The sequence below is a fragment of the Cataglyphis hispanica genome, chromosome 6 (assembly GCF_021464435.1).
Source record: "Cataglyphis hispanica isolate Lineage 1 chromosome 6, ULB_Chis1_1.0, whole genome shotgun sequence".
In the NCBI taxonomy this organism is placed as follows: domain Eukaryota; kingdom Metazoa; phylum Arthropoda; class Insecta; order Hymenoptera; family Formicidae; genus Cataglyphis; species Cataglyphis hispanica.
The window spans coordinates 9,468,966-9,541,054 of record NC_065959.1 but is presented as its reverse complement, the minus strand read 5'-3'; the positions used below and the strand labels follow the sequence as shown (position 1 = coordinate 9,541,054).

Below are 72,089 nucleotides of genomic sequence, written 5' to 3'. Positions count from 1 at the left end.
GCAACCTGCTTCCACCGGCTATACTGCAGGGACGCCGAGAGCTAGGACTAATCTAGTGGATCTAGGGGAATGATGTAGCGCGGAACTATTTGGTTACTAGGAAGTTTCACTAGGTATTTTAGGGATATGGACGCAACTAGGTATATGTAATTCGAAGGTTAATCAGGTTTAAAGAATAGACTTTTAATATTATAATAAAAGAAAGATATCGATTATGGTTGCGTTTTAGCGGCAAGTCCGCTTGTATTGCGGGTTCACCATATGCAAGGGGCTTGTTACTTAAGATATATATATTAATTGGAAACCGTAAGAGTTAGAGAATTAAGATTTGAAAAGGAACATTATAATAGAAATTAAGGATAGTTAACAAATTGTGGACACTAAATAATAGAGAGTTAGTTAGATCGAATTAATTTATTATGAGAATTGTCTAAAGGATAAGGTCTTTTATTTAATATCAATACTTGATTATATTATGACTCTAAATTTCTGATAGAAAGGGAAGGTTTAGAAAAGAGGTCGAATGTCGCCAGGGGCACCGTAATAGCGCTCGGCAAAGATGGAATTTTAGGGAGAATGTGTAATGTCGCCAGGGCACCGTAATTAGCGCTCGGCAACTAGGTTCAAGGATTGGGTTGTGTTCAGAAAATTAGATAATAAATTTGATTTCAATTTAATCTCCTGTTGTCATTTCTTGTGGGAGATTTTTAAATTGATAGGAAACGCCGCCAGGGCACCTCGATCAGCGCTCGGCAACTAGGTTTAAGGGTTATATAAAGAATTCAAGAAGAAAGGAGGAAGTCGCCAGGGGCACCATAAGCGCTCGGCAACGAGGTCAAAATTTAGGAAAAAGGGAGTCGCCAGGGGCACCATAAGCGCTCGGCAACGATGGATTTTCGGGAAAAAGAGCAAAGTGTTGCAAGATTAAGTCAGGTTCAAATGACAACAGTAGTATATATTTTGCATGGAATTTATAAATCTTACTTAGTATTGATATTATGGGTGTGTTTTAAATAATAGTAGGATAATAGATTAAAGTTGACTGACTGGAAACTGTCAGCCACATGCTAATGCTTGACAGAGGATTTCTTATTATTTAGAGGATGAAAAGGTAATTAAATGATATTAGGGGTTGTCAGTCAATTCAAATAAAGTTTCTAATATTTATGGAAAGATGGGGATTTATAGTAATTGTAAGTACTTACCGTGATGTGGCAGGAAAATCCTTCCTTCTGTTCAAGTTCTGGTCGTACTTTGTTAAGCCCTTCTCTCGTCCTTTAAGACCTCGGTCGTGGATGAAGTAGGCCGGAAAAAAGTACACAGATGTATGCACAAAGTTTTTTTATTATTTCCTTAGTTTTACACAACTTAACACTGAATCGACAATTATGTTAATCGAAATGGAATAGTGAATAGTACGCGAACAATAAACGAATAATACGGAGCGAATACTTGTACGAAATAGTAAGGAATTAGTAATGAATAATGTTAGCTAAGAATGCTAGCTAAAAATGATTCGAATGCTTGAAGATCTCTTAATTGACTGACCGAACTGACTGCCCCGATTTTACTGCTCCGAATTGACTGCTCGAACTGAATGTAATGCTTGAACTGAATGCTCCGATTTTACTGCCCCGAAGGTTCGAAATCGCCGGCTTATATACTGTCGAAACAAAGGGTCTTCGGGCCGTGCGCAGCACACGCGTCGCGCTCTGGGATGTTCTTAGAATGATTCAGTGAAGGACTTCTGAGAAGAAAGATTTTTAACAACAATTCTTCTGAGAATTGTCGATCGATATGTTTATCTGACTATTGAGTTTCGGCGCTCGTGGTCGTAGCCGTCGCGTGTCCGTTCGACTTATCGCTCGCAATATCAGGTTTCACTGATATGAGGTCTCTTATACGCATTCTCTTCGGCTTAATTAATATTTTATAATATAAAATCCTTAATAATATGGTTAATACTTATGCTTATTAATTTATGGAATCATTTGTTCCATTTATTTCAGTTCTGATAATAAGTTGGCAATTTAAATAAAGTTATGGCATTCTATAGTTTAAAAATATAGATATTTTAGATAACTTATATGTATTATATGTAATGTATATAATTTATGATTCCATAGAATATAAGCCTCTTAAATTTATATTTATGGTCGCTTGATCGATACTACAATAAAGCATATTAATTTTATTAAAATCATTTCTTTATGGAAGCATTTGCGCATTATATAATAACCTGTTTTAATTAATGTGATTTTAATTCTTTATAAAGTATAATTGTATTGAATATAGTATTGAAAGTTTTATATGTGATGTTTTGGAAAAAATAATTATAAATATTGTCAACAAATTATTATTATATACGTTTTATGATTCCATAAAGTACGGCGCATTTACTCCTCAATTTAAGAATGAGTAATTATTATATATATATTTGTCTGTATAATTAAATATTAAAATCTTAAAAGTTAAATATTAGTATCGATATTATCGAATGTGAAACTCGCTCGCAAGTCCGTTCTTAAAGTAATCAGCAGGTTAGTTCTAGAAAGTCACTGCTGTACAGTTAGCTAGTTCTAAATAATGCTTCCTGATTCGTCGATCTAAGGAATTCTCAATTCCTTGCGCCATCGATTATTATTACTAAAAGGATTAAAATATATTCAGGTTTTAGGCTAAATAATCATATAGAACTAAAATAATAAGCGATTAATGAAATTAGTTAACAATTAAAATAAAAGCAAATGGATTACATAATTATTCCATAGGTATTTTGCAGGGATAAAAGCGGTACTTAATTACTAGCTAAAATATAGTTTTTAAAATTGGCAGGACGTTACAATAGATTATCTAAAAACCTTAAGGGGGAATTCCGAGGACCTCCTCAACAGGACCGCTGCTGAGGTCCGGGCGGCCTCTTGCACTTTAAACGAGCATATAGTGAAGGAGAGGAACTCTTCGGATGACGAACTCCGGGTAGAGATGGCGTCTCTGAAAAAGGAATTGGGATGGCAGCAGAAAGAATTGGAGGCGCTTAGGGCGGAGCGAGCCGCAAGTGCTGCGACTGTCGCTGACTGTCCGGCCCCCATTTTCCCCCGCATCACACGGATAGAGAAGGTCCAGATGGACATAGGATCCGTACGGAATAGGGCTAGAGAAGTTGACAAAAAGGAGCCGACTCCTACGCCTCAAAGAAGGGGACCCACCGACGACGAGGAGGAACTGGAGCTGGACTTAACCCTCTCCGGTGTCCTACCCTCTAAGTTAGGGAAAGGATGAATCATGTGACCCGCCTCCTTCCAGCCTGGTGGATGTAGTTGCTCGCCAGCAAATTGGCGAGATAAAGAGGGGGTTGGAGGAGGGCATGACCTTCCTGAGGGGACTGATCTCCTCCAAACAAATGGAGAAAGAGCCCCCCAAAAGGAAGAGGGCTTCCGTTCAAACAATCTCGGGAGTAAAGGAGGATCTACAGCTCTCGAAGACTAAGAGTGCGGCGAGGAAGGGTGGCCAACTGCCTGCTCCCAAAGGGGAAAGGAAAAAAAACTTTCCTCCAAGGGGAGTAAACCGGCTCCGACACCACAGCCGACGTGGGGGAAGGCTTTGGCTGATCCCGTGAAAGCAGCAAAAGAACCCCCTTCCTCCTCCACCGGAGCTCAGGGTCAAACCTGGGCGAAGGTAGTAGGAAGGAAAGAAAAGAAGGGGAAAAAAGGCGGACAGGAGGGAGGAACTAAAGCCCCTCCCTCTCAGCTCCCCAAGCAAATTTCGATGCCGATACCAAAGTCGAGTAAGACATTGGGTGCAGGTGCGGTGACGGCTAAAGTCGCTGTCCGTAAGCAGCCACGGTCCACAGCGGTGATGCTCACCTGCGCTGCCGAGGACTATAGTGAGACGATGAGTCTCGCTAAAAGTAGAGTCTCCCTGGCGGATGTGGGCGTTGAGGTCATAAGGACCCATAGGGCTCTTACTGGGGCTCTTCTTTTAGAGATCCCGGAGGCCTCTGAGGAAAAGGCCAACAAATTGGCCTCCTCTTTAAGGATGGCCCTGCATGAAAGACACGGGGTGACAATTACCCGACTGGTGAAGACGGCAGAGGTCCGGGTTTGCCGTTTAGACGAATCCGTCGGTGCTGAGGAGTTGGCGGGTGCAGCGGCCCGGGTCGATGAATGCGAGGCGGACAACATCAAAGTTGGCCGCTTCGCAAAAACGGCAGACGGCCTTAGGGCCGTTATTATTACGTGTCCCGTGGCCGCGGCTAATAAATTGGCCAGGGCAGGCGTGCTGCAGGATTGGAGCAGGGGGACAACTGAGCTGCTACCTGCCCGTCCCCTGCAGTGTTACCGATGCCATGCGCGTGGCCACGTACAGGCTACATGAAAGGAGGCGGTGGACCGCAGCGCCCAGCGTTACCGCGGTGGCAAGGTGGAACACACGGTGACTGGGTGCACTGGGCAGCCCACTGCCTGGTTTGTAAGGAGAGGGGGCTCGCATTCGGTCATAAGGCCGGAGGACCGGCTTACCCCCTTCCTCCCAAAAAGAAAAAGAAGGTGGAAGGTGCCCCTTCATCTAAGGATGAGGGTTCTAAGCCCTCTCCAGCCTCAACCCAGACTTCTCCCCAAAAAAAGGGAGGGACCAAGGAGAGAGGAGAAGAAAAGAGAGGCCGACAGGGAGGAATTGGCCCCTCAAGGTTGCCTATTGGCCCGACGAAGGAGGCCGAGATCACCGACCCCGAATCAGAGGCTAATCGCCTCATGCATGAGGTCATCGACGCGCGCTCTGCGTCGATACCCCTTGTACCGGTGTGGTCGATGAGGAAGAAGGTATACTGGTGGACTCGGAAGATCGCAAGTCTGCGCTTCGAGTCTGCCGATGCAGGAAGACGTCTCCGTCGGGCCATTAGAAGGTACGGACCATCCGGACACGCGGAAAGAGCGTCTGGCCCACGGCGAAGCCAGAACCCGCCTTCGCGCTTTAATCAGGGTAGCGAAGCGAACGGCCTGGGAAGCCTTTGTGGCCACGCTGGACAAAGATCTCTAGGGGCGCCCGTACATAGCAGTCTTGAAAAGATTGTCACAGGCGGGCCCCCAGTCATCAACTCCCTCGATTCCCAGCAATTGGATAGGATCGTCGACCACCTATTTCCGGGGTACCCGTCCGAGCCATCGGGCGGGGGACACTTGTGCCCCAGCCAGCGCCCGGGGCGGTCTCCCTTGGGTGATCGGACGAACTGGGGGTTACGGGGGGGGGAGATGGAGAGGATCCTCGAAAGGCTCCGGGGCACTAGGACTCCTGGGCCTGACCGGGTTCACCGAAGGATCTGGGCATTGTCCTTTGATGAGCTCGCGGGAGCCCTGGCACGGCTCTTCTCCGCGTGTTTGAGGGAGAGTGTATTTCCCCGGCGGTGGAAGAGGGTCAATCTGGCCCTTCTTCCTAAAGCCGTGAAAGACCCCTCAAGTCCGGATGCGTATAGGCCGATCTGCCTGTTGGACGAGGCGGGCAAGATGCTGGAGCGCATCATTGCCGACCGCCTTGTCTGGCACTTGAGGAAAGGTAGAACCCGATTTAAACGAGTCCCAGTATGGCTTCCGCGAGGGAAGATCAACCGTGGACGCGATATTGCGACTGCGGTCCTTTGCGGAGGGCGGGGTGACGTTGGCGGTATCATTAGATATCGCCAACGCGTTTAACACTCTGCCCTGGGGATATATTCGTGGGGCCCTAGAGGATTTCGGGGTCCCCGAATACCTTAAGAGGATAATCGGGGACTACCTCCGCGGTCGAGTGCTGTTGCACTCCGGATCCGGATGGTCAGACGCAGGCCAGGCCCGTCAATAGGGGGGTCCTGCAGGGGTCCGTGCTGGGCTCCCTCCTGTGGAGCCTCTCATGTGACAGGGTCCTCGTTGGGTGGCTGCCCCTCGGCTGTGGCCTCGTTTGTTACGCAGACGATACGCTGGTCGTAGTCGGGCGCAGCAGTTGGCGGGAGGCGTGCACGATGGCAAGCACGGGGCGCCGCCCGAGGTCCAACTGACTCTGGGAGGAGACACCCGGATATCCGTGGGGTCGGGATTCAAATACCTCGGCCTCTGGATAGATGGCACCTGGAGGTTCCGGGAGCATTTTGCTAGCCTGGCCTCCAGAGTGGCCAGGATCTCCGCAGCGTTGGGTAATCTACTGTCCAACTCCGAGGGTCCAAGAGGCGCCGTCAGGCGCCTCTGGTGTGGGACAGTGCAGGCCATGGTTTTTTACGGGGTCCCGCTTTGGGGCCCATAAGGGCCGGTGTCGACTGTTGCATCAAGGATGCGCTACAGCGCATCCAACGGTCCCTGGCCCTCAAGACGGCGCGGGCCTATCGCACCGTCTCACACCGTGCGGCCACGGTCCTGGCCGGCCTCCCCCCGTGGGAGTTGGTAGCACGCTCGCACACCGAAATGTCGGCGTATACGCCAGCTCAGGGGGGAGGGTACCATCCTAACGGCCGGGCTCAAACCCCAGTTGAGGTGCCAGGCCCGACGGATCCTCCTGGTGGCGTCACCATCTCGCCGTAGAAGGGCTCACGTGGCCGGAGCCCACGTGGGCCGGAGGACCGTCGAGGCCATTGCTCCCCTCTTGTCCAAATGGACAGAGGGGAGCATGGGTGTCTCCTTCCGGATGACGCAGGTGCTCACCGGACATGGTTGTTTCGGTGAGTACCTGCATAGGATTGGCAAACAGAGCACCACCTCTTGTACCATTGCGGAGCGGAGAGGGACACGGCGCAGCACACGCTGGACAGTTGTCCAGCGTGCGAGTGCGAGCGTCGTGTCCTTACTAGTGTGGTAGGCTTTGACCTCTCCCTCCGGGCAGTAATCGCTGCCATGCAGGAGGGAGAGGTCAAGTGGAGGGCGGTGGCCTCCTTTTGCGACACAGTAATGTCGCGAAAGGAGGCCGCCGAGAGGGGGAGGGAGAGAGAGCGGGATAGGGGACGCGCATCTGTTCGGCAGCGGAGGCGACGGACTGGGGACACGTTGTCTTCGCGGCCCTCGCCGCCCTCTCGTCGCCCCAGAGATGGGGTAAAATGACGGCGGTGAGGGGGTGGGGATCTGTGTCTTCGCTTCCCCCCCTTCTTAACTTGGGTTGGAGAAAGTAGGGCGATGGACGGCCTATCTGGGCTGCAGAGACCCTTTCCCTTAAGGGAGCAGGATGGGTTCCGGATGGACGGCATGTCGCTACGGCGATCTTTACACCCAGGGCCGAGGGGGTCGGGGCGAAATTGAATCCTCGCCTCGAACCTCGCACCCTCTCACAATTTCCCCCCCCCCCAAACCAGGGGAGGATGGTAGGTTGCGGGAGAGGTAGTGTCCCTCCCGCGGCTTAAAATATTGGTTCGACCAGGCCGGGACATAATTAGTTCCTCGGCAATGCGGTGGCGGTGGTTCAGTTACACGGGCCATCGCTGCCACAGGAAACTCATGCCTGGGGGAAGCGTGGAAGATTACCTGCCGCTGGCAAGGTCCCCCATCCCAAAGGCAAGGTCAGACACCCGGAGGGATTTTAGTGGGTATTCCCTCGGCAGTCAACGCCAGGAGTGAATCCCACATAACAACTCCTCAACCCAAAAAGGCGGGGTATGCGTAAAGGCATTTCCCCTCCGTCAGCAAAAAAAATATGAACAACTCACTGATTACAGATATTGCTCTAAAAAATGATGACGACATTATGAAAGCAATTCAGACATTTAACGATTGTGTTCAACAAGCGGCATGGGATTCCACACCAATAGGTCCTCAAGAAGACGACACCCTACGATGCTCACTTATGATCAAGGAATTAATAGCAAAAAAGAGAAAGCTACGCAAGCTTTGGCAAGAAACAAGATATTCATCACATAAAAAAAGATTAAATTCATTAACCAAAAAACTGAAAGACACATTGGAAAAAGAAAGAAAGGGATCGTCCCGTTTGCGCACATTACAAATCGGACACGACAAAACTTCCCGATCGAACACAGACCTGATCGGAAACAGTCCCGATCGGACACAGATGCTATACCAAAGTACATGCATGGAGATACAAGTGCATGCATAGGAAGCACGCGCGCGCGTATCCACACACATCCACTTACACACACACACACACACACACACACACACACACGCGCGCACGCACGCACGCACGCACGCACGCACACACGCACGCACGCACACACACACGCACGCACACACACACACGCACACACACACACACACACCACACACACACGGAGAGGTGCAAGAAGGACCATCGAGCCTCTGTCCGATCGGGCCGGTGTCTGATCGAGCCTGTGTCCAATCAGGTCAGTGTCCAATTTCCAACCATATGTGTCCAATCGGAACTGTGTTTGTTCACAATGGAAAGTAACCAAAATTATTATGTTGTTAAAACCGGGAAAATCAGCGGAAGAAGTAAAATCTTACAGATCTATCAGTTTGCTTCCTATATTTGCTTCCATCTAAAGTCATGGAAATATTATTTATGAAAAGACTAAATACAATCATAGAAAATAAAAAGCTAATCCCAAAATATCTATTCGGCTTTAGAAGCAAACACAACACAATAGAACAAGTACACAGAATAGTCAATGCTATAAATAGCTCATTACAAGCAAAGAAATACTGCACTACGGTCTTTTTGGATATATGCCAAGCCTTTGATAAAATTTAACATGAAGGCCTGGTTTATAAAATAAAGCAAATGCTGCCCATAAACTATTGTACACTACTAAGATCCTACATAACTGGTAGATACTTTAGGTCAGACAAGGAGAAGAAGTAATCAAGTTACATGAAATCAAGGCGGGAGTCCCTCAAGGTAGCGTATTGGGACCAACGCTATACCTCTTATTTACCGCAGACCTTCCAATGACAGAAAATACATTATTATGCACATATGCGGACGATACAGCAATCCTAACAACACATACAAATCCCTTAATTTCATCAAAGAAACTTTAAAGCAGCCTAACTAACATGAAAAATTGGACCAAGAAGTTGGACTAAGAAATAAGAATTAATGAAATAAAATCAGCTCATGTAACATTCACAAATAGACAAGAAGTGTGCCCAGCGTTGAAATTAAACGAAATACAAATACCTCAAACCAATGAGGTAAAATATCTAGGCATGTATTTAGACAAAAGATTAAATTGGAAAAAGCACATTTTTATGAAACGCAAACAGCTAGGTCTCCAACTAAGGAAATTATATTAGCTATTGGGACGCAAATTCCAACTAAACTTAAGTAGCAAACTGCTTTTATATAAATGCATATTAAAACCAATTTGGACATATGGAATCCAACTTTGGGGTATAGCTGCTAACTTAAACATAGAAATATTGCAAAGATTCCAATCAAAAATGTTAAGGATAATTTTCGATGCACCATGGTGGGTATGTGACTAATAAACGTCTCCACAAAGTTAAATATATCAACGATAAAAGGAGAAATAGGAATTATGGCTATGAAATACAAATCACGATTAGCATGCCATCCAAATACATTGGCTAATGATCTTGTAAATCCCAGCAATTCAAAACGCAAATTAAAGCGTAAAACTCCACAAGACTTATATTCAAATATACAGATTACAAAATAGATCATAATATTGATCATAATATTAATTAAATAGGTATAATCATTGAATTCTTCCGGATATGACTAATCTATATTCGTAAACATATTGATAAATGTCCTCAAAAGTGACAGATTACAATAGATTCTAGGAGTTATAAAAAAATGTATCACATAATTGCGAAAATTTGATAAAAATTATAATATTAACATTTATATAATATTAACATATAATATTAACATTTATTTAATATTCTTTTTTAGCAAAAAGGCAATTGTCTGAAACGCGTACAGATGCGATTGATGAGGCAATTTTAAACTTATTAGAAAAACGAACTTTGACACCATTAATTCAGACAATCTTTTTTATTTATCTTTAGCGCGGAATTCACAGCATCTAAACGTAAAGGCAAAATTACGGTTAAAAACACTTGTATTACAAGCGCTTTCTCAAGTTATAGCAGAAGAACAAAATAAAACTTGATTGATTACATTTTTTTTAAATTATGTGTTTTAATCAATTTATCTTCTGCCTGTTGCATATACGCTTCCCGTTGAAAGTCAGGTAGCTTATTCCACTGCCAAAGTACATGATCTTCCTTTATAAAATAGTCTGTGTAGATATTTCGAATTGTTCTGGCGTCATTTACAGAGTTTCTTGATACATTTGGTGCAAAATCTCAAAGTGCACTAGATTCTTCATTTCGCCATTGACCAATTTCTACGTTTCCATAGCGATCTTCTATATCTATAAATCCTACTGGAACATTTCTTCTCTGCCCGGGCAAAACTTTCAGATCTGTATTTCGAAGCCGATTATGTAACACCACACAACTTTTAACTATACTATCTACAGTTGAAACTGACGCAACATTTGGTCGTCGAATTCTATTCTCCACTTGGCTGGCATTATTCCAAATGTATTTTCGATTATGCGCCTTGGTTTACTCAAGCGATAATTATAAATAGTTTTTTCTGAACTTAAGTTAGCACCAGGATATAGTCGCATCAAATTCTTCAATAACGGGAATGTTGTATCACCAACAAATACTACAGGAAGGCAAGTATTTGTACCAATAAGGCTTTAGATGGAGGCAATGACAGTGTTAATGTTTCAATGCATCTTCCAAAATCTGAATTTTGAAAAATACCTCCGTCGCTTTCTTTATCAGCAGAACCAATGTTAACATAAGTAAAACAAAGATCAGCATCATAAACTCCCATTAAAACAGTGCTGTATGTGCCTTTGTAATTATAAAAAACTGATCCTGTATTTTTAAAAAATTGTGCAGTAACATGTTTCCCATCAATTGCTCCGACACAATTTGGAAAATTACATTTATTTTCAAAATCTTCTGCGATTTTAGCCCATGTTTGTACAGTTGGTGGAGGAAGCACTAGAGGCTGTAATGTGAGCCAAAGCGCTTCTGTTTCCACAATTATTTTGGCACAGTAGATTTACCTACACGGTAAAGATAATGTAAACTTGCTATACCAGCCCCAGAGTAACAAGATATAACAATGTCAATGATAATCGCAAACCTCCAGGGATTCAACGGTTCCCTTGTGAAGTGCATTTTTGTAATAATAAGTTCAATCATTGCTAATAATTGATCGAATTGAAGAGATGATATGCGATGAAAATTGAAAAATTTGATTACGCTCTGTGTCATGTAGAAGTTCAAGCACAAGGTTATTGCACCTTGAAAATATCGTTGCTTTATTATAGGATGAATCCACCATCAAACTGTTCTCCGATTAATTTGTTCTTGCCTTTCTAGTTCCTGTCGTTTTCGTCTTCTTCGTAATCACAATAGCAAAGCAAGATTGTCATTGCGATTCATTTTGAATGTATTCAACGGACACGGTAAACACAATTGTTCTTGCTTTTCTAATTTCTGTTGTCTTCTTTTTTGTAGCCACAATAGTAAGGCAAGATTATCATTGCAGTTTATTTTGATTATATTTAATGAACGCGATGAATATAATTCTGTTTGTCTTGTCTGCTTCATATTTAGTATCTCACATATAGTCCACTGTAAAATATTATTTTAAAAAATTTGTTTCGTACAATATATAATATATTTAATCTACAAAGATATAATATAAAGATATAATATATACCTTTTAAAAAAAACCTTACAAGGTAAAAAAACACGCTAAGTACATAAAAAAAATCTTAAATTGTACGCAAAATATTACTGACAAAAATTTTAATATTTTTTTCTAAAAAATAACTTTTAAAATAATTTTCCTTTGAAAAATAATTTTCTCTTAAAAAATCAAAAATTAAAAAATAAAAATAAAATCAAACTACAAAGTACAAATACAAAATATTTATTTGAAGGGAAGGAGAATATAATAATATAATTTTTTGATAGAAATAAAATGCATTCTAATTTTTTCGTGAAAATCTATAATATTTCTATAAACGCAAGATTGATCTTATGACAAATACCATTTTAAATTACAACTTTTTACAAACTGAACTGTTTCTATGTACTTGGCTAGTTAACTATTGATTTCATATTTAGTTTGATTTTTTATTTTTAATTTTTTAAAAGAAAATTATTTTTCAAGGAAAAATTATTTTAAGAATTATTTTTTGGAAAAAAATATTAAATTTTTTTTATATAATAACGTATTTTCAATACATATGCAAAGAAAGTCAGAGTATACATACTACGTATACTGACAAATGGATTAATAAATTAAAGTGATTAATATTTTGTTGCAATAAAAATATCCATTTTGAGAATAATAAAATAAATACTACGTATGTATACTTTGACTCTTTTTGCATATAATTAATATTATGTTGTCCATTGCGAGATGTATGTCCACCACTTTTTTTTTAATATCATTTTTATAATATCATTTTTTTTATAGTTATATACATGCAAAGAAAGTTAAAGTATAATGTATAATATAAATATGTAGTATCTATTTTTCTCAAAGTAAATCTAATTGCAACAAAATTTTAATTTTTCTATATTATGGTAACATATCGTTAAATAAAAATTTGATATATGTATAATATAATTGACCTTTATTTTAATACAATAATAAATACAAATCACACTTGTAATCTTTTTTTTATTTTTTAAATATATAGTATTTTAAAAACTGCAGTCTTTGTAAATGAATATAGGCAACGGATAACATTTGTAAAGCCGTTATTTGAATGTAAATGCCACTCTTTTATAAAACATTGTGTCCTTTCTTCATCCTGCAAGTAAACATTACATATACAAAACAATAGCACTATATATAGGATGCAAAGATTATGCCAATGCTCATGAGCGGGTAGAGCATAATAAACTGAACAGAAAATTCTTATACCATTTTGTTCTGTGACACTTAATAAAAAAGTTATTATAAAATAAGTCTGACCAATCAGCGCCGACCTTTAGTCGCACGCACGTCAGTGAGCCGCGCGTCTAGTAATGATGAAGCGCTCACGCAGTCAATCAATCTCCCTCTCTCTCTCTCTCTCTCTCTCTCTCTCTCTCTCTCTCTCTCTCCCTCCCTCTCCTCTCCCTCTCCTCCCTCCCTCCTTGTAACCCCAAGGGGATTCAATAAATTTATATCTATCTAATAAAAGTGCCGTTAGATTTTTGATTAACGGCTTTAGTTCTTATTTTAATTGAAAGTTTACAAGACCTAAAATTCTGGATAAGTTGCTTGGTAGCGCCGCGCCCCTGTACATAGGCAAATTGTTTCACAAGCTAGAATGTATTTTTCTTATGTACTTGCTGTCACGACGCTACCGCGTCGCTTGATAATCTACAAAGTCAATTGTAAAGCGGGGAACACACACTTTTGCATAAGCGCATAGCCATAAGCATAAAGAAATTGATTGGTCCACAAACATATGCCTAACGAAATGAACCAATCAATTTCCTTATACTTATGGCTAAGCACTTATGCAAAAGTGTGTGCTCCCCGCTTAAACATTCAGTAGTTTCTGCCAAATTCCGAAAATTTGACAGGTCAGTTAAAGTTTCTAGAAGATTCTTCTAGGGACTCTACAGATCACCACAGCATTTGTCGGAACTTACCGCATATATGGAGTCTGGTCATCGTAGCATTTGTCGGAACTCACCGCATATATGGAGTCTCACCATATATTAGTGTTATTTTTCTACTTTAATCCGTTCGATGTAAACGCACTCGTATCAAACTTAATACGCGTACCAACGATTTCATGATGTAAACTACTAGGCTATTAATTGCAAACGAGCGCGCAAACCATAGTGTAATAATACGGCCTTTACAGTTTTGCCATGTATAATACGTTTTATACGTATTATACGGTTTTATCGTAGGAATCGTAGAAAATTACTTGCAATGCCAAAATTCCCAGCCCTTGGTACCGACAGAAGAATATTTTTACACCCTTAGGGCCAATTTCACCACCTTCGGTTAAGTTGACCGACGGTTAAAATCAGCAGGGTGGCAACAGAAAATATAGGTGAATGAAAATCAAGCATCCTTATCATTTCAGTTGCCACCCTGCCGTCGGTTATTCTAACTGAAGATGGTGAAATTGGCCTTGAGAGGATAATACAATCTGAACGCACTCTAGAAGTATGAGGTTTCCAAATGGCGTAACGCATGATTGCCCTATCTAGTCATGAAACAACTAAGGTTGAGTTATTAATGGCGGGAAAGCTGGAAGCTGGAAAGCGGGCAAACGGACAAAAAAAGAGATATAGGTGCGTTGTACATTGCATTGTGTGTTCCGAGAAAAAGAAATAAATTCTAACGAATTCTGGTTGAACCAAATCTAGTTGTAAGAATATGTAAAATGTTTATATAAAGATTAATTGTGTTTCCAGAAATTTTACTTGCAAATTGTGCAAACAAAACCTTATCTCAGTGCGTCGTTATAAAGATATAGTTAGCCACATTTTACGAGTTAACCATTTATATATAATATACAAAATACAATATAGATCAAACATTCCATGAGCAAACAAATTTTTTTTATTATAAATAACAATTCTAGAATGCAAATCTACGTCTTATGCATATAAATATTGTACAAGATTTGTATGAATTTTGCTTGTAAAAGCATGTGTAAATTTTGTTGGCTATTTACTCCTTCTATAACGACGCACCAAGTTAGGATTCTCCTTGCATTTTTTGTAAGCAAAATGTTTTCTGAATTATATATCTATGTAACCATTCGCCATTTCTAGGCATTTTTTTACGAGAAGACTGAAGTCTTAAAGAATCTCTTACACATGCATGAATGCCAGCGAATTATTGTACTTACAACAATTACTCTAAGTAATGATTTTTTTCGTTGCCATATATATGTATTGCCAATATATCTTTTGATACAGATAGTGAAACCAGTGATTCGGATTTAGACGAAGGAGACATAAGAAGAAGAATTCAGTTGCGTAGAGTTCGATAAAAGCCTCTAAAAATTGAAAGTTATGTTGAAATAATAGTTCCAAGATTAAACACACAGCAGTTTAGAAGGCATTATCGCATGACCCCAACAATATATGAAAATTTAAAGACAATCCTCGATCCTATACTCTCGATTTCCAAAAGAAAAGATGTAATTCCAGTGAGAAAACAATTACTAGGAACAATACGGCTATTAGGAACACCAGATTCTTGTCGGTAAATTTCTGATAAATATTTTATGCAAACAATGTACGATGATTTAATTAATATGAATGATTAATTTTACAGTTCTGTAGGGGAGAGATTTGATCTCGCTAAGAGCTCATTAAATAAAAGTTTTATGAGAATCATTGAATGTTTAAATGATATAGGAAGTCAAATTATTTCATGGCCAAGAGGGAAAGAATTTGATAGAGTGAAAGAAGATTTCAACAAAAATTCACCGTTGCAAGGCATAATTGGTGCCATTGATGGCACACACATTCTCATAAAAGCTCTTAAGATATTTATATTATTGCTTTATTGTAGCTTTAATGTAGATATAATTAAAATTAGGAAGAAAGAAAAAATAGTATCATGCATTTTTTTCCAGATTGATACACAATATTACAAAACTTATAAGAAAACATATATAAGCTATAATTTTGCAAGCAGTCTGTGATGCTTGTATGAAATTTACTGATTATTTTGCGGGATTTGCGGGTTCAGTTGGAGATCTAAGGGTCTTCAGAAATTCTGATTTGTGGAAAGAAATTCAAGCACATAAACAGTCCTACTTCCCAAACGACGAATTTATTATTGGCGACAAGGCATACCCTCTTTTAACATAGTGTATGCTTCCATATATTGACCGTGGTCAACTTACAATTGTCAGATAATTTTATTATATATTTTTATATATTTTTTTATGGTAAGAAAATTTGTATATTTTATGATACTTTTAGGCCGGGAAAGAAATTTAACATCGCTCTTTCATCAAAACAGTAATTGAACGTACATTTGCTCTACTAAAAGGTAGATTCCGAAGACTGAAATTTCTTGATATGAACGTTGATAAGATGACACCTTATGTCATAATTGCCTGTACAGTATTACATAATATATGCTTGGATGGCATTGACCATAATGACATAGAGGATTTCATACAAGAAGGTATGGAAGTGGAAAATGATGAAACTTACATTGAACATATACTTAATGAAAAAGCAGGAGAAATAAAACGTGAATACTTGTGTATACTTGTTGCTGAAGCTTAAAATTTAATCATTTCTCTTACAAAGATTTTTATTTTAATTAAGAAAATATAATTCAATTCAAAAGATATTATAATTTTAGAATTATAAAGATATTATAATTCAGATTTGTAATATTTAGCAGAGCTCAAATATCAAGTCAAATATATATTGTAAACTTATTTATGTAAATATATTTTTATAATTTATAACTGAATGCATAACATACTTTGGCTGAGTAAAATTTAAAACCAAACAGATAGATGCAACTTGTTAATATGAAACTTTTTTTACCTCGGATTTAAGTGCATTATGCATTTTGTAATATATCTATATCTATATATATATATATATATATATATATATATATATATATATATATATATATATGTGGTGTCTCATAATTCGCGGATCACCTCTCGTGTACATGTAAAGCATGTTAAACTGAGTAAGAAAGTCCTCTACCATTTTGCGATTTTTTTTCACGATAATTAATAAGAAATTAATTATAATAAAAAGATAGGCCAATCCGCGCCTTGTATAAGAACGACGAGAAGAAACGTCCTACTGTAATGCAATACTAGGCGCGAAGTGAAGCGATGAGAGGAGTATTCTATATGCTTGTACATAGCCTTCCTAAAGCGTTCCTTCACATTGCTTCGCCGCGCGCCCAATATCACGTTACAGTAGAACGTCTCTTCTCGCCGCACGTTTGTGCAAAGCGCGGATTGGCTTATCTTTTTTAATTAATTTCTTATTAATAGTCGTGAAAATCACAAAACGGTAGAGGACTTTCCTATCCAGTTTAACAAGCTTTATATGCATACGACAAGTGTTCCGCAAATTATGAGACACCCTGTATATATATATATATATATATATATATATATATATATATATAGGGTGTCCCATTTTAAATATTCCACTATCATAACTTTTCAGGATCAACATTTGAAGGAAAATGACTCGAATAAAAGTTGTAGGGAACAGAGGGAGCTATCTAATAGTGACCTTGGATTTGACATTAAAGGTTCTTTTCAAGGTCATTTGAAGGTTAACTTCCGTTTTTTAAATAGGAACTCATTTTTTTTATTTCATATTCTTGTAGCTTATCTCGAGAGCTTTTCAAAACATTATAATAAAGTATTTTTTCATTAAGAATTTTTTGAGTTATTTTGTACCTTAATCTGACATATTTTAGAATAAAATATAAAATATCCCGAAAATTATTTAGTGTTCGATATTTGTATCGTAATACTTTTATGTACAGAATAATAAAATGAATCAAATGGTGTACAGAAAATAATTGTTATTAAAAAAAGTATGCAATTATTTGCAATATATTTTTTTATAACAATTATTTATTTTTTCTTTACACCATTCGATTCATCTTATTATTCTGTACATAAAAGTATTAAGATACAATTATCGAACATTAAATAATTTTCGAGATATTTTATATATATATAATAAAAAAAACCTCACAAAAATAAAAAAAAGTACGCCAAGTACATAAAAAATATACCTTGTACACAACATAAAGTTGAAAAGATACTTATCTCTGAAAAATAACTAATAAAAAATTTTTTCTCTGAAAAATAAAAAAACTAAATGAAATCAATAATTAATTGGCTAAGTATTTACAAGTCAGTTTTCAAAAATTTGTAATTTGAAATAGTAGATATCATAAAATCAATTTTTATAGAAATGTTTTAGATAGATTTCCTCTTTAAAATTAAAACCCATTTAATTTTTATTAACAGAATGATTTCCGAAATAAGTTCAATTTTGAATAGTATATCACAAATTACATTACTTTAGAGTTTATTAAAGCTGTTATATACTATAATATCAAATCATATTGTTAATATTAAGTGCAATTAGAATTATTTTGATTTACAAAGTATATCTTACAGGATGTATAATTTGAAAGAAAATTTTTCGTAAACTCTAAGTCGGGTAGCGCGTATAAAACAAACTTACAAAGCAAAATATAAAAACTTTTATAAAAACAATTGGTACATATTTTTTGAACATTATTCCAATGTGAAAAATTATATTGTATTAATTCTTGTAAAGTATATGATTTTTTAAAATTTATAAATGAACCTATACTAATAAATTGAAATTTTAGTAAACTAGTTAATTATTATTATATCTTTTTTGATGTTTTTATATAAAACTTTATAAAATTTTGTATAAAATACAAATATTTAATATAATAATTTTTATTTTAAATTAAACTTTTATTACATAAAAATAATTTTCATATAACGTGGAATATTGTATGGACATGTCTGGATCCATATACACTATACACCATATACTTAAAAAAAATAGGGAATATTTTTCATATTCTAAAGATTGAATTATTTTGAAACCTAAATTACACAGTACCAAAAAAAAATAGAAAACATTTTTCATATATAAAAATTGGACTATTTTCAAACAAAGTTGAAACTCGACGAAAAATCATTGTACACAAAATTAAAAAACCATTTTAAAGCTTGCAGTTTTAACTTATGCACTATCAATAATTTTTAATATTTTTTTATCTTGTTTGTTTTGTACTTTAAAAAAGAACACATTGTTTTGTTCTTTAAAATTACATATTTTTGACACTCTGCAGCTCGATAAAAAACTCTCGAAAAATTCAACTTAAGTTCCATAAACTACAATATTTTGCCTACAAAATGCTTTTTTTAAACTTTTCTACGATTTTTTTTGACTGTGTTATACGAGTTTAAAATCTGTATTTTTCAAAATTGAAAAAATGATACAAATTTTTTTAAAAATCACCAATAGCGTTAAAGTTAAAATGTCAAGCTTTATAAAATGCTTTCTTAATTTTTTGTCTACGATGATTTTTGGCGGAGTATCGACATTATTTCTAACAAATACAGTTTAATTTCAAAATCGTGTCTTATTAAAAAAAAAAAATTTTTAATAAAGCATTTTGTAGCCAAAATAGAAATGTTGTACTTTATGAAACATGAGATAAATTTTTTAAAAGAAATTTTTTTATCGAGTTGCAAAGTGTCAAAAATACGTAATTTTAAGAAACAAAACAGTGTATTCTTTTTTAAAGTACAGAATAAGGAAGATAAAAAAATTTTTTGAAACCATCGATAGCGCGTTAAAGTTGAAACTTCAAGCTTTAAAATGCTTTTTTAATTTTGTGCACGATGATTTTTCGTCGAGTTTCAACGATTTGAAAATAGCTCAATTTTTAGGATATATAAAGTGTTCCTTATTTTTTTTAGTAGTGTATTTTAATGCAATCTGGGCACGTCAAATTTTTATACTTTGCTTCGGTATAAGTGTTTTATGCGACTTAAAGTTTACGAAAAATTGTCATTCAAATTATACATCTTGTAAGACATACTTTGCAAATTAGAGAAATTCTAAACACAAAACAATAGCGCTGTAACGCCGTATAGTGACGTATGACTTTGTTTATATATTTTGCGGTATGTCAATGCGACGTAGTGTCTATACCTATACCACTCTCTCTCTCTCGCCATCTCTCCACTCTTCCTCTCTCCTGCTCTCTCTCTCTCTCTCTCTCTCTCTCTCCTGCTCTCTCTCTCTCTCTCTCTCTCTCCTTCTCTCTCTCTCTCTCTCTCCTGCTCTCTCTCTCTCTCTCTCTCTCTCTCTCTCTCTCTCTCTCTCTCTCCTGCTCTCTCTCTCTCTCTCTCTCTCTCTCTCTCTCTCTCTCTCTCTCCCGCTCTCTCTCTTTCCCACTCTCTCGCTCTCTCTCTCATTTATTATATATAAAAGAGTGTTCACAAAAGAATAATCAAACGTAAATAGTGTGAATGCCTTTTGATGGACAAAATCGCTTTGCGTGTGTGCGTGCGAGCATACGTACGTGAGTCTGAAACTTATCCGGGAAAAAAAAGTCTCACGTTTGCTATATACGAATATCATTTCTCAGGATTGACAGCACCAATCTTATTCAAACTGGTCACGATCGAAAGCTTGCATTCACATTATATAATAAAAGTGCAGTTAGATTTTTAATTACGGCTCTAGTTCCTGAGGTATTTTAATCGAAAGTATTATAGACATAAAACTCCGGATAAGCTACTTGGTAGTGCCGCGATCCTTGTACACAGGCAAAACTCTGGACAAGCCAGACTGATTTCTTTTATAATTGGCGTTTTTTTATGAACTTGGCGTCGCGACGCTACCGCGTCGCTTGATTTTATACTAAAATATGTCAGATTATGATACATAATAACTCAAAAAATTCTTAATAAAAAAATATTTTGTTATAGTGTTTTGAAAATCTCTCGAGATAAGCTACAAGAATATGCAATAAAAATAGAGGTTCCCATTTAAAAAACGGAAGTTGACCTTCAAATGACCTTAAAAATGATCTTTAATGTCAAATACGAGGTCATTATTAGATAGCTCCCTCTGTTCTCTACAACTTTTGTCCGAGTTAATTTCGTTCAAATGTTGATCCTGAAAATTTATGAGGATAGAACTTTTCAAATGGGACACCCTGTATATATATGTATATATACTACTGTATTCAAAAAGTTGCGAGAAATTCCAATTTAAACTGCCCGCATTAACCCTATCGGCAAATCTTTTTTTATAATCTGATAGGACTGTCTGACATCTATGGCAAATTTCATTTTATTACGTTGAACGATTCCTAAATAAACGCTGTTTGTGTAAATGAAATATATTTGTCTAGCGATTTTTAGTAAAATGCCAACAAATATTGAGCAAAAAATTTGCATTAAATTTTGTGTTCGAATTTTCATATGCCCGAACGAGTGACTTCCATTTGAATACGTAACGATTGGACACGCACTTTGCCTAATTGGACACGGCACGATCGGATACTACACGATTGGATACGTACATTGCATGATTGGACACCGCACGATTGGACACCGCACGATTGGATACCGCATGATTGGACACCGCACGATTGGACACCGCACGATTGGATACCGCATGATTGGCACGACACTGGATCATAATTGAACAAAGTTTAAACCCATGTAGAACCTCATTTCGCATTAAAAAGTAAATGCGTAGAGGCATGTTCCACCCTCCTACGGGAGGGCTCCACTACCATTAAAATTAGACACATAGGTTTTCCTCGCTTTGTGTGGAAATTTGTAAACCCATGTAAAATCTCACTTCGCATGAAAAGTTGTAAAATTTATGTTAAAACCTCATTTCCTAACCTAAAAGTGCAGTATTCAATCCTGCGGTGTCCAATCGCGCGGTGTCCAATTGTGCAGTGTCCAATCGTGCGATGTACGTATCCAATCGTGTAGTGTCCGATCGTGCCATGTCCAATCGTGCAATGTGCGTGTCCAATCGTGCGGTGTCCAATAAAACGTGTCCAATAATGCGTGTCTAATCGTTACGTGTCCAAATGGGATACGCTACTCGAACTGTGGAAGTGATGCGGAAATGTTTTGGCGATGAGTGCTTGTCACAAGCAAGGATTTATGATTGGTTGGAAAACGTTCAAAAAAGCAGAGAATCTGTTGAAGATGACCCACGGAAGACTTTCCATTTCAGCTAATAATGAACACATATTGAAGAAATCAAGAATTTAGTGTTAAGTAATCGACGATTAACAAATTGTTAATCATTAATAATTTGCTAATCGTTGATTATTTATACTGGTGATTACCTACACAAACAGCGTTTATTTATGAACCATTTAACATAATAACTGAAATTTGGCATAGATATCAGAGACAGTCCTATCAATATATAAAAGAAAAAATTTGCCGATAGCATTAACGCGGGCAGTTTAAATTAGAATTTCTCGAAACTTTCTGAACACAGTAGTATATGTATGTGTGCGTGTGCGTTTGCATGTGCGTGCGTGCGTGTGTGTGTATTATATATGTTATATATAGATTCATTATATATTTTGACATATTTCCACATTATCTACTTGAAAAAATAAACAAAAGAACTGATATTACCGTGATTAGTGGTACTCGTTAGCATCATTAATAAAGCTTCCATTACGCAGATAAACTTATATGAGTAAATGCTTAATGGTGCATGAAGATATTCCAAAGCGCATCTGGATGGTATAGTGTACTTTAATTCAATGTTTTGATTTGTTATATTTTGATTATTACGGAAAAGAGGGATCAGCCCATATATCGTACGACTAATATAAGAAAAGGACATGCAACAGCAAAGTATCCTCCCTACAAAAGCGTGTTTTCGCATAGTAGTCCGCTCTTTCATATCTTCAATCGTCAAGTAATCGTTCAAAGCAGAACGATAATTATTAGTCAGATTGTTTGCGTAAATGCGAAACCATAAAATCTTTATCACACGGAGTATTCCACAAGAAATTAACATAAGAGAATCCACGTTGTCCTCCGCATCAGTGCAACCCATGTAAATCTCGATGGAAAGTAAAATCATCATTAGGCTCTGTAGATATTGTGCACGTAGTACATTTTTTTTATACATATTTCTTGTGTCTAAAAAAATATCTAAATTCTAAAGTTTGTATTAAATTTCCGCAAATATAAATTGCAATTAGCAATTTTTAAAGTCTATTATGTTTGCATATGTCTTATACATTTTAACATATAATGTAAAAATATTTAAAACAAGTAGAGAGTAATAGAGATAATTATAAGCAATTATAAATATAAGTAGTATAAAGCCAACTACAGCGAGACAGAAATGTCCCCGCTTTTCTTCCCTGGCGCTGATCCCCTGCTGTAAGCCTGGGCCCTTTATCTCCCTGTCCTGGTGCCTGAGGAAAAAAAGAGTGGGGACTCGTGGACGTTCACGAAGCAATTTTTACATATTTCTTTCTTATTTTTTTTTAATTTTCTTCCGGGCGAGTGGAAATACTCTGGCTTGAAGCTGAGTCCTCCGCTTTTCTGGGTCCTAATGTGCTGGGCTAACTGAAATCTTACAAGAGTGAGAGTTAGATGGGGTATTTATGAAGAGGAGTAGATCTCTCTGGCTCAGAGACCCGGCGCTCCAATTGTCTTCCTATAGTGGCCGGCAGCTTGATTCCGGCGAGATGAAAAAACGAGACAGAAAATAGTGCGAAAAAGAAAGACAAGATGTCTGACGTACCAACTACCGGCAAAATAGCGATAGCGGAGTTGTCCCATGGCATTCCCTTTCTCCTCCCCCGTGTAAAAAAGTCGGAAGATATCGTGCGACATACATCTCCCCCCGGCCACCTTTACGGAAAATCGTGCTGCAACACTCGTGCTATGTCATCCATCCCCTTTTATTTTCCTTGCTGAAAAAAATCGGCTAGTATGAAATAAATTAATTAACTGATATGGAGGTATACGAAATACATGCGTTCATGTACGGACACGTCTGTCCCAACGGTCTTGGCGGGCTATGCAGGTAGACATACATAGTGACATCATCGCTGGAATCAATAGAAAGGGTTTCGGTACGGTTTAAATTTACGAACATTGGGTAGGAATAGCAATTGTGGCGATTTAGAACGCCATGATGTCACAAAGGCCAGGAAGGAAGGAAGGAATTAGAGAAAAGTAAAAAATTAAATATTTTCACAGAATTACTTTAAAAAATTAATAACATTTTTATTTATATTGCAGCAAAAATACGATATTTTGTACAAATTATTTACATTTAAATATATAATATTTATAACATTTACAAAAAGATGTTTACTCTTAACAGATGGCCGAAAATATGTGAATTCGTTACTAAGTTATTATATACAGCGGTAAAAGTGTAAGAGTGAGAAAAAAATAGAATGTGGAAAATTATTTATCTATTATATATATCCGTATGATAGTGAACAACGACTATTAATAAATCTGCGCTTTAACAATACAGGCTCACATACTTTGATTTCATTCCGCTATCTTATGAAACGCGATACGTCAAATTGCCCTGAATTGTAAATTTATCGAAGTTTCAGCCTTTTCGTCGTTCTCTTCATTTTCTCTCTCTTTAACTAATAATAAATCCCTAATACTATTGAAATTAACAAGCCGTGAGTTTTCATAATTTAAAGTAATGCTTTTAACTTTACAAAATTCGTGCATTGGACCATCTGGCGTGCTTACAATATAAGCATAAAATTTCGGGCCACTGAACACGAATGCTTCAATATAATTATCATTGCCATAGCTCTCAAACTCGTCAATCATATCGCCTAAAAAATTTCCTGTACGCGGCTCATATTCGTTCGGATAGCTGCTGCACACGTAGATACACGAATCTGTAGCGTAATACAAAACACGACGTTCTAATCGCTCTAAATAAGAATATAATGTTAAATGAGTTTGTGCAGTCGTATATGCCACTATCACGACATTAGTCAATGGGGAGGAAACAATTGCTTCTTGGCGCAGTTGCCATGAAATATATTATCTCATCGTTCACGGGTAATATATTGGTTATTTCATGCTCGGCACTCAGCAAAGTCATAAAAACGTTGCTGCGTTCTCACGACTTCCGTATTAGTCAAATTGGATCGTTGGCCAAATTTCCCCCAAAAAGAATTTAAGCACAGCTCCGCGACAGAACATAAGTCGGGTTTTTGCACGATGTTGTGCTCGAGAACAATACCTTCGGTCTTTTCATATTCCTGTAAATATTATTCTTTAACATCATCGTTTTCCTCGCATTCGTTCGGCCATTCCACTGACTTCTTGCTTAAGTTGCAAGAATGTATTTATATATTGGGCGAATAATCCTTCTTGACGCGTCGGGTGAATTGGCTGACTTTGTACTACCAAATCTCACTTACCGCCGTCACGAGATAACCCTTTTTGATGGCCTTGCTTAATTCGCAGGACACCCAAGTGCTCTCGAATTCGCACTTCGCATTGTCATCCGTGCAAGTCGTTTGCGAAAAGGTTTCGCAGCGACTGCGATACAATAAGAAAAGTAATTTTCCCTTTGCGCGATATAAGAGTACGGGATGAAATAGATTATGCGAAGCGAGTACTCTACAACGTATAAGTCCTTCCAAAGTATTAAAATTATAATTCGGTGCCTTCCCGATTAATGCGGAACATTCATCGCCGACATAAATATCAGGATAACCGATCAGAAAAGCACCTGTTTTTAAAACGTTTGGGTACAAGGAACATACGTCCACATAACGTATTTTTTCCGTACCTGTAACTTCATATTGCGTCACGATATTACCCATGAGTCCACCGAAAAATGCATCGCGCGAATGATGTTTCTACAGTGGGTGGTTGTCGACATATTCACGCATTTCAAAATAATCTCGCGATCGAAAGAGCATTCCCACTTTTCCGTTACAAAGTATTTCCGTTAACGCAATCCCCACAAGATTGCGAATTCGTTCATAACGCAAGTCGATTGTATCCTTACAATCCGATAATGAAATCGGTCTGTCGCGATTCAAAGAAAAGCAAGACGGGCATGGGAGCGTCCCGTTTGACCATGTTAATATTGACCACGGTCCCGATTGACCACGTTGAAATTGACGACGTTGCAAATAGCCACGTTGATATTGACCACGATTGCAATTGACCACGGTCCCGATTAACCACAGTCCCGATTGACCACGGTCCCGATTGACCACCGTCCCGATTAACCACAGTCTCGATTGACCACGGTCCCGATTAACCACAATCTCGATTGACCACGGTCCCGATTGACCACGGTCCCGATTGACCACGGTCCCGATTGACCACGGTCCCGATTGACCACGTTACAATTGACCACGGTCCCGATTGACCACGTTACAATTGACCACGGTCCCGATTGACCACGTTACAATTGACCACAGTCCCGATTGACCACGTTACAATTGACCACAGTTCCGATTGACCACGTTGTTGTAAAGCAAGGTTACCGCCTACCGGCGGGGTAGGGGGCCCAACGCCCCCTTGCACCTCTACGTGTGTGTGTGTGTGTGTGTGTGTGTGTGCGCGCGCGCGCGCGCGCGTGTTTTCTGTCCACGCTCCGTGGTCAATCGGGATCGTAGTCAATCGGGACGGTGGTCAATCGGGACCGTGATCAATCGGGACCGTGATCAATCGGGATCATGTTTAATTGCAACGTGGTCAATATCAACGTGGCTATTCGCAAAGTGGTCAATTTCAACGTGGTCAAACGGGACCGTAGTCAATATTACGTGGTCAAACAGATGCCACTCGACGGGCATCCGTGCCAAAAACATCCGTAAAATTGAAATGCATGACATTGCGTCATTCCCTGCGTCATTCAGACGTTTATATTAGACATAATATCCATAATATTGATGAGCGTGCCGTTGATTATACCATATTCACGCGCACATCCTGCGTGGTTTATAGAATGGCCGAGCTCGCGCTCCATCCATATCAACCACTGCAGAGTTTTACGCAAATGATTATTTGCTTTTCTGTATCCACCGACCGGGATGACGCCTATCGTATTCGAGTGCAAAAAGTTTTTCCGGAAAACAGTCATGCACATCGAAGCAATAGTTGTGCATTCCTCGAACAGACACACATTTCCACGATCGATAAAAATTTTTCTAAACGCCATGCTTGCCTGTCGAAGAATATCGATGTCGGTATGACAATAGCAAATGATTTCGCGTTGGAAATCAAACACAGTGTTTTTCTAGTGCATATCAGCATGCCATGCAAAAAAGCGTTTGCGCTCTTCTGTTTTCATTGACTTCGGATAATAATAATGTATGTCTGTTAACGGTCCAACATGCGATTGGTTCTCGACAGTATTAAAAAAATGTTGAAAAATGCCTTTAGCCGACGTATTCTGCAATCCGAAAGTCTTCGGCTTTAATCGGATAAACGGATCGGCATATAATTTACACTGTCGATGAATTTCGTATGTCCTACCGTTAATAAATGATCTTTATGCCACTTAATATTAATTCTCTAAGTTATTACGACAATATGCTTTGAAATAACTTGAGCGTCGAACGCTTTCGCATTATGCGCTATATAGATGATTTGCTTGAATCATTTTGTCGCTCGCGTTGCAAAATCGACAAATTGTTTCACCGGATCATGACGAAATACGAACTCTCACATCCCGCACCATCGACACGGCAAATTATTTTCTTTCGCATACGCTTCGCAAATTTGTTGCGCTACGCAAAGAGTAGGAATGTGTTTTTTATAATAGTTGTACCTTCAAGCGTCTCATCTTGCCGTGTTTCAAAATCATAAAACACGAATGCTACACGTTCCTTCTTGCTCAGCTCCGTCGCCGTTGTCGTCGATGAAAACGGAGTTGACGGTTCGTTAGAGGAATCATTAACATGCTGAAGAGGTTGCGTGTAGCATAAGTGATTCTCTGGCTTTGGCAAACGGCATAATTTGCAGTAAGAAACACCGCATTCGTGTTTCATGCTAAATTTAACGATATGGCCACATCCGTCGCAAAATCGTATGACATTGCAAATACTTTCGGATGATTTATTGTCGTACGATTTTACGCTACAATGACACTCGAAGCACACCTTACCGAAAAATGCCCGTTTACACGCGCTGCATTTTATAATTTCCGCATCTGACTATTTACATGGTAGTACGGTGAAACGACGCGGACATTTATTCGGACAATGATGATTCGTTTTATCGTTCTGATAACCTATATTGCATGGCTCGCAATCATTTCTACAACCCGCAGACCTGGCACCTGCGGCACCCTTTAACCTTCCTCAGTTATCGTAACATCGGCATTCCTAACCAATTATATTGCCAGCTCACGCTGAAGCAGGGATTGTGTATGTCTTATATTATTCCATTTTTCGTGCAATTTGCCCGTGCGTAAGTTATCGTGTTCACAATAAACTCGAGCTACTACGAGGAAAACATAATGCGGAAAACATAAATTATCCGAATTTTTAATTGTTATTATCGAGCTTTACAACGTCTTCGTAAATTAATTTAACGCGACTGCGACCCGAAGGAACCGGGACATAGAGAACGCGAATATCGAAATGTTCCGCAATATCAAGATTTCCGGCACTCTAAGTTGAACTTACGACTCTCCAAATATCCTCGTATGTTAAGTCGCGCGCAGGGTGAAACGATATACCCGCGGATTCATGTGCTAAATTTGGCGAATAAAAGAGTAGCCCCTACATAATCGCTTGGCTGACATGTATTTAGCACATACGCGTGAATTTCGCGAAATGCATTTTCTAATGCACGATAAATATTTGTATCTCCGTGTAACAGTCGTATCGCGAAACTCGCTTCTCTCTCCATTATACCGAATCTCCTAAATTGCCGTGTATTTTGCGCCAATAAATCTATGTTGCTAAAATTATTACCGACCTGTTGTTCCTGTTGTCGTTGGAGCGGCAACTCTCTTTCCTCCTCTTCAACCTCCTCCGGTGAAGGATTAGCAGCACGATTTTCCGACTTGATTTCTTCGCTTCTTTCCTCGTTATTTTGAGACTGCATCACATGTTCATCAATCGATACTTTTTTTTCGCCTACCACTGCCTCTCTGCACTGTCGAAGCAAAAAAAATAATTAATTCTAAATAAAATAAAAATTATATCTAAATTAATTTTGTTTTTTTTTTAAATTTCGTTATTATTCTTGTTAAAATGTGTTTTTGAAAATTAATATTTTATTTTTTAAATAACTTACTCGAAGACTCCGTTTCGAGCCTCTTATTCAGCCTTGCGTTTCTGTGCGCGAGCTTCTTGTACTTACTTGAATGTTCTGATCTATAAATTATGATAATTTTTAAAATTTAATCATCATCTTATATATTCGATTACATTACAATTGTACTAGAGTAAGTAATGTAACGATACCGTTTCTCGCCTCGCGGGCAAACCATCCGCCCGCCAAATGAAGCATGGCGCCTATGGCGCCCCCAAATGCTCGCACCTATGGCGCGAATCTCACCAAGGAGACCGCCCTACCACGCGCCGAATCGCGTGAATGGGAGAGCCGCGCCGGGTATATAAGGCAGTCTGGCGAGCGTATCGTTACCAGTTCCTGATCCTGAGTCCTGTCCGAACCAAGATTCGAAACCAAACTCCGCAGACACCAGACACCGGGTTACTCGTGGTTAGGCCGGGCTTCCCGGTTGCTGGGACGGCATATCCCGACACACCGTTACACCAGGCCACGGGCTTCTCGTGGTTAGGCCGGGCTTCCCGGTTGCTGGAACGGCGGACCCCATACTCATGCTAAACCAGGCCACGGGCTTCTCGTGGTTATGCCGTGCTTCCCGGTTGCTGGGACGGCGTTAGATTAAGACAGTGCGTTACTGACCAAACCGATATATCGGGTGGGTTCACCCCACCGGACCGATCGATTCGTACACCAGGTACTTCGGTAAACTGACCGACCGATCGATTCGTTAAACCGAGGGATTATATCCCGCCGACCGACCGATTCGTTAAACCGAGGGGTTATACCCTACCGGACCGACCGATTACTGTATCGTTTGGTTGTATCCAGTAGTCTACCGAAAACAGACCGTTTTGTACATACCGCGATCGAAGATAAAATAATACGTCTACCGCAGATGACCCGAAAAGAATCGCGCTCGCTCGTGACGGCATAATACATCATTGGCGCCTAGTCCTTTTCAGGATACATCGCCGCCCAGTGCACATCCTCGCAATAACAGCCGTCACGTCCGAGTCCGCCCCGTTTTCTCGCCTATAAATATAGATTCTGTTTTTACATACTGGGCCAAGCCGCCCGATTCTGTACATACCGCGTTAGCCTAGTTATTTTGTAAGACTCCAACTGGCAAAGCCTTAATGCATGCTCCGCGCACTAGCTTGTACTGCATTACTCACGCTGCCCGCGCTTATTGCTTAGTTTCTGTATTAGCGTACACCGCCTGGTTCACGCTGTCTGCGCTTAATGCTTTAATTTATATTATTAATCGCCGCTTTAACTGTATTATTTCCTTATAAGCTTTGAATAAACTGTTTTGTTAAACTTATCGGAAGAGTAAATTGGAGTTTCCCCCCTCTCCCGAATCCTGGAGACCGGCGAGCCTGATCCGTAGCATACGGGAAAGGTGAACCGTTACAGTAATAAAAACATTTTGCTTACCTGTCAAACGATTTCCGCGATGTTTCGCTAGCAGAAAGCTTATAAGCCCTCCTGCATCCTCCTCCTCGTGGTTAAATGCCTCGCGCATTTCCACTATCTCACCCGTGAGATATGTAGCATTTCGTCGAAATCGTTAAAATAACTTAATTTGTACAATGCTGCTAGTACAGTATCCGAACAGATGCACGCAAAAGATCGGAAAACCTCGTAATTAATTTCCAACGATTCATCCAACAGTGAAGATAAATATCGTTCACTGTTTATCGCGGGTGACAAATTCGCCCCTATAATTATGCACTTGTGTAATATATTTTTAAGTTCCGACATTTTTAGAATCGCACTCTCGCGATATAACTTTTCACGAATAATACGCGATGGCACTTTTTGCACAACAGTACACGTTGCTTCAAACGTTGGAAAACTCGAGAATAATTTTTTCTACCTTGTCTCGAAGAATTTATTTATACACATATCCCCTCTTTTTCGAAAAAATAAATGCCCATGGAAAATTGAAAGTTTTCACTTTCTTCCATAAAATAATTTTCAGAAGAAAATCAAAGAAGCATAAAAAAAATTGCATTTTCTTTGAGAAAAAAGTGAACAAAGATATTTTTTTTTATTACGTTATTCACGGGTATTATATATTTTAGTTTTATTGTTCAGACGGTTTTGTTATACTGCTGCTTCAGTAATGGTTTTGTCTCAAAAACTTTCTTTTTTATATTTTCATAGAAGAAACAAAGTTGTGAAATAAAAATTTTTCTTTTTACGATATAAAAATTTATTCCATGGGTGATAAAGTTTTATTTATGTTTATAATTTATTACAACTGTATTTACGACGTTTAGAAAACTTTTTCCTTGTAACGTATCTAATTTCTAGAAATTTTTTCGTGTAATTTTTAGCTTGCTGAACAAGTTTGAACATGTAGAATCATGATTTTTCTGTTATTTAGTTGAATACGCAAACTTTTCTCTCACTTTTCCTTATATTTTGGTATATAAGCAACGTGAGAAAACACGAATCCTTATTCATTCGAATTTGTTCGTACGAAATCTTCATTTTGGCTTCGGTACAAGAAAGAATTCATCGTTGTGACCAGTATTCGCTCAGTTCTCAGTAAAAAGTGATAAAAATGGCCGTCACGAAAAAAGTATCCAGTGATTAGAAAAATCTAACCGATTTTGTTAAATCTATACATGTTTGTGATATTAACAAATCGAACCTCAAGACCGTCATCGATAGAAGAAGATATTTATTATTATCGATCAGCGATATTTATTATTATCGATGACGTACAGTCTTAATTCATCATACACTAAGAAGATTCACGTGGGATTGTAGACGACGAGCAAAAATTGCTTTGTGCCGATTGTTAAATTAACAGGTAATTATGCAGATGGTATATATCTCGACACCTGGCAGCAATTTTAAATCAGCATGGAGCAGATGAAGCAGTATTTGTATGAGAATCAAAAAACCAAACCAAGTCCGATTATTATCAACAATATTTCTATCGGTTTATGGAACAAGGGCAATGATAGTAAACTATAAGGAAAATGCGAAACAACTAACGAATAATAACGAGGCGGAGGAGCAGTCATCGTTGAAGAAGCGAAAAACGTACAATGTCGCCATCGTGATGCAGGAAATTACTTTTATCGGCCTAGAAGATATTGCAAGATGTATGAATGCTCATTTGGCACAGCTAATTTCCATTACCGATATCGTCAATGTTTGCTCCAAATACCTGATTAACGAAATAGAATTAAAACTTCCCTCGTCTTATATAGATTGCGAAATCATAAAAGTTACCGAAATTTTCAAGAAATCGAACGCGATGTGCGAACACAAATAAATAATTTACCATTTTTAGACGTATATTTTAATATTGTATTCAAAGAATTATTTTCGCTAGGCTTTAATGAAATTGTACGTATAATTTTACTAAAGCGCAATTGTTAATTTTATAAAAAAAGAAAATAAAAATTTTATTTTTAATAAATAGAACGTTTTTTAACCTTAAAAAGCCCAATATATTTTTCTTTTACCCCATTTCCCTCGCTTCTTTATTATTTATATAAAACATTTTAAGTAGTAGGCAAAGTAATATTGTTCGATAGCCAAGCGTTAGACGAATATCCTATTTTTAGCATAAGCATGCACAGAGCACCGCATATAAGCTCGTAAGCAGCAGTGCTCGAAAAACGCTGATGCGAGATCACTTTCGCGAAAACGCTTATTCGTGTCGTTTTCGCGGCGGCTTATCAGCTAATTGGCCGCGACACTTTTCGCTCATACGCAGATCGGAAATGCTAGCGCAAGCATGCGGCCGCCGCGGTGGGGCCTCCAGAGCGCGGATAAGCTTATTATTCCTCATATACATGACCAATATTAAAGATATTCGAATGTGGATAATTTTTACGTTATTAAGTATTATAACGGCTACTTTTTTATATTTATGAAAGCGTACGCAAATGCCAAATTGTTCATTTCGCAAAATGGACGTACAGTGGAAACATTCATAGACGTCGATCGTCAGCGAACCTACAGAATGTGGAAAAACAATTTTTGTAAAAACATTTCTTCGATATTTATCTGCCATGTTGGATGTTTGATTCGAGAGAATTTTCTTTTATTAGAGGCAAAATGCGTATCAGCGTTTACAATACGCCGCAAGTGATAAAGAAGAGGAAGAAAAAGAGGAGAAAAGGCACGAAAGACAGGTTACATTAATAATACTTTGATAAAATCGAAGAAAGATATAATCGAATTTCGCGAAGGGTTATCGCGTCCGGAAGATAATTCCAATGATCTGCTCTCGCCAAAATTAATAATAATTGACAATCATATGAGAGAATCATCGTCGTGTGACGCTATCGTAGATCTGTTTATAAAAGGAAGTCATCACAAGAATCTCAGTGTTATACTCATCTCGCAAAATCTCTTTCATCAAGTACGCGGACAACGCGACATATCTCTCAACGTGAATTACATATTTAAAAATAGTATTCAAAAATCCACGTGATCGTGCACAAATTCGTCATCTAGCGCGCCAAGTATATCCCGAAGATCCAAAATTTATGGATGAAGCGTACTACGACACTACATCGAGATCTCACGAGTACTTATTGCTCGATTTGAAATAATCGACTCCAGACGAATATCGCTTTTGCACGTATCTTTCCCGACGAAACTCTGCATTACACGTACATACCGCGTAGATCGAACAATAGAAATGGGGATGTATAAAGGGCAATATTCGCGTTCATAACTTGTCAGTCGTGTAATTGCAGCGTAATGGTGAAAAAAGGTAAGAGTAATAAAAATTCGACATCTTTGACATCGGATAAAGCAATAAAGAATGCTAGACGTTCTATCGGTGAGAGAAACTTATGTCTTTTGAAAACTGTGTCATTTGAAAAAAAATGAAAGAACGGCATTCTTACGTACGGTCGACAATAAGCTCGTAAAGTGTATTCAAGAGTGCATTTTTAATACGCTCAAAGGTAACGTATCGTTTCGGTGTAGCGATAAAAAGCACTTAGCCAAATATAAAACGATTCTACGACATGTTGCGACAAAACAGGATAATTCAAAGGCTAAAAAAAAATTGTTGGTGCAGCGAGGCGACTTTTTACCTTATTTTATCGGCCCTATACTTGGTGCTATATTATCCCGGATTATCGGCGACTAAAGAGAAAAATACAACCCTGTTTATACGTGTCTTTTCCGGCAAAATAAAAAAATAAAAATGAATAGTATTAACATTAGAACTTTGAATAATGGAGAGTTAAAGAATGGTTTTGATTTCTGAAAATCTCGAGAGAATGCAGCGTATACAACCGGAAGTGTCGTCCGTTATACCATCTGACAATCCAGCGAAGAAAAATATGGAAATATCAAATACGGAAAATGTTAATAATAATTTGGTACAGACGCCGGGAACATCTTTATCGCAACTTGACGCGGAGATATGGCGTATTTTGAATCTCGCGACTCCTGTCGACGAGGACAAAAGATGGAAATTGTATAAAGAGATACTTCAATGTTATCTTTACTTTGTTTGCGAGGCAAAAAAGCGTTTACGCGATGGTGTGCAGGCTAACGACGTGGAGAATAACGAGCAAAACAAAGAAACGAATTTAGATAACGCCGATAACGATCTTATGGAAACGTTAACTTTAATCAGTAGCGAGCGTGATGGTGGCGATGGTAGTAGTAGTAGTAGTGGTAGTAGTAGTGGTAGTGGTAGTGGTAGTGGTAGTGGTAGTGGTAGTGGTAGTGGTAGTGGTAGTGGTAGTGGTAGTGGTAGTGGTAGTAGTAGTGGTAGTTTCGGAAAAAAACGCGTGCGGTTGTCTGAAATGATTAAAGAAATAGTCAGCAGCGTACCGAAAATTTATCGCGATAAAGCGCACGTTCTATTAAAATATTTGATAGATATTCTACCATCAAAGATTAGCTGTGATAGGCGAGAACTCGTAACTATAGATGGCACGTCATAATGGATTCGAATATCACGGATTTTATAAATGATGCGATACGCGAGAGAAAAACAGTAAAAGCAACCGGAAGAATTCAGTTTGCTCGTTTATCACATGATATAGGCATACCTTCCAATTTCATAGAAAATCGCGATTTATTCGGTCACACGATCTAATCGTATTAAAATCGTATTATCGCGTAGAAGTTCCACTCCGAAAATTTCATCCGCGCGCTCAAATTTGTATAAGCGTGAGGTGCACGAATCGAGCGAAGCCGAAGGTGATACGACATTTATATCGGCCGACGAGGACGACGGCGACAAAACATTAACAGGTTACGTAGAGCTGTCACCGGCAAAGAAAAGAAAAGGTTTACTCGACTGGAGCAAACTTGAATGATGGAACTCGAAAAATTCTATTATTTAATTCTATTTACAATCCCTTGCATTATGCTGGATATTCAGCGACGGTCAATTTGTCGCGAGCTGCTAAACTGAATTTTACACGTAACGAAGTCATCGATTGGCTTAAATCGCAAGGTACGTACACGCTGCATCGTCCGGTACACCGAAAATTTCCGTTTATATTACAACGTGACAAATATCGATGACTTAAGGGAGACTGATTTGATCGATCTTCGCAATCTCAAAAGCTAATATACGGCTATTTATATTTATTGACGGTTATCGACACTTAGTAAATCTGTTTGGGTAGAACCTTTGCACGATAAAACAGGTACCTGTGTAGTAAAAGCAACGCATATTCTCGAGAAACAACGATTGTTTATCCGTATATCAGCAGACCGACAAAGGTAAAGAATTTATTGCACGTCGTACAAAATTTTCTTAAAAGAAAAAGATATTCGTTTTTGCGTAACACATAATTTCGACATTAAAGCAGCTATAGTGGAACGATTTAATAGAATGCTCAAGGAATGGATGTGGCATTATTTTACGCATAAAAATACGCCGTTACATCGATGTTTTGCAGGATATCGTTTGCGCTTACAATCACACGCATTCTATCATCAAAATGCAGCCTATAGTCGTTACGCGGGAAAATGCACGTGAAAATATGAATCGTCGATGGAATGACGCCGAGCAGAAAAAAATCGTGGATGTACACAAAAAACTAAATATAAGTGGGCGATTTTGTACGGGCTAGAGCAAAAGTAGCCTTTGAGAAAGGATACGAAGCAAAGTAGAGCGAAGAAATATTTTGAATTCACCGTGTTCTCGAATGGAGAAAACCGCGCGTACGAACTAAGTGATTTAGCGGACGAAGTTATAGACGAGTTTTTTTATGAACAAAAATTAGCATCGGTTATTAAAGACTTGCAAGGGGAAGAATTTATCGTCGATTGAGTGATAAGAAAAAAAAGTAAAGAAAGTAAAGGACGCGGTAATAATAAGCAGTTACTAGTTAGTTCAAAGATATCCTTCAAAATTCGACTCTTGGATACCCGCTTCGAGCTTAAAATCTTTGAATCAAAAATGAGGGAAGAGGGATTTTACATGATTCTTCCTAGTAATAGTAGTGGAAATAGTAATAGTAATAGTAATAGTAATAGTATGCGTTTTTTTCCGGAGAATAAAATTACATGTTTTACCACAGAATTACCTCAGCGTATAGATTTGCACGGTCGTTGAGAAATAGCACTTACGGAGATTCCGACTAGTTTTCTTCATATACGATCCGGTGAAGAAATAAGACATCGATTTTGAAGAATTCTCATTAGAATCCTCAAAAAAAAAATTGAGATTGTAAAAACTGAAATACCGCCTGATATTTATTCAAGTGTGCACGATCTTATAGAGCTATAAATTTCTTGGCTAATTCCGTAGGTTCATATATCGTTTGGCAATTTACCACTACTCTCGATTGTAAAATTACTATGAAAATTTCCTGCGACATTGTGAAATGTAATATGATTTATTATATAAATTTTTCCGACAAACTTTGCCGAATACTCGGATTTGATGCGCACAATAAGCTCAATGATATTGTGGATCATTTGCCGTTATGGTTCTAATTGAAACCAGGTTTAATATACTGTTTAATATAGAAAATGAGGGTGAGAAACATGATAAAATTGAAAATAAGAACTCTACAACCAATGTTTTACCTTCGTGAATCTATAACGATGTGAAATTTTTTCGTCATCTTTTTACGTACTTCCATGCGATCGAGCAATAATAGCCGACGAACCTGCTAGTTTGTTACGCGATATCCTCGACAAGCTCTTTGTTTATTATGACATTTGTGAACTTTATATTATCGAAGATGTACAATTTCTTCTTCTGCGAATAATTGTGATTGATGTTGGAAATGATTACTCGTTTACATTTACTCAGATAAAGCATTTCTCACACGCTCAATACATCCCCCTGCGTCAATCATGTTTTCGCACAATCGAAATAGATATAAGAGATCAACTAGGACAGAGTGTATCATTTGAATTTAGTTGACATTACAGACGATAAAGAAAGATTTACGTTAAATAAGTATGTCCTTTCTTCACATGCATTATAGTGAATGTTTAAAAAGTGAATTCGATCTCTTCTTTTTGCCACCTATGCAAACTAGTATTGAGAGTTTGCAATGGATTCATTGCAAATCTGTCACTTCGCTCTCGGACGACTCTCCGATAGAATTCGTCATCCCGGGTCACGGAAAAGAATATTTAGATCTCACGCACCATGTTGAGTCTTCGCGTACGCGTAGAAACATCAGCCGATTCCACGGTACATACTGCAAGAACGAGCAATACCACGGCCTCCACCGCCACTGTAGGTCTTGTAAATCATCTGCTTCATTCCATCTTCAATTAGATCGACGTGTATTTCAATTAAAAACTCATATCGCCGCCAAACAACGCTTACGCGTACATCGAGGTGCTGTTAAATTATTCTTCACTCGCAAAAACTTCCCATCTAACATCATATCTATAGGATACTGATATACTCGAAGCAATGGACGAACCGGTAGAATTAAAAACATCAAATTCCGTTCACGTGAGAAGCGCACAATACATTCGCGACGGACGAGCGCTAGATTTTATAGGACATCTCCATTATGATGTTTTCAATCAAGATAAATTTTTAATTAACGGTGTAGAGGTACCTTTGTGACTCGTCCGTTCGAAAGATTCGTTCTGTCTTATGGATAGTAATGGTTCGTCATCGAAAATTTATATATTGGATGCGAGTCTGCTTGTGAGAAGAGCGAAAATAAGTGCCGGATTATTGCTTGCACACGTAAAAATGCTGAGTAAAGTTCCAGTCAAATATCCGCTCACGAGGTTAAAACATTCACGATAATGGTGTTATGCTGAATCGTTAGATAATGTAATACTTGGACAACTTCCAAAAAGAATAATAGTCGATATTGTCAATAATAAAGCATTTAACGGTGATAGAAAATTAAATCCATTTAATTTCAAAAATTACGAAATAAATTTCTTCTTTCTATACGTCATGCAAATTCCTAGTAGATCGTTACAACCTGCTTTCTCAGCGGAAGAATCGCTTTATGTCGAAGCTTATCAAACGCTTTTCACGGAAACAGGTATCCATTTTTTGAACGAAGGAAATTCTTCATGTAGCGAGCCTCGACCGTTGGGACAGACGTGTCTGTACATAAACGCATGTATTTCATATACCTCCACTTCAGTTAATTTATTCCACACTAGATTTCTCTTTTTTTCAGCAAGAAGGGTAGAAGGAGGTGGGTGACACATAGCACGCGTGCTGCTGCGATTTTCCATAAGGGTGGCCAGGGGGAAATGTCGAAATCCTACGTCGCTTATCTTTCGGTTTTCCACAAGGGAGAGAAGAAAGGGGATGTTATGGGACTACTCCGCTGTTTTCTGATTGCTATTTTGCCGGTTATTGATAAGTCAGACATCTTGTCGGGTTTCTCTCTCGCACTATTTTCTCGTTTTTTCAGCTCGCCGGAACCAATCAAGCTGCCAGCCACTGTAGCGAGCCAATCAGAGCGCTGGGTCCTTGAGTCAGAGATCTACTCCTTTCCATAAATACCCCATCTAACTCTTATTCTTATAAGGTTTCAGTTAGCCCAACACACTAGGACCCAGACCTGAAAAGCCGTGGACCCAAGTTCAAGCCAGAGTATTTCCACTCGCCTAAAAAAAAATATAAAAAAAATATAAAAATTGCTTTGTGGACGTCCACGAGTCCCCACTTTTTTTCTCAGGCACCAAGGCAGGGGAACGAGGGGCCCAGGCTCACAGCAGGGAATTGGCACCAGAGGGGAGAAGGGGAAGACATTCCTGTCTCGCTATAGTGGCCCCTATACTACTAACATAATTATATATATTTAAAAAATTATCTCTATGAAAGTTAGAATTATTAAAAAATAGATGTTATTAGACTAAAAAGCTATAAAAATTGTATATTTAAATTGTTTCGCTTGCGCCAAAGTATAAAAATAAATATAAAAATTAAAGAAGTAGATTTGAGAATCCCCATACAGCACCGAAAGATTGCAGAAATGTTGCATAGACTTTACATTGAAGCATTATAATATTGCATGGAAGCTGCGAAATGTTTCTGCAATGTTACTGCAAGCTTGCGGCAACGTTGAAATGTCCGCCCTTAGAAATATTACAATGTAACATACAGAAATGTTACGGTGCAATGTATTTGTAATATTGAAACGCATTACAAATATATGCAGAACGCTTCGAACGCTTAATAGATATACTTTTAGTACAGTAAAATAAGCATCAAAAACACCAAATATTTACAAAACGGATAGACATGCTAATTTTTTGAGGGTGAGTAGAAGGTCATAGGAGATGTCCGAATTCACAAAGTTCCAAAAAATTTCTCTGTGCGTAGGCGGCCATCTTCAAAATAGGAGTAAGTTTGGATATCTTGGCTCCTATTGGTCAAATTTTTTTCCTTTTTTTTAGTTTTGTAGGAATCAACAGGAGGCAATATTGTCAATAAAAATGTTCAACTCCTAATTGACGGCACATTTTTGGTTGTAACTTTTTTTCCTTAACAGCTATTAAAAAATTTTTCAAACAAAAATTGTAGCAAATATTTTTCCCTACAAAACTAAAAAAAAAAATTGGCTTGTCTATCTATTTTGCCATTTTCAGGTACTATTTTACTGAACTATTTGAGAATATCCATGACAGATAAGAAAAAACTTGCTACAATTGTATAAATTCATAATTTGTTTGCATCCGAAATATCTGGATGCAAAAAGATTGTGGATTTACGCATACAAGTTTTTTCTCATCTCTTGGATGTTCTTGTATATTCTTAAAGTTTATTTATTAAAATTTGAAATATGTTGTATATTAGAAAATTATTATCAAATTTTGATTTTATATAGGAATGGAGATTATTAAAACGATTTTCAGTTTAAGTACCCTGTATTGGGGTAACATATAAATTAAAAAAAAATTATAAAAATAGTTATTATATCTTTAATCTTATTAGCCGCTTTATGCAAGCTTTATATAATTATCATGACTAGAAATTAAATGCGGGCTAGGTAGCACAACATACGTCGCATAGCGGTACACGAACAAACTAGCAATTATCAAATACTATGTTTGTAATGTTTTTTGGAATGTTGCTATAACATTATCATTCAATATTACAATTACACCAATAATGTCTCAAAAATATTACATTGCAACTTGCAAGATTGTAACACTACTGCAATGTAACTGCAATGTTCTGTGCTATATGAGTATGTGTATGTGATATTGTTTTGTGATCTAGATTATTTTGTACAGAAATCACAAAATAAATGATAAGTAAGAATATAGCATATTCTAGTGTTACGTCCAGACTCTTTAAAGTCAGAGTCAGCGGGAGAGCGTAACCTATCTAATTCCGCTAGACAAACGCTAGACGTGTCTCGGAGACGAACGAAATGACCTGGGCCTGAGACAGGTCAATGACCGGAAGGGTCGCTTTTACTCCGTCAGTAGGTCGTTCGTTCGGTGGTCCTCTTTTCGGTAAAGGAACTAAATCCTTATTACCCAGGACGGGACCTTGTACGATCTCGGGATATGAGATAGGGAACGGGTTAAATAAGAAAAAGAAAATTATTTATACATATCAAATTTTCACATTTATTTTATAATAAAAAGAAAATTAAGAACAAAAGAACAAATTATATGGATTATTTAGGTAAATATCATTACTTAGTTTATTACTTAGTAATTATATATTGCTAGTAAGTATATATTGTTTATTAATTAATTCTTATTTAGGTGTTTTTGTGCGTGTGTGTGTGTGTGTGTGTGTGTGTATTTTATGGGATTTCTTCTATAATGCATGTGGAAAGGGGAAATCGGTTCTAAAGGACCTCGATAGGGACGGCGACGGGATATCTATTCCCCGAGACGAACCACGGAATTACGCTGTCAGGTAGGCCTTCCGTTAATGCGGTCCGCAATTCCTTGAGGTTCACCGGGCCGGGGCCTATGCAGATGGCTCCGTCTGGAAGTGGGTCGTAGATAGGAGGAAACTGGCCCAAAATCCAGAGGCGGAATTGGTCCTCGGATAACCCTTGTCGGCTGGGTTGCGGTTCCAGTTCGGATCGAGACGTGTTCTCGGTCTCTGAGAATACTTCCTCTGGGTTGAATCGGAAAGCCGGGGAGAGAGGTGATTCGCCTTCGATGTTGGTATCCCGTAGTTCTTCTAGGGGGTCTTCTTGGTAGAGGGGGCGATGAGGGGAGGAATAGGGGGAGTCGCTTAGAATTATAATAGAGGGGGTGGGCGACTCTGGTCTTAAACAGGTAGGAGGAGATGGAGGAGAAGTAGCAGGGATTGTGGTGTGAGGAGTGTCAACTGCAGATAGGTTAATATTAATATTAACGTTAATGTCATTTGTGGTATTGATTTGACGTTGTTCCGCCTGAGCCCGAGCCAATCTCTTCCTAAGCCGTCTATTCCGACGGTTACGCGCGCGCTTCACCGACGCACGGGAGGATTGCTTTCGATTTACTACTTCCACTGAGGGAGGATATAATAATAATAAAAAAAACGGTTTGGCGATATAAAGAAATCCGAAATAATTCTTGGGATTTGTTTAAAGAAAAGTAAATAATTTTAGTCTTGCATAGTATTGTTCATTATTTTAATCGTTAGATTTTTGAATAAATACTCAATCTTATATTTTTTCTAATAGGTTTTTATTCGATATTAATGTTAATTTAATAATATTAATTTATATTAATTTAATATATATGTATTTGAATTTTATAGTTACGTGAGTTAGAACTCGCTAAGAGATTAATTTAAATTGGGGATTGCACTTGAGGAATGCGAATGAACTTGATAATTGATAGAAAGAAAGAGTGAGAGAGTGAGAGAGTCACGGATAGCTCCGCAAAATGCGAACGACCCTTGGTGACTGATAAAGAGAGTGAGGGAGTGAGAGTCACGGGTAGCTCCGCAAAATGCGAACGACCCTTGATGACTGATAAAGAGAGTGAGAGAGTGGGAGAGTCACGGGTAGCTCCGCAAAATGCGAACGACCCTTGGTGACTGATAAAGAGACTGAGAGAGTGAGAGAGTCACGGGTAGCTCCGCAAAATGCGAACGATCCTGGGTGACTGGTAAAGAGCGTGAGAGAGTCACGGGTAGCTCCGCAAAATGCGAACGACCCTTGGTAACTGATAAAGAGAGGGTGAAAGAGTGAGAGAGAATTAGAAGAGAAATGTAATAATAATAGTTTAATTTTAATAATAATTCTAAATGGTTAATAGTCGTAGTATTTCGAAAATATTTAGTCAAAATTTAGTATGGTTAAACCCAAGAATTATTTTGGACTAATTAGTTAAAGAATTTAAGCACTTACTACTTATCGAGTGCGACGATATTTGGTTTGTGAAATGTCATCTGGAGGACCTTGGCTCGCGAGCTCGTCGGATGGAGGTTGATTCACTCAGCATTATAAAGTTCTTAGTTCTTTCGGATTGTTCTTGCAACGCAAAGTCTTTATAAAAACACAAGATGCACTATAATAAAATTTTAACTCGAAATACACTGTGAGATGCAATCAAGAGACGGGTCACTATAAAATTCTTAGTTCTTTCGGATAGTTCTTGCGGCGCAAAGACTTTATAAAAACACAAGATGCACTATGACAAAATTTTAATCAAGTATAACTCGGAATATACTGTGAGATGCAGTCAAGAGACGGGTAAACCTTAGTGAAGAAAAGAACGTCAGAGAGTGTGTCGCGTTGTCTTGTCCGGCATTTATTAAGCCCTTTTGCTCCTCCTCTCCATTGGTTTGTTAATCTATTTTAACGAATAGTTTTTTCTAATCAAGCCCTCCGATTTTTCCTAGGGCCTTTCTCTGAGTTTTTAAATCATAGGTATTGGTGAAGACCTTGCTGAGTTTCGACCAATGGAGAGTAGTTGCTATCGAGGAAGGGTGAGGTTTTCGTTTTACGGATTGAGTCATGTCCAGTTCGCTATAATCACCTAAGTTGACATTTTACTTGAAATTTATGATAAACAGATAACATAAGGGGGGGGTCTGGCAGGCAAGCATGTGGTGTCAAAGGTCGCGAGTTTTCAACTCCGGATCATCTGTGAATTGTTCTGTACCTCGCTCTCCTTTTTTGCTTAGAATTCTTGGGTCTGATACCGAACTTGAGCTTGAATATCTCGCTGTCTGTTTGTCATTCGCTTCCACATAGTTTTAGATTTCTAATGATTTCTTTGACTATCTGTTATCTTTTGTTTAAAATTCTCGAACCTTCAGAGTTGTAACGTTTAAATTTATAGATCTGTTTTTATACTTGACTTTCGACAGCGAGATTACACAGTTTTGCTTCCTAGACTTCGCCTGTTTATTTTTTCTGTCAGACGTAGACTATTTCTTAGAACGTAGATTTATGTCACTAACGGATTTTCGATGAAAGAAAACAACCATGCAGTCTGCTGGACGCAATAACTTATATATTAGTAAAAAAAAAAGATTCGTGAAGTCTACCGGACGTAACACTAGCAACAAAATTTCTCAAAAATGGTTACGTTATCCCTAACAACAAGCGCAAATAAAGAAATAAACTAACACGAATTATAAAAGAATAAAAGTTTGTTTTAACAATTACTTGTTTTAACTTTTATAAAACAATTATTTGTTTTTAGCTCACAATGTTTGTCTACCCACGCTAAAATTATTATTTTTCAAAAAAAAATTTGAACATTTATAATGTTGTCAATAATGGAACGTGTATTGTTTAGAGGCTCAAGTCATTTGCGATATCAGAATTTTATTTAGATTGACATAATATAGAAATTTTACATATGTCTTCATATTGTCATATGAAAAAGATCACTAACGTTTAAAATTGAAAAAAGCGTACCAAGCAACAAATGACAAAAAAGCATCGTATTAGAGAATAGACATTATAATTTTGAAGCGGTCAGACGCCAATGTGCCATGTTAACAATTTGAAGGGGGTCATCGCATATGCGATATCGTTCTTCCATCGTTCACTAGTCATTGTCAAGGTCACACATGTGTCAAGGTAATAACTGTAACTGATAGCAATAACTGGTAATGCACTCGTGTACTATGACACAATGTATATTATTCCGGTTCATTTCTTATTCAGCTTCAGATATATACTTGCTTATCATTGTGCTTCTGTTCTCTAAACTCTCAATGCATTATTACAAAGTATAGAGAATTATGCTTTTACGTGAAATTTTTTCTCAATAAGAGTTTACGTAATTATGATTTCCAAGTTTTTTTATTTCTGCTATAAGATTTTTTTATTGTAATAACGGTTAGAGAGAGAATCGTGCTGTTTTGATTATGTATGCTCAGACTGTATTGCATTTTTTTTTATTTATATTACTCTCAATTAAATGTTATAAATTTAATCTATTATAAATTTAATCAATCTAAAAAATGTAAACATATGTATATTGTAAGTAAATAATTTTTTATATCATGTAAATTGGAAGATTAGAACAAGATTATGTGTGTCAAACGTAAGTATAATTTTGTCAATAAAGTTCTTTCTTCTATCGATTTTAATATAAAATTTATTTAATGAACAAATTTGTATTTATTTGAAGATTTTTCATAACTCGTTCTTTTTACTGATAGAGAATTTTATTATAAAGAACTTATTATCTCTATTATTATCTCTATTATTACGTACAAAAAAAATTTTGTAAGAGATTTTTCAGATGTTTATTTACAATATTTTTCTAACAATGATATATATTATTTCTAACAATGATATATATTATTTCTAACAATGATGTATATTTTTTCTTACAGTGACAAATTTGTCTTTGATAGTCTCACATCTTTTTATTTATTTTATTAATTGATAGAATTTGTAGATGGAGTTTGTCGCATTTTGTTTTTTTATGTTGCTTAATAAAACGATATTAGTTGCAATGAAAAACTGGGATAAATTTGATTTGCTATTGCAGACGACTTATACTGCAATATCTAATGCAATATCTGTAATATTCACGGAATATACTTGCATATATAATAAAAATTTTTAAATAATTAATAGATAATATATAAATAGGTAATATAATAAATAAGTAATATATTGTGTTGGAACAAAAGTTCGTAGTGTTTTTTAAGTGAAATTCAAAGAGATTTATGTATCCGAGTATCTCCAAATGTTCTATAAGGTTCATATGAAATATAGAGTATCTCTGCGATGTTCCATATCATGTAATGTGGATTATTTTCAATTAGCATTACGTTTTGATTATCATTAACAGTCTCGATCATCCAGATCAAAATTGCCACTTCTAAACCGAGCGAACCACTTACGAACAACACTCTCAACTACGATTTCCTTAGACGATACATTCTTTTTGCTGTTTGTACAGCGTGTTTTCCTTTCCGGAAATCAAATGATGAAAACGTATCTTATTTTCCTCCATTTTCACTTTTAATGTAACTGCACAAAATTCACAAATCCACATACAAATCGCATCGAAAGACATTGAATGTCAGCTTTCAGAATATGTACATATGTCATATGTAAAATATAATTACAAGTTAATTACATAAATTATAATAAATTAATTTTTTACAAGATATTGCATATATATATGTGTGTGTATATATATATATATATATATATATATATATATATATATATAATACACACACACACACACATACGCACGCACGCACGCACGCACATATGTATATAATATAAATATTTAACATTATACATACATATAAACTTCAAATATTATTAAAGAGTTACATTTATAACTCTAGCTTTATTTTTTACACAAATTTCTCTTTTATAATATAATAATTATTTATATAACACTTAATTAAAAAAGATTAGAGATGTAAACTTTATCAAACGTCTTATATATATATGTACATTTTGTTTTTACATTTTTATGCATTAAATAATAATTGTAAGATTCAATTAGAAAAATTTATTATAAATCTTTATGATAATTTTTATGAAAATATATTACAAATATATTATTGTCAAATATTAATACATCTTAATATATTAATAAAGCTAAATTTAAATCTTCTGTGCATGAAAATATAATTTCAGACATACCTTGCAGGCGTACATACCTATTATGTATCAAAAATCATCTGATAGAACATAATGAGGACATACTAGATTGATGACAGATTCGAAGAGACAGAACATCAATAAAATAAAGTGTTCTTCTATTTGCAATCACAACAGGCGAGAGTCGAACAGTACAAACATTCCGGAATAAAAGAATGAAAGAATTCGGAATAAAAAAGAAATAATAATATTTTTCAAGCTATGCGTGCGTATTAGATCATGATTTTGCACGATTTTACATCTAGGACGTTACTTTAGTCTTGCATAGTAAAAAATTAGTCAAAAGTGTGGATCCGGAATAAAATAGGACATCAGCAACCTGAAATAAATACATTCGCAAAAAGTTCAAGAAAGGCACACATCATAAAAGATTGTATATGGATAAGTATTTTCTATTTTTTTTCAATGTTAATATACAAGGTATTCGATAAAGATTGTGTCAATGTTCGCATATCAGCGAAGTGCGCGTCTGATAGTGATACATCGCCACTAACAGGCGCGCGGCCTATCGATATGCACCCGGCTAAAGATCGGTGATGATTGGTCAACTTTACTCAATAATAATTCTTTTATTAAGCTTATAATTCTTTAATAATATAGAAAAAAATAATAAAGGACTTTTCTGTTCAGTTTACTGTGCTCCACTTGCTCACGAGCGCTGGCACAATCTTCATCGGACATTTTGTATAATATTTAATTTAAGTACAAATAAAAATTTATTAGACGACTTTTATACATACAATTAAATTTTCTTTTTTTCAATCCTATCTTTGCAAAATATTGTCTCATTGTTTCATAGAGATCTTTAATTTATATTAAAAAATTAAACATGTGTGTTGTAGATAAATAATTTTTTGTATCAATTGTCAATCATTGTAAAAATTGGTAGATTAATACAAGATTATATATATATATATATATATATATATATATATATATATATATATATGTCAATAAATATAAGATAAACCTGCATAAAAGGGAACTCTCCTCGTATGACTTTGATCTTGACATATGTTATCAAGGTCATAACCGTGAACAACACATAAAAGGTTTTATCCGTCGGTCATTATTAATTAAAAAGTTATTAACAAAAAAGTATGAAAAATATAGCAGTTATTTTGGTAAACCTGCATAAAAGGGGACCCCCCTCGATCTTGATTTTGACATATGTTGTCGAGGTCATTGACATCATATGTTGTCCTGAATCATCTTGACTTTGAAATACGTGGCGGTCACGATTCGTTAAAAAGTTATTAACAAAATATTATAAATACAATTTACATTTTTGACACCGTATAGATAGAATCGCAAGTATATGTGAACAGCCATAATAATACTGCTTACTTTTGCTTTACAAGCAAGCGCTTTATATCCCCCCTCTTACAGCCTCTCCCCCCCCCCGTGTGTGTGTGTGTGTGTGTGTATGCGTGCGCGCCTCATGCGAAAATGTGCGCAGTTTTACCATTAAATCAATCAATTATTTTCTGCTTTAAAAAAAAACTGTTCAATATATCAACGATTCACTGCTAATGATTTTCTTCTTTCATACATATATTATTTCCACATTCATATTAATTGTTTATGCCTTTCAATACTCAAAATAACTGTTATATTTTTCATACCTTTTTTGTTAATAACTTTTTAATTAATAATGACCAACGGCTAAAATCTTTTGTATGTTGTTCAGGGTCATGACCTTGATAACATATGTCAAGATCAAAGTCATACGAGGAGGGTCCCCTTTTATGCAAGTTTACCGTTTTTCAATCATAACACGTAAGATAAATAGAATACTGCGGTCTTCAGGATATCTGTAAATGTGGCACGCGTGACGTAGAAAAACTTTCTGGCAGTTAGACATATAAATATATTCATTTTTATCATTATAAATGTTAGATCTTTTATGTTGTTGATCAAAAAATCGCACTAATTGCTGTCATAAACCGCGAAAGATAGGGCCTCGCTTTGATCTCTCAAATTCGCCCGCGAGTATAGAATGGATTGCAGCAACATGATAATCATTATCACAATACTCTTCGTTGTTATGATTGTGTCATGAATATACAAAGATTTGATACGTCCGAAACCTTAAACGTCAGTACGTTTCATTTCTATATTGATCTTTTCCGGACAATAATTTTATTGTAAATTGCTATTCCGACTAATATATACTACATTCTATAAAATATAAATATAAAATAAAGAAATAGAGAAAAAATTCTATTTTTTTAAACATTCAGTAATAATTAGTTCCGTTTTGTCCAAATTTATTTTTTATTCCTCTTAAAAACTAATATAATTTGTAAATAGAATACATTTTGTTTTTTCTTTGTTCGCTTGTTTCGCTTATTGTTAATAAAATGATGGAAAGGAAGAGGTGTTTTACACACAAATAAAAACTTGAATTTTTATTCTAAAAATGACTTATTTTTACTGCAACATCTTAGTAACACATATATGAAATGTTCTTATATAATAAAAATTTGGGTACAGTTCCGAAAACAATAAACCTCCGATTGCGCTAAAATTTTAATCAAAATCTTTGACTTGAGTATAAAGCATCTTAAGGGTTTTTTGCCAATGTTCGAGATTGTCATTCCATCTCGAACTCAGCATGGAGATGCCGCGCGACCGCGTGGTCGCCGCGCACGCAATGCGAGGCGGCGTTTTTGCGACCGAGCCAAAAAGCGCGACATCAATAAACACCGTCGCCCTTCTTGAAGGATCCAAGATGAAATTGTGACAAACAAGTCACATAAAAACGATCGGCGAAAATGAGCAAATTTCGGGAGCCTTCTGAATCCTTCGAGAAAGCGGCGACTTGATAAAAGTGAGCCGATGGCCGCAGTTTGCGCAGTCCGCTAAGAACAATCGACATGTGCACGCTATCCTAGTGATAACTGAAATTCAGTTTCGTGGAGAAATATTCATATATTTCAGTGCCGTTGTGTCTTTACCGGAGTTATTCCGAGACAGACGATTTATCGCTGTTGATTCGCCGCGTGAGAATTACGATTACAGTCGTGTGACACACGTAATATGTTGTGTGATTAGTGTACATACATAGTGCATCGTTCTAGACTTAATCGTGTTGCGATACTCGCGGGTGTGTCTGTTCGTTGTCCGTCTGACTTCGCGCTTAACCCCTTGACATACAAATAAAATGCGTGTCGACGCGTCCGAAGAATACCATTTAATTTTGCTCAACTGGACACTCATGTATAAGCTTAGAAACAGAACGTTTTATTTTCAAATTTACATAATTTTCAATATGATTGATATATACTGATAATGTACAATAATTAAGTAATACTATAAAATAATAATTTAGTAATTCTGTAATGTGTGAAACATCTCAAAACATTTGGGAATATGTAGAGGAACTAAACATGTTTTACATTGCCAAGTTGTTTCACTTTTTATATTATGTTTTGTGCACACATGACATCTCTTTGCAGGATGTTCCTTTTTATTTGTCGCAGATATATGTTCCGGAAAATGTGCCCAATGTTTTGCTTGTAACCGAGTTGGGCATTCACTTTGCGACGGTCTGCCGCGTGTTGGATAGTTCGGGAGAGATAAATTACAGAGCATATTTTCTGCGATATCCAATCGAAAATTTACAATCGATTGCTTTTGTGAAGTAGGCAACTTGGAATGTAAAACATAAGCATTATAAATAGCTACATCAAACATATAAAAAAAAATTTTTTTATATCCTTTTACACATTTTCGCATGAGAGGGAAACATGCAAGACATTGGTCTTGCCTATCGACACCTCCCATTCCACGATTATACTCCACAACACAAGTCGGTTTCAACACAGTTTCTTCTTCGCCTCCCTTCTTTCTTCTTATTTTCCCCGTATCAATCATTTCTGCTTTTGAGTGTTTCGTGCTTATTATATACACATCCTTCTTGTCATGTCAGCGTAAGGACAAAATACCTCTGCAAGATAGTGTTCTTACTTCTCCTTTTTTTAGCTTATACGATGCTAGCTTCTTTGGCATATTTTTCCGATTTTTTCTCACCGTTCCAACAACATTTGTATTTTTTTCGTGCAAAATTTTGAATAAATTAGGAGACGAATACCAGTTATCTAAGAATAAGGTGTATCCTTTCCCTAAAAGGGGTTTGGCTAGTTGCATTTAATTCCAAATCTCGCTCGTTTGGATGCTATGAATTGTATGTAATTTAGCCGCTCTCTGAATTTCATTAGGGATTCGTCATGATATTTTCTTCCGGAATGTATAACTGTTGGAATTTGGTATTCAAGTAATCCACCACGGATCGAACCTTTCGTATTCTGTCTTCATTAGAAACCATCTCATTATCCACAAAATGAAGATAGTGCGTTATGGCCAAAAAACGTTTACGAAGCATAGTTTGCGAAAATATGGGTGTTTCTAATATTTTTCGTTTTGACCAATACATGTCTATTTTAGATTTTTTTATCTGCGACATTATAATGCATAACGCAAAATATGCTCTAACTTCATCATTTGTTAGTGGATACCACTCCTCGTTCATTTTCGTATTCTGTTTCATTTTCATTTGTGCTGCATATCTATTCGTTTCTCTATTATTTCAAAAAAATCATCACATAAAACTTGTTTGAAAACACACAGAGGTGTTATATTTATACCCAATCTTCGTAGAACTAAACAATTGATACCGGGAACTTCAGTAAATTGTTTTATATTGACAATATTTTCTTTTTCTTTCCAATTCCATTCATCCTCTTCTACATCAAAATCATCTCTGCTTGAAATAGGTCTACGTTTACGCAGATTTTGTCGAACAGAGCTAGCTTCACTTGAATCTGAAGCATCACTTGAATAATCATTATCATCACTAGAATAGTCCAATAGACTTTCATCGTCACTTTCATATAATACATTCAACTCAGACATGCTGGGAGAACTATTTCTAATTTTTACTAAATTCAAATATGTACTATGGCGTTCGACGTGCGAGATCACTGCTATACTGACTATTGTTTTCATTGTGTTTATTATTGGTATGCCGATGCGATTTTGTTTATCGGTATTTATGTACTTGAGGGGGGGGGGGTAGAAGCATCTTAAGCGGTGTAAACAAAACAGCATCGATACACGACTGAAACAGTTAAAGAATCTAACAATATACGCGGTGTTCGCCGAAGATAGTTTTTGACGTCTCGGAGACGTCAAAGTCTACAATGGCACATAAAATGAATGACGTCCCTCAGACGTCATTGTATGTCAAGGAGTTAACTTTCCGTGGCACGCTCGTTCGCGCGTTCACATCACATTCGCGCACAGCCGACGAGACCCCGTTTGTTCCCTATGCCCCCTCAAAGTTCTAAACATTTTTGCTGTATATCTTCAAAAATATTGATTTTAGAAAAAGAAATTTCAAGCTTCAAGTTTCAAAAAATAAGGCTATTAAAAAACTGAACAAAAAAGGTTGTACATGTTTCACACAAACCTACTATTTTAGCAGTTACGCGATAAAATAATAATTTTAATATCGTATTAATACACACTGCCTCCACATATATACTTTTTAAGCGAAGTGAGGTTCCACATGGTTTACAAGTTTTCACGCTAAGCGAAGTTCAATCCAAATCAATGTGTCTAATTTTAATGGTAGTGGAGCCTCCATCCGCCGTAGGGGGAGGGCGCGAAATATACTGTTTCCACGCATACGTTTTAATGCAAAGTGATGCTTCACATGGGTTTACAAGAAAAAATTAGTTTGAGAATCTACAACTGAAGAAAATCTATTAATATATTATTTTATGAATCAAGTCTGATACGTTGTATTAACACGATAGCGTTAAAATTATTATTTTATCACGTAACTTCCAAAATAATAGGTTTATGTGAAAAATGTATAACTTTTTTTTGTAGAGTTTTTTAAGGGCTTCATTTTTTGTCTATAACTTTTTTTTCCTAAAATCAATATTTTCGAAGATATACAGTAAAAATGTTTGGTACTTTGGGGGTATAGAGGGCAAATAGAACCTCGTCGGTAAACAACTCAAGGTGCTTTATACTCAAATCGAGGACAAGCTTTGGTTAAAATTTTAACGCAATTGGAAGTTTATCGTTTTCGGAATTTTATTCAATTTGTAGTGTTCCAATTCCAAAAATTTTTTTAGTGAAGAAATGTTATATACAAAAATCTCTCTAATTAATTAATTAACTAAATAAATTAATTACAATTAATTTTTTTTGTAAAACATATGATTATATAAATATATAATACACACACATTGACATAAATTCCAAATATTTTCAGTTTTACAATTCTTTTACACAAACTTTTTCTTTTTTGATGATAAATTAATTATTTTTATAAAATCTAAAAAATTAGAAAAAATTATGTAAAATTTCTCAAATATTTTATATATATTTTGTTTTTAAATTTTTATGCATTAAATAATAATTAAAAGATTTAATTGGAAAATTATAATATTTTATTTATTTATTTGTTTATTATAATATTTTATATCTTTATGAAAATATATTACAAATATATTGTTTCAGATATTAATATTATAGATATATTAATAAGTCTAAATCTAAATCTTTCTCTATGCATGAAATCAATTACGGAAATGCCTCACGGACTTACCTGTTATGGATATCAAAATGGCGTTAGTGAAGATTTTAGTCAAAATTACAATATTATAAGTATCTTTAATAGTCTCGATGAGCCTTATCAATTGCCGATGTCTGATTACAAGTTCTCCAACGACGCTGCCCCTTTTGCGCTTGTGGTTGCACCAACCGATCTGTTGGAAATAAATCATCAGGAGTTCGAGTTGTCCGTAGAGATGCAGCGTAATACCGACAAATATCCCTTCCGTACAGCAGTTTCCGTCATAGGCAATGAATAATTAAACTATCGGATAGAATGTAATAAGGCCATACTGGATGCTGTTGACAGGTTCGAAAAGGCAGGATGTTAGAAGGTAAAATGTCTTCTCATTCACAGCAGTCATAACAGGTAAGAGTCGCAACATGTACAGCATGAAAGAATCCCGAATGAAATAGGAACAATGATAGTATTCTTATGCATGCGTGCTGGATCATAATCTCGCGCAATTTCGCATTCTCGATGCTGTACCAATCCTGAATGTCAGAGAATAGATTGGTCGACTCTCTATTTAAAACTGCGTTGATTGTTTACATTCGTAAGCGAGATAACGAGAAGAAATTTATCTTTATTTTAAGTATTGCTTTAAAATTAATGACATAATTGAGTATATAATATTAATTAGTATAATTTAAAGTAATACAATATCTTTAAAAAAATTTACTTGTTTAATATGTACAATACACACATAAATTGCGAATATGAGAATCTTTTTAATATATTGTAAAATATATAATTAATTTAAAAAGAAGGATAATTTAATTAAAACAAAACATAATTTTTTCTTAAGAATAAAAAAACGAGAGATTTCACATGACGCTTTAATCAACTCATTATTCCAGATGTGGATCACTGCAGCCGCAGCAGGATAAGTATGACAATTACTAGCATCGCATTTGCGGCCACCACATACATATAAATCGGATCCCTGGAAGAATTTTCGCAGACAAGGTAAATATCCATTAGTGTTATCACTAACAAGATCTGGAAATATCGGGTCGGCAAATTGCTCGATTATCGTATTATTGTCTGCTGTCGTTTGAATTGTACAATTAGCCCAGTCAAATTAGATATTGTCTGCGGAAAAATTTAGAAGATAGGATTTTGTGGTATACAGCGATATATTGTCATTTGAAACAATGTCTCAAAAGTCCCCATCGATACCACCCCTGCTAAAAATTTCATAAGGGATAAAAGGGAGTAAAAAATAGTTTTTCGCGAATATCTTTGAGAATATTGATTTTTCGGCATACATAGTTATTATGAAATTTGTAGCTTATAAAATTTGCTACAAGAAAGATCTGTTATTTTTTTTGCATAATCAACTGTTTCAAAGATATTTGCGTGCAAATATACAACTCAGAATAAAAACAGCTTTTTGCGAATATCCTTGAAAATATGATTGATTTTTTGGCATACATAGTTTATAAAATTTGTAGCTTATAAAATTTGCTACAAAAAAGATCTCTTACTTTTTTCTGCATAATTAACTGTTTTGGAGATATTTGCGTGCAAATATACAATTCAGAATATAGACCTCATACAGTGGTTTATGTGTATATAGAAATATTATAAAATATTATGGGATGAATGATCGTAAATAAAAGTTTGAAGCCGATTCAAACTCTTTTACTTCCTGCTCCTGACGTACTGTTGAACACTTTTCTGCAATTGCTCTAATTGCTACGATTTTAACTGTAGTTGCAGAAAAATTGGCTTGCGCTGCAGTATGTGTATATAATTGTCATGGCCAATCTTACTTGAATGTAACAGCAGATACCACGGAAGAACCTACGCTGACGATCAACGAAGAACTTGATCAGACAGATTTCTTAGCGGAAACTGTAAAAATAAGGAAGAGAGGTCACGCAGAGGTCATTAAAATTGAGAAGGCTTTAGAACTTGCAAAGAAGCAGAGAATTGATTTCAATTTGAAAAAAAAATGTAGATTAGGACTATTGAGGATACCACGTACAAAAAAAACGTATTGTATAGCTTAACGTATAGTAAATGTATTCTATTTCAACGGTGTGGAAAGAAATATATTTTTATTGATAAATTATGAGAGACTTTGTGAACCGTTTTACTAAAAAAACGTTGGTTCTGCAAAAATAAATAATAAGACTTTTTTATAGTTAATTTTATAAGCCAAAAATTTTATAATAACTATGTATACTGAAAAATCAATATTTTCAAAGATATTCGCGAAAAACTGTTTTTATTTTGAGTTATATATTCGCACGCAAATATCTCCAAAATAGTTGATTATACAAAAAAGTAATGAGATCTTTTTTGTAGTAAACTTCATAAGCTATAAATTTCATAATTATTATGTATGCTGATAAATCAATATTTTCAAAAATATTCCCGAAAAACTTTTTTTAACCCTTTTCACTCCTTATAAAATTTTTAGCAGGAATAGTATCGATGGTGACTTTTGAAACATTGTTTCAAATGACAATATCTCGCTGTATACCAAAATCCAGTCTTTTGGGAATTGTTCCGCAGATTGGCCTTACTTTGGTCTAATTTGACTGGGCTAAATGTGCATAAAAAATACCGACAAGGCAAAATTTGCAGTCCATGCAATTTATCATTTTTTCCAGAAAAATCCAGTGTATCGCGTATGGGATACATATATGTATATTTACAATTTCGAAATGCTAAAGAAATAGTCAAGTCAAGGACACCTTTAATTTTTTAAATGGAATTCCCTAATTTTTATTGCATATTCTTATAGCTTATGTCGAGAGCTTTCCAAAACACTATAATAAAGTATTTTTTGATTAAGAAATTTTTGAGTTATTTTGTATCTTAATCTAACATATTTTAGTATAAAATATCTCGAAAATTATTTAGTGTTTGATAATTGTATCGTAATACTTTCATATACAGAATAAGATGAATCAAATGGTGTACAGAAAATAATTGTTTTTAAAAAAAGTATACAATTATTTGCAATACATTTTTTTATAACAATTATTTATTTTTTTTACACCATTTGATTCATCTTATTATTCTGTACATAAAAGTATTACGATATAATCATCGAACACTGAATAATTTTCGAGATATTTTATACTAAAATATGGCAGATTATGATACAAAATAACTCAAAAAATTCTTAATGAAAAAATACTTTATTATAGTGTTTTGGAAAGCTCTCGACATAAGCTATAAGAATATGCAATAAAAAATAGGGGATTCTATTTAAGAAATTAAAGGTGTCCTTGATCTTAACCCATCCCGACCTTATGCCATCCAAGGTCAAACCAATGACACCATCTTATGTTCTCCTCAAAATCATACAATTTTTGTTCAAAACTTTTTACTCTAAAATGCTTAGTTTTTGAAAGAAAAGGGGTGTACTGGTGGTCTAGGATACCCCGTATATATATATATATATATATATATATATATATATATATATATATATATATACATAGGGTATCCTATATATATATATATATATATATATATATATATATATATATATATACTATATTAAACAAATTAAGGATACAAATATGTGTATAATAATTTTAAAATAAAATAAATATTTAATATAATTTTATAATTGTATATTCTAATATTTACTTATACACTCCACCAACCATCGAATTCAACGATATTAGTCTCTTGCGAAATATTGCTTTTACTGATAAGTGGATAACAAAAAAAAAAATAAATTAGTATTTTATTTTTAAATATTTTTTTCTTGTCATTATTTTTATGTGTTATTATTTAAAAAATTTCGATATTTTATTATAATAACTAATAACAATAGAATAATAACAGCTGTGTGTGTGTATATGGAAAATATAAAATATTGTACGTTATATGTGCTAATATCTAATTAAATATAAAATAAAAAAATTTTGTCTATAAAAATACTTAATTTAATAATTGATAAATATTCTATTAAATTTACATACAGTGTTGAAAAAAAGTTTTAAGGGGAAATATTTTAAGGGGATTTATTCCAATCTCGTCCAATCTGGCAATCCTGAGTTCGTGCATCGTCGGCTCACGTACACGCTATGACGTAGCAATTACATATGTGTTAGTAAATAATAAATGATGAGGATTCCCATTTCCCACGATCTGGCAGCTCTACAGACTTAGAAGATCATGCAACTAAATAGCAAATAATGGTTTATGGATTATTTAAAAAATCTGGTAGTATGCAGAACCAATAAATAATTTGGAACAATTACATCATGTAGAAATGTGCGTCACAATCAGAATGAATCCAGGTATATTTGAAAGAGAACGAAATTATGTTTTGCAGAGTCTGCACAGACATGGAAAGAGATCATTTTGAAAATTTATTTCTAATAAGAATGTGAAACGCCAGCTGTTATCTTTTTGCATATATTATAAAAATAAAAATATAAAATAAAAATTATAAATTATAAAATAATAAAAAATAATAAAAAATATTAAAAACAAAAAAATAAAAATATCTCAAAAACATCTCATTTGCGGACCTATGTTTGTTAAGATTTTTAGACTTGTTGAGCATATTAAATATCCTTAAAATATTTTAGTCTTTTTGTTTTCAACAACTTGTATATACATATACAGAGTGTCTGATAAAGATTGTGCCAATGCTCATGAGCGAGTAGAGCACAGTAAACTGAACCAAAAAGTCCTTTACCATTTTTCTTATAACGCTTAATAAAATAGTTATTTAATAAAGTTTGGCCAATCATTGCCAACTTTTAGCTAATTGCACGTCAGTGAGCCGCACGTCTGGTAATGTATGAAAATGTTCCGCTGCTACGGCGGCGCACCACTACTAGGCGTGACTCATTGACGTGCGTCTTGCTAAAGATCAGCGCTGATTGGCCAGACTTTACTCAATAATAACTTTTTTATTAAACATTATAGAAAAAAATGATACACGGTTTTTCTTTTCAATTTGACTTAATCTACTATCACATTTCGGGTGTGTCAAAAATTACCGGACACCCTATATGTATAAAATTAAAGTTTTGTTATATTCTATTTAAGGAAAAAGTGTAGTACGCATTCCTTCTACGAGAGAGGGCGAGATGGACATACTTGATTTTGTCATATATTTGTTCAATTTGTTCAAGAAATAGAAAAAGTATAAACACAATGATTAAAGAATATATATTGAAATATAAATATATTTTCTAGTTTATTTATCTATAATTTATCTACAATTTATCTACATGTCATAATATGGTATAAATAAATATGAATCGTCATATGATGATATAATTATTCTGCCATTGTCATCCGTAAAAACGATATGTATATCAAGGCAGTTCTTAAAATATCAGTTGTGCTCCGCGTAATATAAAAAAATTTTCCAGCACTTAGCTGCAATGGAAACTTCGTTCTCATCATAATAAGTATCAAATCTTTCATTGCGGTGGACGAAAATTTGTGCCATGTTGAATCGTATATTGTTGAAACGATCGATTCACTTTGATTTCGCAAAGTATCACCAGCGTGTGTGAACAAAAAGAATTGTATGATAAAAAATTGGATAAAGCACACACTCTTCACCATGTTAATATAGTCTCGATGCTTAATAGATACAATGATACACATTCCTAAAAAGTATTATTTCTTTTACTACATTATTTTTTCTACATGCTCTTTAATATGTGTTTTTTTTTAATATTATCTTATTTATTAAGCTTTCTTTACTTATGTTGATTATAAAAATCTCTAATTTTTACAAATTTAAATAAATTAGTAATTATTATTCTGTAAATCTATGTAAAATATTATATTAAAAATTTAATTCTTTGTCGTAAAGTCTTTTAAAATTGATTTTTGTGAAATAAATAATTAAAATAGCAGAGAAATTGAATAAGTTTGTTTATGACATATGTATACCTGAAACGGCAATGACTATAGTAGTTATTGATAACCGAATCAATAAATTGAAATTAAAGCTGTCTTCGATATTTCTAGCTAATACTCTCAATTTGTAATGCCTTCTAATCCATGGCCCCAACAAATTTTGATGATTTCTCTCAGCAATTTTTCTTCTGATTTCAACGAAGCGAATCTTCAAAGCTCCAGTTGGCCACAGAGATGCATGGTAATTGCAAAGAAAAACCTGTCGCTTGCGCATTTTGCTATGAAGATTATAAATGCCTGTAATATTTGCATGACCAGAATTGCTTTATACGTGGAATACGAAATTCCTTTAAATAAACATGATGACGGAAGAATAAAAATCCATAAAGTTTCAGTGTCATTTCCAATAGGTAAAACCTGTTATAAAAAATATTTCCAGATATATTATACACAATGTTTTTAAATTATACACAGAGTACATAATATACAAATACAGTATTAAAATATAATATGGTGAAAAAAAATGTGTATAAAGTTCATTATCATACACAAGAATTAAATCAAGAAATAAATCTTTTTAGTTAGAGATTGTTTATAATGATTGTTCGTTTATAATGAATCTAATATATAATATAAGTCGTGAAATATCCATTATAGATTTAAACAAAATTATATCAATTATTTTTATTACAATCGCTGAATTTTATTTTAATTATGATAATATAATATATATAATATACAGGGTATCTCAGACCACCCGTACATCTCTTTTAAAATAAAATTTTCAACTTTTGAATCCGACCGGAAATACGCCATTCGGATAGAAAATTGAATTTTTTAAGGGGAACATAGTACTTTTTATTACAGATTCAAATTGTACGTGAAAAAATAAGAAACTTTTGTATCAAACGTTTGATGGCGTATTTCCGGATTCAAAAGTTGAAAATATCATCATTCGATAGAGCATACCCGATTTACTTAAAAAATGTTCGCGATTTTTGATAAAAGTCATTTATTTTTATTTTAAAAGAGGTGTACAGGTGATCTGGGACACTCTGTATAACTAAAGAAAAAAAGTAATTAAAAAAAAAATTACAAATACAGAAATATTGATACCATCTGTTGTTTATTTCCGAAGATGATAGAAATAAAATAGAAGGAAAAGATTATAAGGCTAATCATCAATTGAGAGATAGTAATTATTCGACCTAATCATGCATATCCTATCATTATTACATAAGATTGTTTCTCCATGGATAAAGACCAATCATCAATTGCATAATTCACATTGGCGACAATTTTTTTCATATAAATACGCGCCAATATAACATTTATTCATGCATGAAAGCAAGTTTCTATCATAAAAAAAAGCTCTAAACTGTCTTTGATATCGCCGCAATTCTCAAAAGAATCTATCAGCAAACTCGTCACTGTGAGAGACTATACGATAGTAACTACTTCAACTACTTTATAAATGAATATATTGAATTAGGTTATACAAAGTTTTTAAAAATAAAACTGTATAAGAATTTTGTTTGAATTATATAGATTTAATATAATTATATAGATTGTAAAAATTCATATTAATGTTATAATATTAATGTTATAATTAATGTTATAATAAGAAAGAAATTAGGGTAAATATGCATAAAAGGTTACACTTCACCGATTTTACTGCCACTTAAATATGTAAGGAAAGTTCTTCTGAGTAATTTACCGCAAGAAAAAGTGGGGGAAAGCATTCGTTTAAAAGATATGACAAATTAAAATTTGACATTAAAGTTTGTGTATGTTGTAATAATCTGTTATTTTTTTTTATTGAAAGGGTTACGGCTTCAATGCGTGGGCGAGAGAACGGCGGGGCCCTTTATCTTGTACCCCCACCCCAAAAAATTTCACTCCGAGCTACAATTTGGGTTATATAACGTAGTCCAAACTAAATTTTAAATCAGAAATAGGTTTGGGTTAGGTGATATCTTCCGAAAGTGGAACCTCCTCGATGGAATGAAACCCTTTGTTTCCATATATTTTACAACGCAAAGCAAAATTCCACATTTACATTTTTCCACGCAAAACAAGGTTCAACTTACTCTATGTGTCTAGTTTTTTGGTAATAGAGCCTCTCGCAGGAGAGCGGAACCCACTGCGTTCAAGCACATATTTTATAATGCGAAGCGAGGTCCATCCCACAATTATTGTGTAGATGGGAAAGTGTATGCACGGATGCAGTAAGTACCGCTCCCCTGCGGGGGGCACCGCTACCAAAAAACTAGATATATAGGTTTGTATAAACACTTGTCTATTAATTTATCTACTGGCGACATTTTAAAATTATTTTATTTAATTATTATAAATAATTTTTAAAATTGTAATAATTATATAAAAGATATATTGATAAATTAATAGTATAATTATATAAAATAAAATTTTGTGAATATAATATATATATATATATATATATATATATATATTTCTTGTTTTCCTATTGATAAATTGATACATACACACATATATACATGCATTATGATACGTTACATTACATTACGCTACATTGTATTACATTACATTATAAGGGTATTCGATAATGTCCCCATGATAATGTGTCGGTCGTTTCTGGTACGATATACCGCTTGTCATCGTATGAACTCAGAGCAATTTTTGTCTCGCGGATGATATATACTTGTAACGGGCCGCTTCACGAGCGGTTTCGAATACGCGCGCGGACAGCGCAATCGGGATCAGGATTCGTGAAGTGGGTTGAAACGCAACAGACGTGAGTTGTTAGGTACGTCGTTTATTTGTCACTCTAGGCAATGGTCAACTTTACAATCGGAAGAACGTTTACAATAAATCGTGTTATGATGCTAATACTACGAGCGTGTATTATGACGCGAGTCTAGACGGTGTTTTGCGCGTCTCGTTAAAGGGCCCGGCTCGTGGCGCGGGGTGCGCGCGGTGAGACGGGCTCGTGTTGTCGGCCTCGCGGTTGTTGGCGCGAGGTGCGCGCGGTAAGGCGGGCGCGTGTTGTCGTCTCGCGCTTATTGATGCGAGGTGCGCGCGGTAAGGCGGGCGCGTATTGACACCGTGTGTCAGTATCTCGATATCTCGCAATTTGATATCGTGCGAGATACGTGAGTTCAAACGCGTGTTACGTGCAGCTGGGTGTTCGGCGCGGACTGCAGGGTGTCAGGCCTGCAGTCGGGTAGATGCGTCGATGACGCGGTGCAAGTTCGGACGTTCGGATGGTCGGAGCGTTAGGTCTCGAGAATACTCGAGGAAAGCGGCGAACTCGTCCACTCTCTTGTCCTGTACGCAGGGTTGGATGGTCAGGTGACAGGACCGTAATAGCTCGAGAATTCTCGAGGAAAGCGGCGAACTCGTCCACTCTCGTTCTTATACGGATGGTTTTCAGACGGGAGTTTCGTCTCGAGAACAGATAGTCGAGAATACTCGACGGAGGCTGCGAACTCGTCAACCTCCGGTTCACTGTCTTTCGACGGCTTGGATCGGTTTCTGGTATTATCTCGGAGCGTACTGCTCAAGCGGAATCAGGTGCCGGTCTGGTTTTCGTCTGGCGTTCGGTAGGGCTTTTTATACCCTACCGAAGCGAGCGTGACACCCGCGCCGTTCGCATCCCCCTCGGGGTGGGGGAGACGACGCGGGCCTCCGATAGCGCGCGTTTCGGCGATCGGCATTCGCCGGAAACGTTCGGTACCGTTCGGTGCTCGCTTTGTTTATGACAAACACTAACGGCTTGTGTTTGTCATAAACATCGTACGCATGTTTAAAAATGGGCGCTAAGCGCCACTGCCTCTGCCCGGCTGGTGTTCGCCGGGCGGCAGACTTCCGACGGGTGACGTGTCGGGAACGATGGGGGATGCATCGTTACATACTTCATGTAATTTTGACCTTATACACGATTGTTGATGTGTCATTTCAATTTCTTCGTTCAAACATGGCGTGTAATTGCCAAACGTTATCGTTCTCGCAACGACGTTACTCTTAACGCCTTTAACCTTTTTCGTATCCTTTTTACCATCTACTCGCAACGCGTACATTTTGGCTCTAAGGCCAACGAATTCGGTCATGATTGCGCCATTATTTTCATCTTTCAGTAAATCCAGTACTTTTTTATTTACAAGCGGTATATCGTACGCGTTGTTAGCCGGATAATCGCTCGTATCGAATCTATTTAAATCGCGTTTCATATTCTCATATATATCGTCGTATTTAATGTAATAAATTAAACTATCTGTATCGGTGTACATGACTTTACAATTGGTGCGTTATAACGGTAACATGTATTCATGGTGAAATTTGTACAAACACACTTTCGATATATCAAGTATGCACATACAGACGTAGATCAGTTTATTGAATTTTATCTCAAGTTTTCGCAGTTCAACGGCGATCAGATTCTTAAAAAACACGCTTCTACTATGAAAATTCGGATTTGCGATCATTGCCTCTGCACCGTATCGTCCGTCCCACTTTGTTAATAATTTTCATCAACGTGATTGCGCACGTTTTCCATAGTTTTACCAAATACCGCGCTATTCATTAATTTACATAAATTTTTTTTTAAATCATTTCTCGCGAGTGTTCGAAATTTTGAGTTCAATGTAATCGCAGAGCCATGCGAATTGAGCAAATTGCAATACACGATGTATTTTTGTGACTCGAAGACCATGACGCGTACACTGTTGCAGGTTGCGAATCAGGTAGTGTATCATGTAACGCTTCTTATCGTATAATGTCGCGAGGAGATTGTCCTGCCGCTTATCTGGAGGTTTATCGCGTATCGGGCAAAACGGTAGGTCAGCATGCGCATCGTGAAAATGTTGCGGATACTCCAGATCGACTTTAAGAATATAACCTGTAGGCGAATCCGAAGCGATCGCGCTAATGTTAAAATCAGAGATGACATCGAACCATCGAAAGTCGGCATAAGGTAATGGTTGACACATTGCTCAACCGTATAAGTTGTTTACATCGAAATACATTAAATACGATGAAGATTTCGATGGATCGTACGAATGCATATACTTGTTAGCATGCGCGTATCTGCCGGAACATTGACTCAAACCGCCGCGTATCCCCCGTTCGATAAACATAACCATGTCGATATCAGTAAGTAATTCGAAAGTAATATTTGTATGTTTCAACATGGCATCCCACGTGTAACCGGGAAGAGTAAAGTAATACGCGGGGTCAAGACCACAACTTTTAATGCAACTTTCGAGGAAATTTTCAAAAATATCTGCTAATAACAACACATTTGTTTTTAAATATAGATTGCTGTATTCGCCTAGCGTTTGAATGGAGAACCGCTTTCAGACAGTTTCGGCGTGCGCGTAATCGCTCTCGGATACAGTGTCACCGGTGAAAGAACTGTGAAATGAATCGCGCGGTGGTAAACACGTATCTTCCAACCTGTCGACGCAGTCAATATATTCGTACTGAAAGACGGCCTTCCGTGTTAATAAATTGAAATTGTCTTCTTGTACATTTTGAAATTTTGATTTTAAAATTTTGAGTTTGTCTTTATTTAACACGTTGACGCCGGCATGACCCACCGGTGGATCAAGCTTGTCCGTTCCGTGGGGCGGCATGACCCACCGATGGGCCACGCTTCTATATCAAAAAGTACGTAATACAAAATGTTATTTTATTTTATTCAACAGTATACATTAACATTTGAATATTACAATCAAACATTCAATACAAAATACATCTTATAATTTAACTTATAAATTGAATATAATTAAATGTAATTTAATTTTTTCTGTGCAACTTTTTAAAGCATGCCATACATAATGCCGACTTGCCCTCACAATCATTGCAGTATGTTTTTACTTTCGTTGCTCTACTCGCGGCGTACTTAGTCCCTTTTAGGTTTACTAAGTGCTTATAGCATTGTCTGCATCGCTTTCTCGTCTTCCTCGCGGATCCTTCATACGAATTTAAAAAATGTTTTTTATTTGTTGTTATTATTGCCCCACAAGGGGGATTCTCACCATCCATCAACATATGGTCAATAATTTTTTTTGTGAATTTTAACATTTTCATTCCCTTGGTTCCCCATTTTTTATGAAGGTACCACGCATTGGCGAGAGAAGTTCCGCATATCAGCTGTATAACAATTTTCCTATACCACTTCACAGTCTTTCGTAGACAATTATAATATGAAGTTATTTGATCAGATAGATCAACTCCCTTCTTAGCTTCATTATACGAAAAAATAGTGTCTGGCTTCAATTTATTTTTTTTGCCACGAATAATAGTACATTTGTGGTTTGGTGACGTCGCCAGCATGCACACTGGCCTTTTATCGGTCCACTTTACAAATTTTACCCCGCTTCGATTTTCTAATGACATAATATCGCCCCGTTTTTGTTTTTGTTTTGCCTGTGGTGGTACAAATTTTTTATTCATTTTTATAGTACCACAAATGTACGTATTATTCCGGAGAAGTTGCTCGGCCAAGGGAACACTTGTGTAAAAACTATCGGTGAACAATATCCGGCCCTCGAACAATAAATCTCCTATCAAATTCATAACTACATCTTCCGAATGTACTTTTAAAAACTCTCGCTTCATCCTTCCCGGAATAAATATGTATACTGTACGTATAACCTTCCGGAAGGCACAGTTTGTATAATTTTATCCCGTACTTATGTCGCTTGCCTGGTATATATTGTCGAAAATGGAGGCGCCCTCTCCATGGAATCATGCTTTCGTCGATGACTATGTTTTTACCGGGTTTGACGGCATTTTTAAAATTACGGACAATTTTATCCACAATGTTTCTAAGTTTATACAATCGATCCTCGGTTCTAGCAGTAGAATTATCAGTAAAATGTAAATATTTCAATATCGATATAAACCGATCGCGTTTCATTGCTTTTTTTACGCGTGCATTTGCATACATCTCCTTCTTTGACCAGTACAATCTAATTTCGGGTAACCGCACTACACCTATAATTAGTAAAATACCAATAAAAGTTTTCATTTCACCTTTCGTAACGGGCTTCCAGGCTTCTTGATGCCTTCTGCTGCCAGATGCCATATTGGACATGCACTGTATTGCATATCTATTCGTCTCTTCAACGATGATCTCCAATATCTCGTCCGTAAAGAATAATTTATATAATGCAACAGGATCGTCGCAGTTCGTCTCTTTGATCAGTAGCTCTTCTTCTTCCGAATACTCTTCATCTGATGCAGATTTTTCTGCTATTTTCCGCTATTCCGCATCATCATCTTGTTCCTCTACATCAGACTCCCAAACTCCTTCCTCCGTGGTATTTATATCAGTTGCCGTGTCCGATGATGATGATGAAAGCATTCTATTTCTTCGTCTCTTTCGCATGATTCCAGATACGGATTCATCAGACGAATTACTGAATTCCATATCCATTGTATCTAATATTTAGATGGGCAAAAATTAAAAATGGAAAATGCTAACCGCCTTTTTAGAAGGAAAGAAACTTTTTACTACCGTTACACTTACCGGAAGAAATGTGTGCTCAGATAATTCGTTATGTCAGAACTCTACTGACCTCGCACCTCACAGGCACTTCACACAGAATACTTGCACACTAACAGCAATGTACACTAACAGTACTCTTTCTCTCTTTCCCTCAACTCTAAACTCAGTAAAACTCACGTCGTCGTCTAAATGCTCGATAATGGTCCCTCATTACTAGGTCACGCACTATATATTCAAAAAGTGTCGACTGGGGCGTATTCGTTTCCCAAAAAGTCACAGATCTTCTCCACTATGCGTGGGCGGCCCTATACTTCTAATTGGGTCGCCGAAGATCCAGAGGTGGGTCAATGTTCGCCCAACTAAAGTCTACCCCGAGGCCCGCGATTTTCCAAAGGAAAAACAAACCGATCTCTGGAAAACCACGCGACAGTCCTCGGCCACTTAGCCCGGCAATATACATCTTTTGTCAGCGGCCCAGGAAACCAAGTACAATTGGGGCCTCGAGTGCCTGGCCGCCTGGAAATCGTCAGTCGTAGGTTCGACGAAATCGCCGCTCGCACTCAACATAATTTACGACAAACGCACGACTATTTCTTTTTCCTAGTACGATATTGACCATATGCATCGTTTGCCCGTCGACCAGGCTTATGGCCATAAAAAACGAATTAGGGTTTTTCCCCAATTCATGCGACTGGGCATCGTGGGTCAGTAACAGGTCGTAACAGGTCGTAACGGGTCGTGAACAGTATAATTTGGTGCCGCGCCACCCCATGGGGCGAACCGCTAGTTGAAGCGCCGCCGCAAGGAACGGACTGCGAATATCCGCGCCGGCGTCAACGTGTTAATAAAGATGCTAATTTGTCAAGGTTGGCTGAAAGAAATTTATATGAATCTATAAAACGCAATTTGATATGATTTTTTTATTCCTCTTCTGCAAGTTTAACAGTTTTTGTGAAAGATATATATTTTTCTTTCATTATCAGTAATACGTCGATTCTCCCTTCGAACGCTATAGCTATTTCCTTGATAATAAATTGTGAATCGTAACCGGATAAATTATGAAAAACTATTGGAATATAAAAAGAGTCCTTATCACAATAAAAAAACCTCACAAAGGTAAAAAAAGGAATATTAGATAAAAATATGAATGATTTAGTCAAAACATAGAAAAGTCTAGAAAATTATCTCGGGATTTTCTCCAATAGCCCTATTAATATAATAGGATAGTTTTTGGATGTAATTTACTCGAAAATATTATTGAAACACGAATTTCTGTTTGTTCTTGAATAATAGATTCTATTGTTGTTATTCAGGAAAAAAGATTCCAAATAAATTTTTCCTTGTGATTCATCATGCTGGTTATTCATAATTTGTTCACAATTTTACCTTTATTATAAACGAAAATTCTGTACATTTTCGACGCGAGTAAAATAAAATGAATAATTGTACTTATAAAAAAAAGAAACAGATAATCTTTCACTCTCGTCAAACACAAAATCAGTTAAGTTTGAAAAGAAATAAGTGTTTTATGAAAAATACATGTTATTAATATGATCTATTTAGGAAGCCGAAAAAGAGGAGCTAGAACTGCCAATGGAAAATTAAAGAGGTTGCGGAAAACGAGAATCCATCATGGTTTATTTTTCTCATTCTAAAATTTGATCATTTATGATCGATCTTGAATTTTAAATGCTTTTGTCTTAATTAGCCAAATTTTTATTTTTCTTCAATTTTTGATGTTATCCATGCGTAGTCTTTCCGAGACAAACTTGACAGCGCACCGTAGCTGATTGTCGAGTGGATCCGGTAGGCCTGGAAATAATTGAAAAATGTTGATGTTATCGGCCGTATAACTGCATCAAAGATATGTAATTACATGAATTATTTAATTCATACGATTATTTTAATTTATCCAATTATTGTTTTATTATTAAAAACACTGATGAGATATCATTAAAAAACATAGAATTTGTTATTTCTCGAAAAAAAGTTCGTCACGCGCTAATATAGGTAAGTAAATCTTTACATTGTTGATATTAAAATAATTTTACAATAAAATGTTTATTTTGTTGTTCTTGAAGCAGTTACATAAAAGATTTATACATTTTCAATAATAAGACAATAACTGGATAAATTAAAATAACACGCAGCAAATTTTTTTTTCCAATCACATTAAATCCCATAAGACCATGGTCTTTAATGATATCTTGTCGGTGTCAAAAGTGTGACCTATGTGTTTCGTTCTTTCACTTATGTCTGGTATTCCGGTATGCGTACGATTGTTTATTGTAATTGTATAGTTCATGTATTTTATAATGCATCAGATGCTTATTAATTATAAGCTTAATTGGAATATGTAAACTTAGTAAGTTGCAAAAAAAATTTTTTATTGCAAACAATATTGTGCACTACATCAAACTTTGCTTCACTTTATAACGGTACACCTTTCCCGATGCTCCGGATCGGTTTATCGATATCAGGGTTCGGGCGAAGGAGGAAAACTCAAACTCGTTTTTATTTTCTATAACTTAGTAATTTTATTTTTGAACACAAAATATTTACATGTGTTACTAAAAGGTGTAAATTAACTTATAGTCTAGAATCGGTGGGAATAAAAGCGGGAGCGATATTTACACAATTAATTTAAATATCAACGGGAATCTTAAGGTCTACTGACCAATGATTGAGTACTCAGTCGTCGCAACGAGAACACTCGTAGTTAGGCGGTATACTAGGATTAGTTGGAATACAAACGGAGAAATCTTAGAGTCTACGGACCAATGACTAAGTACACTCGATTTGCAACGAGAACATTCGTATGCGTAGTCTGGCGGTATACTAGGCATAGATGCCAATTTTGGACGCGCTACACGGCAAATCGTAGTGGAAGAGATACATACACAAGCATATCTGCGTACACGTGATGCGCAAATCGTTCTGCGCTATCCCTTCCATTATGTATCCCTTCCACTACGATTTGCCGTATGGCGCTTCTCAAAATTGACATCTGTGATACTAGGACTAGGTGGCCGAAACCAATGGCTGAGAACACTCGGTCGTCATAACAAGAACGCTATACGTGGCTAGGCAGGGAGCGGATGACCGAAATCAATGGCTGAGAACACTAGGAAAACTCGTAACGAGAACGCTCATATGTGTGATCAGGCAAGACCGTTCAAGACTCGAGTCGGAAACTTGAGATCGGGAACTGGTGGTCAGTCTCCCGCTGAGCCGGTTTATATAGCCGTCAATCGGTCTCCCACTCACGCAGTTTGGTGCGTGGTGGGGACTACCGCTATAGAGGGACCGCAGTAGTGGTATCGATATTTGGGGACTCAATAGGCGCCGAGTCTCGCTTTCCGGGCGGATAGTAACCCGGGAGACTGGTAGTAGCGAGCGTATTGCTTGTTATTACCTCCAAATAGAAACGATCACAAATAGCAAAAATTCATAGGTTTGCGAACCGGTAAAGTTCGATTATTGTATGTATGTATGAGTCTTTATTGGTCCCCTAAGGGTTTCAATTTTCAGCATCTACACTTATACATATCTCATTCCTCCCCAACCCGGTGTAACACTTAGTAAAAGAGTTATTATTGAGTAAAGTCTGACCAATCAGCGCCGACCTTTAGCCGGACGCACGCCGGTGAACCGCACGCCTAGTAGTGGTGCGCCGCTGTAGTGGTGGAGCGCTCACGCAGTCAATTTATCTCCCGCTCTCTCTCTCTCTCTCTCTCTCTCTGTTTCTTAATCTCCCTCTCTCTCTCTCTCTCGCAATCTCCCGCTGTCTCTCTCACTCTCTCTCTCTCTCTCTCTCCCCCGCTCTCTTTTTCTCTCTCTCCCGCTCTTTATCTTGGCGTCGCGATACTACTGTCAACTGCGTCGCTTGATACATATCATATACATATGCGCGCACATACATATTGTCTCTCAAGGCGTATTTGCACAAGCGAATAATCGTACATGAGCGCTGTAAACGCGCCTTGAGGGACAAAATCGCTTTGTATGTGTACGTGCGGGCATACGTACGTGAGTCTGAAAGTTGAAGAAGAAATTTTTTTCAGGATTCTGAACCTAACGATTATCGTACCTCAAGATTGACAGCACCAATCTTATTGAAACTGGTTGCAATCAAAAGCTTGCATCCACATTATATGATAAAAGTGCCATTAGATTTTTTATTACAGCTTTAGTTCCTGAGATATTTTAATCAAAAGTTTATCAAAACCATTATAGACATAAAACTCCGGATAATCTACTTGGTAGCGCCGTGGTCCCTGTACATAGGCAAACTCTTCACATGCCAGAAAATTTTTGTCATGTACTTGGCGATTTTTTATATGAACTTGGCTTCACGACGCTACCGCGTCGCTTGATTTATATAACTTTTTTCAGCAAATATTAAAACAGTTTTGTATAACAGTTTCTTTTTTATAACTTATGTCACATAATCTTGCTTCTGAAGTTGGAATCCAATCTATGCGATTCACATTCTGAATCCATATTTTTTTCCACGGACTTGAAGGACGGAGCATAATACTCGAAGAGCGAAGGCGAGTAGAAAGAGATCAGCCATCTTGCTCGGAGACATTAGTGCTGCTATCTAGTCAATAATAATAGTATTATTTCTTTCAAATTGCCAGAAGCCAGAAAAACTCATTAACCATTAATCCTCATTAGTACTCAAAAATATCTTATTTTTTAAACATAAAAAGTTACATTTAAAAGATCGTGGCGCTTTAATATATCCATCTTTCCGGAAATACAGAAAGTGTCACTAAAATATGTAAAGAAACCGAAAAAGTTATTAGGTTTTATATGAAGGGAAAAAATGAAATTGTATCAAATAAATATAATATATATCATGTTGCGCACGTTGTTTATTCCATTTAAATATGGATAATATATTTATAGAATTATTAAATCATTCGAATGACCAAACATTTTTAACTTGTCATAGAATATATTTAGTAAAAGTATTATTTTAAAATTTATTAAAACGCGTTATTTTTATGTTGCGAAAAAAACTGATACAAATATTAGTTACAGATATTTTTATAATAAATTAATATTATTTAAGGGGCAATAAATAATTTATAAAACATAATTTGTATAATTTTAATATAATTTTAGTATAAATTTAAAACGTGTTATTTTTATATTACGGAAAAATATACAAATATTTATAGTTATAGAAATTTTTATAATAAATTAATATTATTTAATGGGCAAAAAATAATTTATAAAACATTATTTTCAATTTTATTTTCAAAAGTTTTCATTACCAAAGAAGTTAAACAATTAATTTTGTTAGTACTAACAAATAGCAGCGCTAATGTCGCTGACCAAAATGGCTAAAAGTCAAAATCTCCCTCACTTAGGCTTCAGCCCCTTCGCCTATAGTATATGTTTATGCTTCGTCCTTCAAGTTCATGCATATCACAATGATGAACAAAATAGTATCATTTATTAACGAAGTATTCTAAAATAAATAGCTCTATTGATGCCTCGCCGAACGCATGTCGATTAGTTGAAGGAGATGCAAGAAAGGTGGTCCATGGATAAAATGCGGTATTTTGATATAAAATATTTATTATATATTATTATATTAACTATTTATTATATATTATTATATTAAATATTATTATATTAACTAAATAATGGAATAAAATATAAAGAAAAAAATGTGCGTCTTTTTATTGCGATGATAGATCTGGAACTGATTTTGTAGTCGCG

General features: G+C 36.2%; 1 protein-coding gene and 3 pseudogenes across 1 annotated transcript; 1 reads left to right on the top strand and 3 right to left on the bottom strand.

Annotated features, from left to right (window-relative positions):
- Nucleotides 1-14,120: 14,120 nt before the first annotated feature.
- LOC126850600 (uncharacterized) lies at nucleotides 14,121-16,501 on the top strand. Its single transcript, XM_050593741.1, is given in 5 exon segments — nucleotides 14,121-14,303; nucleotides 14,937-15,225; nucleotides 15,298-15,643; nucleotides 15,645-15,838; nucleotides 15,977-16,501. Coding segments are annotated over 4 exon segments (966 nt in total). The 5' UTR covers nucleotides 14,121-14,303; nucleotides 14,937-15,088; the 3' UTR covers nucleotides 16,266-16,501.
- Nucleotides 16,502-21,889: 5,388 nt separating this feature from the next.
- Nucleotides 21,890-44,283, bottom strand: LOC126850599 (uncharacterized; annotated as a pseudogene).
- A 3,855-nt stretch (nucleotides 44,284-48,138) lies between these two features.
- On the bottom strand, nucleotides 48,139-54,501 carry LOC126850598 (uncharacterized; annotated as a pseudogene).
- A 3,766-nt stretch (nucleotides 54,502-58,267) lies between these two features.
- LOC126850597 (odorant receptor 47a-like) lies at nucleotides 58,268-63,069 on the bottom strand (annotated as a pseudogene).
- Between the last annotated feature and the right edge of the window lie 9,020 nt (nucleotides 63,070-72,089).